This window comes from Bos indicus, chromosome 19 (genome assembly GCF_029378745.1).
Source record: "Bos indicus isolate NIAB-ARS_2022 breed Sahiwal x Tharparkar chromosome 19, NIAB-ARS_B.indTharparkar_mat_pri_1.0, whole genome shotgun sequence".
Taxonomy (NCBI): Eukaryota; Metazoa; Chordata; class Mammalia; order Artiodactyla; family Bovidae; genus Bos; species Bos indicus.
Window position 1 is genome coordinate 41,909,526 of NC_091778.1, and position 70,166 is coordinate 41,979,691.

Consider the following 70,166-nt stretch of genomic DNA (forward strand, 5'->3'; position numbering starts at 1 on the left):
ATAATCACAGTCTTAACCATAATCCTATTCTCGAAGCCTCAACACAGTCAGAACTCAAGCGAAAGCACAATCAGAACCCAAACCAAAAACTTCAAACTGGGCCCTAGCCTTTCACATTCAGCTGTACCTTTCAGCTCTGTGGATCCCGTCTCCCCTTCAGGGTGTCTACAGAACTTCCTCAAGGCTCTGTCTTCCCAAACTCTTTGGGCCTTTCCTTCTTGGCCACCTTCACTCCACTCCAGAGAGCTCAGAGGACTCATGCCCAAGGGAGCCTCCACCCTCAGAGACCAGTTGGGAACCACTGTCTGATCTGGGGGCTGGGCTGGGGTTGGGGGTGGCTGCCTGGGAACCTAACCTCTCATACCCTTGTCTTGGCAGTGCCACCCGGCCCTGGATGGGCAGCGCGGCAAGTGCTGGTGTGTGGACCGGAAGACGGGAGTGAAGCTTCCGGGGGGCCTGGAGCCGAAGGGGGAGCTGGACTGCCACCAGTTGGCTGACAGCTTCCGAGAGTGAGCCTGTCAGCAGGCAGGGGGCTCAGTGCCCCCTGCTGCCCCCTTCCCTGGAGGCTGCAGAGCTGACCTGGAGCCTAGGTCTGAGTCCTGGCTTTGCCTCTGGCCCAGAAGTTTCCCTCGGGGTGTGTCTGTGTGTATGTGTGTGTGCGTGTGTGTTAATGAGCCTGGGTATGTGCTTGGGGTGAGCCAAACCCTAGGGGTGTCCTCTATGGGCTTAGATAGCCCAGGAGAGCCCTGGTATGTTTCCAAATTGATCCTGGATTCATTCATCCATTCAGCCCTTCAGCCCTTCAGCCATCTATAAACACTTCTTGACCACATAGTACATGCCAGCTCTAGTTTGCAGCCCTGGGGACTCATCTTGACTCCCTCTGATGTAGATATGTGGGGCCACCTCCTGCAAGGTGAGCCCAAGTCTGTGGGAGAAGAGAAGTCCCAGTTCCATAATCGGGGAGGAAAACAGACATGTACCTTGACCATTGTCCTCAGTCTAGACAGAAGGTCTAGTCCCTACCATAGGGAAGCTGAGGGGTAGCAGGAGACCCACTGAGACCCAATCCCAACACTGAAACCTGCCAGGCTCCCCTTTACTCCTCCCCAGGTCCTTCCAGCGGGAGGACCTGCAAGGGCAAGCCCACCTTGGCTTGATTGCCTGGCAACTGAGACCCTGCTCTGGGGAAGGGAAGAGGTCAGAGGAAGCCCTGCAGAGGGCTGGGGAGGTGGGGCCCATCTCTGAGCAATCAGAGTAGGAGGAAAGAATGTATGTGCCTGATGGAGAAAGGGATCGGCATGCTGGGAGGTGAGGGACTTATCTGGGGTGCTCCTTCCTCCTCCGTTTGTGGTCACAGACAGGAAGTCACAGGATGGCGCCATCCTTCAGTGGCTCACTGTCTGTGGCTCTGCCTTCCTCCCCATGTCTCCTTCCCTGGATTTTCCTCCCCTATATTTCCCTACCCCTGGGCATTTTTTGGCTCAACTGGATGGACAGAGACTTAGGTACCTACCAGTTGGCCATGATGTCTTGTCTTTTTTTTTTTTAACAAAACAGAACAAAACCAAAAAAACCCTAGACAATGGTGTTTGGTTGATTTATTTACAACTAAGAGACAGGGAATTACTAGGGATGGGAGAGCTGTCTTAGATGGTGAAAGGACTGCAAAGGGTCAGCCAGTTCACCCTCCTCTTCCCTGCAGCCTCTTCCTGGGAGGCCGCTGTGTCCCCAGAGTCTGTGCTGTCTGTGTACAGACTCCTGGTGGGTCAGTAATGGCTTCGGAAGGGAGGAAGCGAGCAGGGACAGCCTTGCTGGGCCAAAGCTATTTCTGAGATCAGTTGGTGAGTGAAGCGGGGGCATTTTCTAGGGCATCAGGCAGATCGGGTTTGTGTCTGGATTTGATTTATCAATTTAGTCGGGGGAGGGACTGCCCTGAAGCTGGGGAAAGGGGACAAGCTCTCCAATTCATTCCACAGCTCTGACTGCCTGGATTCTTGACTGGGGGCTGCACTGAGGTTTGATTCTGAGGGTTTGGGAGTGCGGTTGGTTATCTTTAATCTCACTGTCCTGGGCTCACCGGGCTGTGGGCGCTCAGTGCCAGCCCTAGAATGTGTGTCCACGAGGTACCACTGGATTCCTGGTCGTGTCCCAGAAGAGGTCATCACCCCTCACTTCTGTGGAGTGTGTGTGTGTACATGTGTTTGATCTCTTGAGGTGCTCCCAGGCTTCTCAGTTTCCCTGGCCCCGATGCACTGGCACCTGTGCTGTCTGAATCTTGGGGCTGGGGCTGCAATCCTCATCTCTCTGGCTCTGCCTCGGTGGCGGCATCCCACAGCCGTCTAGTTTTCCCGAGGCACCACAAGCTGCTGCCTGCCGCAGGAGATGAAGAACAAAGCAACGCTCCTTCAGCCAGGGGGCTGCTCTTCATAGAGCCCCCTACTTCTGGGGCCGAGGCCAAGGCATACAGGGGGAGGAGGCAAGAGTGGGCTGACAGTGAAGTTTTATATCCCTAAGCCAAATGGAGGGAGAGTATCTCTTTCCCTAAGGCATCTCTTTAAATTCCCCCTTGTCTGCAATCCGTCTTCCCGGTGCTCTACCCTTGCGTCCTGGGAGTGGGAGGTAAGAGGTCCTTGTCCTTTCATGGGCCTCCCAAGAAAGTGCTGGGTCTGCTTGGGAGGTGGCTGCCCATGTAGCCTGGGATGTACCTTTGTGATATAAGTGTATTTATAATGTGTGTGTGTGTGCATATGGCAAAGTGATACCCGAAGTGTGAGTGAGAGTGTAGGCTTTTACAGGATACGTGTATCCAGGCATCGTGTGTATAGACGTGGTGCACACTTGTGTGGTGTGTCTATGCGGGCTCTATGAGTCTCAGTATGGACGTGTGTGATGCCAAGAGACAGAGTGAAATTCACAGCGTATGCGTGTACTTCCCTCCCCAACTCGTTAGTTGTCATCAATGCAGGGCTTGTGGTGGTGGGGTTGGGGCGGGGGCCGCTGTCTAGCTCCAGAGAACAGAGGATGTGTACTTTGGGAGCAGGAATCCCACAGCTCGCAGCAGATTCCCCACCCCCACCCCCGGTTCCTGTCCCCACCATCTGGGAGCCAGGTGCTAGTTGTCAAAAAAGAAGGAAATAAAAGCAACTGCGTGTCAATGTGAACACCCTCTACCACTACCAGGCCAGAGGAAGTGAACTGCCCTGGGCAGTGTCACAGTGGGGAGAACCGGGCTCCAGAGAGGAACTGCTGGTCTGTTTGCACCCAGGCCCTCCCACTGTGACCTGTAAATCCCCTTGAATGCTCAGTCAGTCTAGTTGCCACAGGAGCATCAGCATCCTGGCAGAGGTGGGAAGGGAGGGAGTGCTGAGGACCTCAGTGGGGCCACTATACCTAGAATACCTTCAAAGTCCTTGAGTTCTCTGTCCTGCCTCCCTAAGAAATGTCATTCCCGGCACTGTGGTCTGGAGCAGAGGGGTGGAGGACCTGTGAGCCCATTGATGCCGATTGGTATCAGGCATTTGGTTTCCATTTCCTACCTCCTTGGGCTTCCCTGGTGGCTCAGACAGTAAAGAATCCGCCCACGATGCCAGAGACCTGGGTTTGATCCCAGGGTGGGGAAGATCTCCTGGAGAAGGGCATGGCAACCCACTCCAGTATTCTTGCCTGGAGAATTCCATGTACCGAGGAGCCTGGCAGGCTCCTGGCAGTCCACGAGGTCTCTAAGAGACATGACCGAGTGACTTTCACTTCACTCCTGGCTCCTTGGTGGAAATCAAGACCCGACGTCTGGCTGTAGGTTGGGGGCTGGGTTTTCCGTTGCCAGGAAGGCAAGGTGGGAGTAGAGAACAAAAACAAAATGGAGAAGTGGATTGACTCCAGTATTGGATTCAGGTGGGGGAATCTCTGGAAAGCTGGCCAAGACCCCTGGCCCCTTCTCTTATCAGAGTTCTGAGGTTCCAGACATGGCCATTCCTTCAACTCCTTCCAGGAAAACGCTGCTTGTCCCAACCCCTTTGCCCTCTGGGCCAGATTCCACCTTCAAGTTACTCCAGGAATGTTATGAGGCATGCAGGACTTGGGGCTCCAGCTCAGGGGCCCCCCTTCCTGGGAGGCGGGGCGGGGGGTGGTTATGGCTGTGTGGCAAATGACCCTGAAACATTCCTGGCCAGAGAAACTCCCTCTGCATTCCAGACCCCTATGGCAGTATGACCTCTGACCTCCGAAGAGAAAGTCAAGATGATGTGGTTGAATGGAGGTGGGAGGCAGGCTGGTAGCTGGGATACTGCGTTGTTCCAAGGAAGGGCGGAGGAAAGGGGGTGCTCTGTGAGTTGGGGGAGAGGGTCAGTGGGAAGAAAGCATGTTCAAGGGGGTGAGGAAACAATGAGTGGAGGAGGGGCAATGGAGGCACACGGGTACACACACACGTGCACACACACACACACACACACACACACACACACATTCATGCACGGGGAAGCAGCCATCATACCAGCCACCGTGGTGTCTAATTAGATGCTCACTGTGGAGTAACCTGTCCCCCTTTTGTCTGAGGTCTCAGAGGCTGGGGAGGCTTGAGGTCAGGGAGTAGAAGTGGGGGTGTTGTAGATAATTAGAAACATACTCTAATAGAGTGAGCAGGCGCCACCAGGACCACCTCTTCCCCCACCATCCCCCTCCCTTCTCCAGGCCCCCAGCCCCCTTCTCCATGACCTGGACTGTTCCAGCTAGGCGAGGGGAGGGGCCGGTGGAGCCGGGGAGTGGAAACCCAGTGGGATTGGCTTCCTGGACCCTTACACAGTCTCCAAAGTGCAAACAACATATTTTTGCCATGCAGTGGTATTTAATTACACATAAAAACAGAGCCATTAAACTGAAATTAAACCCTTGTTGGAATCACTTAATTCAGGGCATGACAAATTGCTTTCAGTGGAGGCAGCAGTGAAGTCCCCTCAGGGAGAGATGGAGATTAGCAGCTTCCATGGCTGGCTGGGTCCCCTCATTGTCTTGGCCCCCTTGCTGGCTCTAAATTCTGAAATTGGGGTCAGAACCATCTAAAGACCACCCAAGCCAAGGGGGAAGCCTCTCGGTTTGTTCAGGATGACAGGAATGGAGGCTGGGGAATCAGTATCACTGTCCAACCCAGTTTCAGATAACTCGGTCCATTTTGTTGATGGGGAAGTTGAGGCCCAGGTGCCAGGGTCATCCAGAGCCAGTATGAGAACTCTGGCACCAAGCCATGACCAGGGAGGCTGCTTTATTCTTTCATGCTGGGCCTGGAGACAAAGGTTGGAGCTGGGTGGTTAAGGGTCCAGAAACCAGAGCAGGCCCTGGGTGGGGAGAACAGATTTCTCCAGAACTGAGCTCCTACCTCGTCCAAGCCTGGAGACAGCAGGGAAGGGAAAATGGGATTCTGGGACTTGGGCTGCTGAGACAGCCTTGGCTCTGTGGAGGGTAGCCTGATACTCAGACTCTGGCTCAGACAGACTTGGTCACTGATCCACCTGGTGAGGTTGGGCAGGTAAGACATTGCTGTGAGCCTCAGTTTTCCCATCTGTCAAATGGGGATGGTGATTCCTATCTATAGAGTTCTGTGAGGACCAGTGGGCAGAATGCCTGAATAGGGCTTAGAGCCAAGTCCAGTTAGTGGTTCTATTGGCCTTCCTTCTCAGGACCTCTGGTCTCCATTTGTAATAAGATCCAGCTGGGACCTGGTGGTTTCCAGGGCTCCCTTGCTTGGTGTTTGCAGCCCTTTCTCCTCCCTCCAAACCCCTTCTTGCAGTTTTCCTTCTCTCCTCTGTGGTCTAGTCACCTAATTATGGTAGGTTTGGGGTGTATGGTTAGACTACTGGGTAAGAAAAGGCAGGCTCGGGAACTTTCCTGGTGATCCAGTGGTTAAGAATCTGCCTTCCAATGCGGGGGACGCAGCTTTGATCCCTGGTCGGGGAACTAAGATCCCATAGGCTGCGTGCAGCTACTACTGAACCTGAGCCCCACAACTAAGTCAGATTAAAGGAGTATTTTAAAAAAGACAAAAGGCAGGCCCAGCCCCCCTAAACCCTGCCTCACCTAGTCTTCCAGTGGCTGTATGTGAGGGTCCCCTGGGAGGTAAGGTGGGGCTGCACTTTGTGGGGGGTGCCGGGGTGCACAGTTATGAGGCTGTGGTCTCCCTCCCCTGTGTGCCCTCGACGATCCAGGAACCAACTTTCCTGATTGGAACCAGATGGGTCTGCTGTGGCCGGAGGCCTGTGCCAGCAGTCCACTCACTCAGCGTCCTTCCCCAGGAGGGAGAGGGGGCATGGGCGAAGGGGACAGGGAGGTGAGGAGGGCCCTTCTCTCTGAGGCTGGGAGACAGTCCTTTCCTTCTCTCTCCTCTCCAAGCCAGTGGCCTGGGAACTTTTCTGTTACCCACAGGGGATGGTGTGGGGTGGTGGCCTGCTGAGGACGAGTCTCTCACTGAGGCGTAGGGTCAGTCCTAGAACTTATGAAGCCCCTCCTCCATCCCCACCCCCAAAGCTTGGCTCAGCTGCAGGTGGCCAAATAGGGGCCAACTATGTCTGTTCCCTGACTCCTGGAGTGGCCCCAAGTGGCCCTCACCTTTGGCCTCCTTGGCCTTGATAGACGGTGAGGTTCCTGCTCTGGGGGTTGGGAGGGGGAAGGGCTGGGGCTCAGGGTTCCCATCATTGCAGGCCTGGCAGCTACCCTACCGGCTGCAGATGGCTCCCCTGCCAGCCTGGCGGCCAGCGCAAATGCTTTACAGCTGTACCTCTATGGACTTGCCTGAGAGCCTGGAGTCAGAGGCAGGGAGCTGGGGACACCGAGCTGTGGTGGGTGGGGGACAGGCCAAGACAGCAGTCCAGCAAACCCATGGTGCTAAGATAGTGAGGACAAGGAAACTTGAGATCCAGGAAAGGCTTCCCCGACGTGCAGGGCTTGGAGTGGAAGCTTCCCGAGGAAAGATCGAGTTTCGGGTCCTGGAAGGTCCAGGGCTCAGGGTCCCTGTCTTCCTTCTGGGTCCTGGTCTCTGAGCAGAGCCAGAAGCTTCTAAGTTGAAGCAGCAGGGAGGGGAGCCTGTCCTCGTCCCCACCCAGGGGAAATTGGACCAGACTGCTCAGGAAACAAATTCAATTTTCCAGCATCATGGAAGGTTAGTCGGACAATAGAGGTTTTTTCCCCCTAAAAACATAAGAAAAAAAAAAAAGTCCAATTGCTTTTGGCTGAACTGTTTCCCAACTTCATTTCTCAGCCTCAGTTCAAGGCTTCTCATTCAAAGTGACATGTGACTGTTCAGTGACCCTGGCCTGATCGCCGGCCTTGTGAGGGGTCAGGCCAGGCCAGCCTGGAGCTCCTGCTCCCGGGGTCTGTGACCACCCCCACTTATAAAAGCCCTGGGCGGGCCCAGTCCTAAGGGAGGGACTGTGGTAAAAGCAAAAAGCTTCTCCCGAAGAGATTTTGAATTTAGGGCTGAGTGCTAAATCCCAGGCAACAGGCCCAGACGGGTTTATATTAAAATGTAAACGGACCTGAAAAGCTTTGGAAAGTTTTCTTTTCGAGGGGTGGGGTGGGGTGGGGGAAGTTGCCTTTAAAATGCAAACAGACCTTGTAAACCCCTGCTTGGGAAATTTAATGGGGCTGGAATGAGGGGAGCTGGCCTTGCAGGCTAGGGAAGGGCCAGCCTCCAGTCGTGTTCGCTGCTGATGGTGGCCTTGTAGGGGACCCTGGGCACTGGCAGAGGAAGAGAGGTCAGCACAACCTAAAGTAGAGGGAAGGCCTGCTAGGAGCTGGGAGAGAACAGGGCTTCCCAAGAGGTAGATTCGGAAGTTCTAGGATGGGAGGTAGGGGATGGGGAAGACCACACAGGAAGCCTCAGGGAGAGCTGGGCAGTACCTCCTGGCTGAAGAAGGGTGGGCTTGCGGGGTGGAGGGGGGCGGGGGAGAATGGTACATGTGGAGGTGTGGGTAGGGGGGTGAGGTGTGTGGCTGGGGGTAGAGAGGTGTGAGTATGTGTGTGGGTGGGGGGAGAGGGGTATGGGTTGGGAAGGGGTGTGGGTAGTGAGTGAGGGGTACATATGGGCATGTGGGTGAAGGGAGAGGGGTGTGTGTGGGGATGTGGGTGAGAGGAGAGGGGATGGCTCCAGCCTGATGGCTGAGAATGGCCCTTCCCAAGAAGACCAGAGCTGGGAGCGGCCTTCCAGCTCTTCTCCAGTTCACCCATTACATAGATGGGAAACCAAGGCCTAGGCGGGTCTATGGCTTGCTCGCCTAAGGCCCGAATGAACTGGTAGCTGACAGGTTAGAACTCAGGGCAATGTTCTTTTCACACCATCTTCCAGTGAGGGCAGGCAAGACTTCAGGCTCCAGAAAGGGGAAGGGCTATCAATACAGAGGAAGGAAGGAGATCCTGGTAGAAGATTCTGGGAGGAAGATTACAGGGAAGTATGCCACCTTTCAGGCCGGAAGAGGGACAGGTGACTTTTGCAACATCCTGAGCAGCGTGGGACAGGGACTAGGGTGGAATGAGGAGAAGGGGGTTTGGCAGAGACCTGGTGTAGGTGGAGGCAAGGGATTGGACTTGATGACCTCTGGTTCAATAAACTCCAGATGTCATCATTCTCATCATCACTATGGGTTTGGGTCAAAACTGCTTGGGCTTAAATCACATTCTGCCATTTATTATATTGGTGGTTTAGTCACTCAGTCGCGTCTGACTCTTGCGACCCTATGGGGTGTGGCCTGCCAGGCTCCTCTGTCCCTGGGGATTCTCCAGGCAAGAATCCTGGAGTGGGCTGCCATTTCCTTCTCCAGTGGATCCTCCCGACTTAGGAATTGAACCTGGGTCTCCTGCATTGCAGGCAGATTCTTTACCAACTGAGCTATAAGGGAAGCCCTCGTAGGAGCGAATTTATTACACTGGACCCTGGGATGGACTTTATCTCCTAATCCACAGTTCTGTATCCATCAAGAGGGTCCAAAATGGTACTCATAAGTGTTACTGTCAAGACTAAATGAGGTGATGGATGGCAAAGCTTCTAACAAATATTGTAGGCCTGATGTATGCCAGGCACTATTTTAGGTACTGGGGATCATGGTGAACAAGTGAGTTTCTTTCTTCTTGGACCTCCTGTTCCAGCAGCCTGGTCCTTAGAACATTTTAGGTACTCAACGAGAGGCTGATAGGAGTGTTAGCCTCCTCATAAAGGACATTGGTACTTCACAGGCTACAAAGTATATTCATGTCCAGTGTGTCTCTAATTTTGTGAGTGGGGTATTTTGTCGTTCAGTCTCTAAGTCGTGTCTGACTCTTTGCAACCCCATGGACTGTGGCACGCCAGGCTCCCCTGTCCTTCACTATCTCTTGGAGTTTGCTCAAATTCATGTCCATTGAGTCGGTGATGCCATCTCATCATCTCATCCTCAGTCACCCTCTTCTCTTCCTGCCCTCAATCTGTCCCAGCATCCAGGTCTTTTCCAATGAGTCAGCTCTTCGCATCAGGTGGCCAAAGTATTGGAACTTCAACTTCAGCCTCAGTCCTTCCAACGAATATTCAGGATTGATTTCCTTTCGGACTGACAGGTTTAATCTCCTTGCAGTCCAAAGGACTTTTAAGAGTCTTCTCCAGCACTACCGTTCGAAAGTAACAATTTTTTGGTGCTTAGCCTTCTTTGTGGTCCAATACCTTACACCTCTCTGGAAAAACCATAGCTTTGACTATACAGATGGGCCTTTGTGGGCAAGTGATGTCTCTGCTTTTTAATACACTAAGTTTGTCATGGCTTTCCTTCCAAGGTGCAAGCGTCTTTTAATTTCATGGCTGCAGTCACTGTCCACAGTGATTTTGGAGTCCAAGAAGATAAAATCTATCATTTTTTCCACTTTCCCCCCTTCTACTTGCCATGAAGTGATAGGACTGGATGTCATGATCTTAGGTTTTTGAATGTTGAGTTTTAAACCAGCTTTTCCTTTCTCCTCTTTCACCCCCATCAAGAAACTCTCTAGTTCCTTTTCACTTTCTGCCGTTAGAGTGGTATCATCTGCATATCTCAGGTTGTTGATATTTCTCCTGGCAATCTTGAGGGGCATATTACAATTGAGGAAACCAAGGATCGATGCCAAGAGAAGTGACTTGCCCTAAATCATGCAGCTAATTAGTGGCAGAAGGGACCTGCCACCCAGATCTGCCTGACCACCAAGCTTCTATTTCTTGATGCAGAAGAGAGAAGTGGTGTGTGTGCATTTGTGCGCAGATAGGAGTGGGGTGAACTAGGGAAAGGATACGTCCGATCTCGGTATTCATGGATCATCCAATCTGAATGCTGTGGAGGAGGGGACCTCTCTCCTGGGCCATATGCAGGCCTCCCCCCACCTCCTAGTCAACCTGGGGTCCCCTATTTCTGCATGGCTCCTGTAGGCACTCAGCACAGTATCTGGTGATCCAGTAAATGAATGAGTGCGTGTCATTCTCCCTTTCCTGCCCCCTCCTCTTTCTCTATTTCTGCTTCCCTCCTCCTGGCGGTCTCCCTGCATCCTCGGCCTGCTCCAAGCCAAGCTCAACTTGCTCCCTGGCAAGACTCGACTGGGGAGAGGTGAAGGCTGAGACGCCTTCCAGGAAACGGAGTTATGAAAATGAGCCCCTGGCTGGCTCCAGGGTCACAGACTCAGGAAGAGGGTCTGCTTTGCTGGGGCTCAGAGCCCCAGTCTGGCCAGGACTAGAGGATTATGCAGACGGGGAACATGGCTGGGGAAGGGACCTGTATGGACGAGTGCTATGGATTAAATTATGTCCCCACAGTTGAAGCCCTGACACCAATGTGACTGTATTTGGAGACAGGACTCTTAGGAGGTAATTGAGGAAATTAACTGAGGCCAAAGGGTGGGCTCCTAATCTGACAGGATTGGTAGTCTTATAAGAAGAGGAAAATGCACTAAGGCTAAATGTGCACACAGCAGGAAGGTGGCTGTCTGCAAGCCAAGAAGAGAGCCCTCACCAGAACCCGACCATGCTGGAACCCTGATCTCACACCTCCAGGCTCCAGAACTGTGCGAGAATAAATGTCTTATGCTCAAACTACCCAGTCTATGGTATTTTCTTATGATAGTCTGAGCAGACTAACACCGCAGGGAAGCCCTCCCCTCCCACCTCAGTCCTCTTTCCCACGTAGTCCTTTCAAGCTCAGAGAGAATCCAGGCCCCAGGCCCAGATCAAGTAGGCGCCTGTCCCAGCCTGTCTCAGGCATGACAGCCCCATTCCCTTTCCTGGCCTGAACTCCAAGTCTTCACAGCTTCCTCTTCCCAACGCATTCCTGCCCAACCCTCAGATCCTTTTTCCTTTTCCTACAAATCTGGTCAGTTACTCCCTGGCTGAAAAGCCTCTGCTGTCTTCCCGTTACCTACAGGAGGAGTCCAAGCAGGTTGCTGTGTGCAGCTGTGCATCATGCAACTTGCACAGCTGTAAGTGGTCCTGAGTTCAAACTCATCCATTCATTCAAGAAGTATTCATTCCTCGGTATTTTCATCTTAGCACCCAAGGCTCTTAATGATCTGGGTCCTGCCTTTTTCCTTTGCTTCCTCTCTCACCTACTACCTTGGGTACCGTATATTTTAGCCACATTAAACATGGTACTTTCATACCTATGTGCTTTATTAAACATGGTACTTTTTATACCTATGTGCGTCACGCAAAATTCATCCATCTGCTTGTCTGAGAGTGTGCAGTAAGTGGAATGGGCACAGGTTTGGAATCTTGTTTCTCTGCCATTTACTACCTGGGTGTATGTGGGCAAGTTAACCTTCTGAGCCTCAGTTTTCTAATCTGTAAAATGGGATTAAACATATATCACGTGCTTCACATTGCACTTAGCACATAGAACACCCCCCCACCCCAGCAAAAGTTGGGTTCCCTTCTTCTTTGCTGTTAAGCTACTTATCCTTGAAGACCTAACTCAATTGTTACCACCTTGGTAACATTGCCCTCATTCTCCCCAGAGGGAAAGTTTATCTTTCCTATTTGTACCCTTCCTGCCAGCCTTGTGTGCCACTTATAAGCTCCATTATAACAGTATTATATTTATCTGCTTTCCTGGATCACATGAGCAAAGCATGCAGCCAGGAGACATTGCTGCATGAGTTCAAGGTACTGACTTCTAGGCTGGGGGCCTTTAGCAACCCCCACCCCCACCCCAAGCCCTGCTCTGGTTCTAAGCTCTCAGCCTATTGGATGGCATGAGAGTTAAGGACAGGAGTAGAAGGTGGCAGATAGTGGGGTGGGAGTAGGGTGGTTGAGGATGAAGATAAAAGAGCAGAGGTGAGCTGCTTGAGCCTCCTGGGGGAGATGAGTATGGGGGAGGTGGCTGGTCAGATGAGATAGGGCTGAGGGTGTTTCAGCCCTCTGGGGAGCTTGCTCGGTAGTCAGAGTGGAGGCACGGGTCAGGGGACTTGGGAATCTGGGTTTTGAGAAACGGTCAGTGGCACAGGGGGTGAGGCTGCCATCCTCCTTTCCCATCAACTCCAGCAGCAGCTGGGCTTTGCTGTGGGTCCAGCCATGTGAGACAGAGGGGAGTGGGGATTGAATGGGACAAAAGTAAGAGGGAGGGCTTTTCTGTAAAGGGGGAGAGGACAGGTTTGGGTGTGGGTGGGTGGAGAAGGCATTGAAATGGAGCAGGACCCTGGGGCCTTCCCAGAACAGGCCTTCTTCCCTAATCTCTGCTTTAGCTCTTCTCTGAAGTACCTAGATAACAGTATTTGATGTACCCTTCCTAAGTTTACAGATGTGGGAGCCCCCCACCAGACGGAAGATGTTAACTACTTGATGACTATGAGCACACAGTGCCAGACCTCCTGGAGCCTAAAGACTGATAAAGTTGACCTTTGTGACATCACCCTGTTCCCTCACCATCAGCCAATCAGAGACTTTTGCATGAACTGATTACATACCCTGACCTTCTTGGCTCATCCAGCTTTTAAAAATGCTTTGCCGAGACCCTTCAGGGCACTCTGGGCTTTTTAGAGCATGAGGCACCCATCTCCTTGCACGGCCCTGCAGTAAATCCCTTCTTTGCTCCAAACTTTAATGTTTTGATTTGTTTGGCCTCACTGGGCATCTGGCACAGAAACCTCTGCTGACAGTATGAAGAGGAGAAAGGTGAGGATGGAGAGAGACACTGGGAGGGGGCAGTGAGGGGTAGTGTATGTGTGTAGAGAACAAGGAGAAAGTGATGGGGTGGGATGGAACATTGAGAGATATGACACTGGGGGAGGCTTAAGACCCAGGACTGCAAGGCCTGGAACCTGCTGCAGAGGAAACTCCTGGATATCCTCGCCTGGGTATAAAGACCCCTCCCTTCCGGATTCCTGCCTTGGTGGTTGTTCCTCCTCCTTTCTGCACTTGCTGGGCTGGCGGCTCTGCCCATCAGCAAAAGTCAAGTGCTCTATTAAATCCTCCTGGAGGAAAGATAAGCTACATAAATGCAGTAGAGGTCATTACCTTCCGTAGACTCAGTCTGTGGCCAGGGAAGGGGCTGAGAGGAGGCCTTCTGGAACCACAGTTGGGCAGTGGAAGGGGCGGCAGGGGCTCCTCAATGGTGGGTGGTTCAAGTGCATTGGGAGGTCTCTTCACTTCCTCCAGGCAGCTTTTGCCACTGGTCACATAGCCTGAGCAGAACCAGCAGCTCGCCCCTTTCCAAGGCTCTGCAGGAAAGGGGTGCCCCTGCAGCCCCTCTTGTACCACTTGCTATGGCCTGCCCATCTTGAATCCCTAGCTGCAGCAGGCCTGGAGAGGGCTGGGAGTGGAGCGTTACCCCAGGACTGGAGACAGAACCAGGACGAATGATGGGCCATTGTTCAGGTCGCCAGGGTTGGGCTGTCAGCTTGGGGCTCATCTGGATTCACGGACTCTTCCAGACTTGAGCTGTCCCTGTTTCACCTGCCTCTCCCCACCCTTTGGGAGCCCGAGTGAGACCCTGGAAGTTGGCAGGGATGTCACACGTACTCACCTCAGGCCCTGGCATGCACAAGAGAGCCCAGGCCTCCTATCTTCCTGCCACAGTGGCAGGAAAGAGGTTGGGAAGAAGGAAAACGGGTGTGTTGGACACATGGGGGACACAGAAGAGTTTAAGCAAAGGTTTAAACCTTTGAAGTGGGAGCTGGTGGAGGCTGTGCTGCCATGGCCAGGGGCTGCGAGGTGGGTGTGGCACACGTGGCTATCTCTCAGACCAGCTGCCACCGGCCCAGCCAGGTCCCCTTTTTTGTTCAGGTTTCCATCTCTGAGTGGACAGCCCTGAATGTCTCAGGACCAATTTTTGTGCAAAGACAGACACTTTATTTTCCATGAGGGGAGCTACAAGGCATTCACAGATATATGGGGGAGAGGGGCTCTCTGTGATCTTGAGAACTTGGGCACTGTGACCTTGAGAACCTTGTCCAGATTCTGTAGTCTCCAGGGTGGGGCAGTGCCTGACCACAGGCTGGGTGGGCTAGTCTCGGCCAGTCCTGCCAGCCCAGGACCGCTTCAGTCTGGTTTGGTTTCCTGGGTTGAAATAATAACCCTTCAGGCCCAACTTTGGCCAAAGATAATGATTCTCTGGCAGGGCCCCCAGGTGGGCGGGGTCAGGCACTGGTCTTTCATAGAGCAAAAGTGGGCTTCTTCCTTGAGCCTCGTCTTGCATTCTCATAGTGTGGTTTCCTTAGGTCCCCAGGTCTGCCAGACAAACAGTTCCAACTTCTTGGGGGTCTTGGTGGAGGTGGGGCAGGAAAGACCGCCCACTTCCCCAAGCCTCTTGGAGGTAGCTGCCCATTTGCATTCTTGACTCTTTGCTGCCCTCATGTGGCTATGAGGCTAGTTGCCGCCCCAGCAGTGTACAGGGCAGTGTGTGCGTGCGTGCGTGTGTGTGTGTGTGTGTGTGTGTGTGTGTGTGTGTAGGACTAGCAAGGCTGGGGCTGAGGCAGAACCAGAGAGCTGGCCCTTGTGTCTATTCTAGTGAGCAGGGGTGCTCACTGTCCCCACCTCCGGGTCTGGGTGACACAAGTAGCTCTAGGGCAGCTGTGACACACTTGCTTATGAGAAGCTGAAAGAAGAGATGGAACTGATGCTCATTTTCAATGGAGGGGACTAGACATCAAGATCTTAAGGACAGCTGAATCATCTGTTTTGACCATGAAGGCAAGTTCCCACATGCTTACCTGCCGAACAACTATGGCCACGTTGGCCTGTAGAATCCAGGACAGGTGGACCTAGCTCTGTCCTGGGAATAGCAGCTCAAGAAGCTGTCAAGGAAATGGGGAAAGGAACAGATGAGGGAAAGAGAGTCAGTCCATCCCTCCTTTGGTCCTTGTGCATGCGTGCTTGTGTGCTAACTCGCTTCAGTCGTGTCTGATTCTTTGCGACCCTATGGACTGTAGCCCACCAGGCTCCTCTGTCCATGGGATTCTCCAGGCAAGGATACTGGAGTGGATTGCCATGCCTTCCTTCAGGGGGTCTTCCTGAACCAGGAATCGAACCTGCGTCTCCTGCATCTTCTACATTGTAGGTGGATTCTTTCCTGTTGAACCACTGGGGAGGCCCCTTTGGTCCTCAATCCTTGCCAACCACCTGCTTTCAGGCCAGCCTCTGGCCATGGCCCCTGGGGCCCTACCCAGCACCTACTGTTTGCCGTGAAACGAGGGTCACAGGTCTGTAGCTCAAGCTGCTGTGTTGGTAGTGTCCAGACTGACAGAGTCAGGAGTCTTAAGAGGTTATTTTCATGTGGGGGTCTCAGATGTGGGTCTGCTTCAGAATCATAGGGAGCTTGTTAAGATACCCACAGATGTCCGAGACAGCTGATCCTGTCTGTTGCCTCCTTTTGTTTTTTTAAAGTATCCTTCTAAAACATTTATTTATTTGTCTTTGGCTGCACTGGGTCTTCATTGCTGTGCACGGGCTTTCTCTAGTTGTGGCAAGCAGGGGTTACTCTCTAGTTTCAGTGTGTGGGCTTCTCACTGTGACGGCCTCTTGTTGTAGAGGACAGGCTCTAAAGCGTGGGCTCAGTAGGGGTGGAGCACTGGTTTAGTTTCTCCATGGCATGTGAAATCTTCTCCGACCAGGGGTCGAACCCCTGTCCCCTGCATTGGCAGGCAGATTCTTCCCCACTGGACCACCAGGGAAGTCCTGCTCCTTTAAGGCTGAAGAGACTGAACCCCGGGAGGGAAGCAGGTCTGGCTGAAGGTTGCTGCTGAAGGTCATAGTGAGTTCAAGGGTTTCAACCTGGTACCGTTCTCCTCCAGTCCAGTGGATTGGTCCATCAGTGTGGTAAAAGGCTTCTTGCTCAGGGCAGAGGGGGAATCCTGAGCAAGCCCCTTGGGATGACTGGGAAGGCACACAGGAAGCTCCCTCCCCTACATCCTTTCTGGGTCCTGCAGCAGAGCACCCACCAGACGGATGACCTGTGAGGCCGGCTGGAGCGTGTCATACTCCGCAAAGAGGTGGCACACATTCTCCTGGGACTCAGTCTGGCTCTTGGCCACAAACCCAAAGATCCTGATGGGAGAGGAGAGCCGGGGTGAGGAAAGCCCAGGGAGGCACGAGACTGGGAGCTGGGGAACTCAGCCCTTCCCCAGCCCAGCACCTCCTTCCTGCCCTTCACCAACCCAGCACCTTGTCATGATGGGAGCTCTCCTAGCAGGAGGACGTGCCTCCTCCGTCAGACTGGGAGATCCCTGAGTTTAAGATCTGGGTTTCTCTCCTTTGGAATGAGGGCCCCTGAGGACAGGACCTGTGTATTCCCCAGCAGACTGGAGGGTCCCTCCAGACTAAAGCCTGTGCCTCCCCGAGAAGACGGGGCTCCCAGGCTCCTGTCCACCCCATTCAGACTGGTGGCTCCCAGAGGGCCAGGGTCTGTGCTCTCAGCAAACCCATGGGCTCTTAAGGTCAGCATGGGGCCTCCCTCCTTCCCTGACTCCCTCCCTGTGTTGGGTCCGGGCCCTGCCCCAGGGAGACCTCATGGTGACTGACTGAGTGGACAGGAAGGCCTTACCGAGAGGGCTTGCAATATTTCTGCCACCTGTGGGAGAGGAACAAAGATAGTCCTGGGTACCGATTCTCCGCTCCATTTCACAGAACTCTGGCTGAGCCCCGAGGGGTGGGAGGAGCCGATAATGGCCAGCTGTGTTTCCTCTATCCCCACCATGCTCCCTCCCTTCATTCTGTTGCTCCTCACCCCTTGAGGTTCAGAGGCTCTGTCTGGGACCCCAGTCCCAGAGTCAGCGGGCAGCTAGACCCTGGCTGGCCTTTTCAGTCTGGCCCAGACTTGAACTTACTTCCGTTGCTCGGGATCCATGCCACAGAATCGGAGGGTGGCAAGGGGGTAATGGCGCCGGAAAAATACCCTGGGAGGAGGCAGGGAGGGAAGGGGAGCTGATGAGAGCCCGTCCCAGTGTCCTGGCCCACCTCCATCGTCTCCAGCTTCCTGTCCTCCAAGAGCCTCCTAGTTCCATGACCCCTGACAGCCTGCTGTGACTTTTTCACTGCTGGCCCTGGACACGTGTTTGTATTTCTCTCCTTTCATGAAGGTCATCTGCCTTGTGTCCTATGTATTGGGGTTTTCTACCAACCCACCCAATCGCCCACTGTGTCATTTAATGATTGGAGGGTAGAAACTGCTGGAGGAGGACATGGCAACCCACTCCAGTATTCTTGTCTGGAGAACCCCACAGGAAGAAGAGCCTGGTGGGCTACAGTCCATGGGGTCACAAAAAGTCGGACATAACTGAAGCGACTAAGCACGCAATTACTGCTGGTCATCTCTTATTCCTCCAGCCCAGGGCCAGGATCTTGCTGGACTGAATCCCTGAGCCTGGGATGGAGCGATCTCACTGGTCCCCCAGAGTCTGGCCTACAGGAGATGCTCCATCAATGGATACAAATTTAATCAGTGCCCTATGACTGTTGTTAATTCCAAATCCATCAGTCACGATGAAGTGGGGCTTCAGAAAGTAGTCATTGCACTGAGGCCCAGAGAAGGCAGAGAACTTGTCTGGAGTCACTCAGCACATCACTGACCTCATTGGGTGCAGGAGCCTGAACTCCAGCTCTACCACTGCTCCACAGCCACCTCAGCCATCCCCTCCAGCTCACCCTGCCCAGCTCCGCAGCCCCAGGACAAGGGAAGTCCCTTACTTCCTCTGGACGTCAGTCAGGGTGATGCCCTGCTCGGTGACTTTGAAGTGGACCACGGTGGGCGTGGGGAGAACATCCCTCTCCAAGGTGGCCGAGATGGCCTTCTCCACAGCCAGGGCTCCGCTCAGGGTCTCCACGCTCACAGAGCTCAGGTACAGGGCATGGCAACCTGGGGTGGGGGGCGGGTGCAGATACTGCTTTGGGGCCCTGCCAGAATCCACTGGGTAAGTGGAGGTCACCCTGCTCTCCCTCTGCCCAGAACTGGGGAATAGGAATGTCATCCTGTTTGGGGAATCTAGCAGGCTTCCTCTTTGAGCCATCAGGCGGGTGGGTAGGGACTGTGTGGGTGACTGAAATTTGGGGCTAACCCCAGAGGACTTTGGGGTCATCTGTTGTTTGCATTGCTCTGGCCTCTGGCCCTCCAGCAGGAGGCAAGGACGGGATGCTGCCCTGTGTGTATAGGGGTGTCCAGGCAAACCTTCCTTCTGTCCCATGGCTGGTGCTGCCCCCACCCCTACCCCCGACCCCCAACCGCAGGGCCCTGGCTCCTTGCTGAGAGAAGAGGGAGGAGACGGGAATGGGGAGGGGCCTTTGTGCTTGGGGCACGGAATAGGAGCTGTCAGTCACCCAGGTGCTGACCCGTGCCTGGCCCTTGGATGTGATGAAAAGTGACCCTTCCCATATAGACCGCCCCCAGGACTCAGACCTGACACTCCACGGAGGATGCCCTCCCTCTCCAGGGCCAGGCCCTTCAGACCCAGAGAGAACCTAGTTTGTCCAAGTGTGCTCCCTGTATGTAGGATGGGCTCTAAGCCTCACCACGCCCGCCCCTCCTCTCCTGCCCCTCTTCCTCCTGGCCTGCTGCCCTCAGCCTCTCATCTCCTGGTTTACAGGCAGAGGGAAGAATGTGGCACCTTGTTAAAGATGGAGAAATAAAGCAGCAATGGGAAACACGTGTGGACCTGCATGTGCCTGCACAGGGCTGGGAGGGGCCCTGGGGCGGGGCACAGCCAAGCCTTCCCCCCACCCTGCCCCCCAACTCACCGGCAGATTTCTTCAGACAGGAGGCCTGGCCATCTGCAGAGGGGTCGGAGGCCCCGTCTCCACCTCCCAATTCTGAGCCAAAGCAAAGGAACAGGCCCCCAGGGGTGGGGTGCAGTCAGTGGACCCCCGTCCTAGGAACAGGCCTCATTCAGCCCTTCAAACGGGTCCCACCTCCGCCCCCACCTTCAGGAAGTGACTTGGCTGAGAAACCAGGTGTGATTCCTGTAATTAGGCAATCGGAGCTGCCCTGGGCTCCCCCAAAGCCTAGCTGGCAAGCTTTTTGATCCCTCCTTCCCCCTCCCGCCTCCGGCCCCTGGACTGCAGCAGTGACCTGGCCTCAGAGGCCCCTGGCCTCAGAGGCCCCTGACCTCCTGCTTCTTTCGGACCCTGCCCCAAAGCCAGGCTTTTTTTTTTTTTTTTTTTGCAGAAAGCAGGGAGGCTCTCGCCATCACCACACCCGTGGCTCCCTTGGCCTTGACTCCTCTCCCTGAACCCCCCCCAGCTCTCCTGCACACCCTGAGATGTGGGGGCACCTGGTGTTGTGCTGGGCTGTAAGCTCTGGAGAGGGCTCCCTGACTTGGGCTGGAGGTTTGACTCTGTGCCCTTGAGGAAGTTACTTAATGCCTCGAATCTTCCTTTTCTTTCTTTCTCCCCAAATTTCACCCATTGATCATTTGTTCTCATAATCCTCTTCCTTGGGGTTCATGAAACAGCTGTCTGTACCTTTGTGCTCTGTTAGCTCCCTGAACACTTTGGAACAAGACAGTAAGGGAGACTTGGGTTCAGATTCGACCCTTCCTTTTCTTATCTGTGAAATGGGGACAGCAACAGCAGTGACTACTTCACAGGGTTGGAGTGAGATGTGAATGGAGGAGGGGACGCCCAGTAAATGTTGGAAAGTGAAGTCACTCAGTCGTGTCCGACTTTTTGCGACCCCATGGACTGTAGCCTACCAGTAAATGTTGGACCTGGAAGTAAAAACCAAACCTGGCCTAATTGGCAGATTTATGCTTCTTTTCTCCTCTCCAAAACAGAGCTGCTATTTCTCAAACATCAACTCAGTACCAGGCGTTGTGCCAAAAGCCTTGCCTGAGCTTTTTCATTTCACCCCCTACTCAGCCTAGAAGTAGGTGTGATGCTAACTGTGCCCATTTCATAGATGAGGAAACAGAGGCTCAGTGAGGTTGACCTTCTCAGATGCTCATAGCTAGGAGGTGGAGATGTAGACAGACTCCAGAGCACGCACTTTTCACTGGGACACTAACATGATCCCTAAGTAAGGTGAGAGGTGACCCCTGAGAATGAACAGGTGTGGAGCCCCAGCCCACCTTTCTGCGGGATGACGAGTTTGCAGGGCAGGGCCAGGGCCATGATGGAGTGCTGGCACACGAAGGCAGAGAGGCTCCCTGTGAGGAAACAGAAGCCGTGCATCAGGAGCCTTCCCCAGGCCACCTACCCTGCCTGGAAGGGGCCTGAGGGCTGGAGAGGCTCAGCTCACCGAAGTAGGGTTCCTCGTCTGCTCCCTTGAGATGCACCCCTTTGGCGGAAGACTCGATGAGGAAGTGGCGAATGAGGTCACTGCTGTCCTCGCCTAGTCAGAGAAAGCATGTGGATGGAAGTGCAACCTGTTTCCTGACCCGCCTCTTCCAGTCCATCCAGAGGTTAACTTGTCCATCCCCCTGCCTCTGGGTGGGACTGCAGGTAGGTATCCTATCCTCGAGGTCTCCCATGAAGGAGGTGCCGACTACGTTTTTGCTCAAAGCCTTGTGTCCAGTAGGACACAACTGAGTGACTTAGTATGCACACGTGCAATTCTTTTTTCAGGAGACCTTGCTTTTGGTTTCAATAACTCTTGGGCTGGGTTTCCCGCTCCCCCTTCTTACTCCCTCCCAGGTGCTATCATTCTCCATCATATGGTCCCTGCTGGCGCCAGGCTGGCCTTGGGAGGGGGCACCACGCCCCTGGCCTCTTCTCCACCAGCCCACAGCTTCCTGCTTTCTTGGGACTCCTTGGCAGGTCTTCCTTGATAACTAACGCTGCCCAGAGGTCACTTTCTTATTTGAACAGAGAGGTGTGGTGTAGAGAATGTGGACTTGGGGTTTTTATCCTCTTTCTCTATTACTTGCTGGTTCAGGGGTCATTAACTCCCTCTGGGAGTTGTCAGTTCCCTTATCCATTCCTTGTGTAAGAGCTACAATCCTGGGCCTTCGATGAAGGGCTGTGGCCCAGGAACCCTGTAATGCAATGGTCTGTTCCTGTCTCTGTCCTCAGTGAGGTTTCACTGGTGCCTTGCACAGTGTCTGGGGTAGGGTGCTCCATCCACGTGTGCTGAGTGCAAGACCACAGGGGCTAAGCTAGCACACACGCCATTGTTGTGTAGTCCCTCAGTTGTTTCCAACTCTTTGCGACACCATGGGCTGTAGCCCACTAGGCTCCTCTGTCCGTGGAATTTTTCAGGCAAGAATACTGGGAGTGGGTTGCCATTTCCTTTTCCAGGGGATCTTCCCAGGGATTGAACACAGGTCTCCACGTCTCCTGCATTGCAGGTGGATTCTTTACCACTGAGCCACTGGGGAAGCTCATAAAGCCCAGTATTTACTTAATAAAAATAAATTGAATTCATGGAGGAAAAAAAGTCAAACTTTATAAACTTGATATAAAATGTTACTAGTTACTTCTTATTTGAGAAAACCAGACCAAACCAAAAGGGTCTCATTTTCACACGTTATTACTACATTACATTCCTTTGTGAGAAAGCCGGTCTGGACAGAGGTGGATACCAGAAGAGCGCAGGCTGGAGGGGGTCTGGGACCTTCCTCTTCTTCCCACCGGAGGGTAGAGCAAGGAGTCTGGGGACTTGGGGAGCCTCAGTGCCGGGACACCAAGGTCCATCCTCCCAGGAGTCATTATGGGAATGGCCCAAGGTTACCCCCAAGTGAGCGGCAGAGCTGGGACTGGAACCCACCACACCCAGGTGCCTCTAAGAGGCCTTGATGGAATACACAGACAGCCTACCTGGTCGGCTCTGGGCAGGTGTGGGGGCCTCCTGCACCTTCAGGGCAAGGCCGAAGGAGCCCCGGTATGAAGAACTGTCCCGCACGATGAAAGCCCCCGGCTCCTCCTTCCTCAGCAGCTCGATGGCTGGAACAATCCTTGAGTCAGAGAGAGTCACCACCCCACCGGGATACCCTCCCTGCCTCAGCCCAATTGGGTCCTCATAGAGCAGATGGTACAGAATTGCCTTTGGTTCCCAGGAAGTCCTTTCTGTTGTCTAACCTCCACCATTCCTGCTACAGTCTTTATTTGCTTGGGTCATGGGGTTTGCAGCACACCCCCTTCCCTGGACTTGCAATTTGCCATTCTGTTCCCTCCTCTACATGAACCCAGGGCCCCATCTGCCCGATGTGGGGTGCCGGGATCCAGACCTGATTCCTGGGTCACTCAGTCTCTGAATCAGGGCTTCATTTTACCTTGCTCTCGGGAGATGCTTGGCTTAAACCAGTATTTAGATGTGTCCATCACAAACTTCATGGTGGGCTGCATGTCCCTGGCAGGACCTGGAGACAGACAGGGAAGGAGAACCCTGTAGGCCGGATAGAGGGGAACTGAGAGACCCTCCCCTTTCTCTGCCCAGCGGTCCCATTCAACCCATCCTCCCCTATCCCTACTCCGTTGTATCTCCAGCTCCCTAAAGGGGCAAAGTCCATCAGAAGAATCCCAGGGCTTTGTGCCATCTAGGAATCTACCCTTGTATCCTTGGTAACAGATCACAAACAAATAGATTAAAAATTCAATGAGAAACAGTTTCTCAAATTGAATATTACGCAGTAGAGACAGAAACAGGATAAATAAAAGACTCTGAGATGCATCATTTGCTTGACTTTACATTTTTCTTCCCCTTTAATAATCCTATGAGTTTCTTGGTGGTGGTGGGGATATTCAGTTTGCAAAAGAAAATGAAGAAAAGGAGAAAGGAAAGGAAGACAGCAGATCTGGGCAGAAGAGCATCCAGGAGTCCGGAGATGGAGTCGGATTCTGATCTGAGATGGCTCTTTCCCTCCTGAAACCCAGAGGTAACTGAGTGAACCAGAAATCCTGTGAGGGTCTGTAATGCTCCAACAACTCGGAAATGAAGCTGAATCTTGTCTTGAGAATAGTTGGTGGAATTTGCTAAGATCCCAGGGATAATGTGTGATTATCTGGGAATCACCAACCCTGGATGGGGATATCACCAGGCCAAATAAATGTGCTCTTTGAGATGTGAAAATTCCACCCACCCCATTTCCCTGGGTCCCTAATGGTTGGATGACATCACCGACTCAATGGACATGAGTTAGAGCAAACTCTGGGAGGCGGTGAAGGACAAGGAAGCCTGGCTGCAATTCATGGGGTCACAAAGAGGTGGACTCGACATAGTGACTGAACAACAACAAAGGCAGAGAGCAGTGGTTTTTGGTTTCAGCATCTTGAAAAGGTGTGTTACTGCCAGTTGAGAATAACTCATCATAAAAAATGTACTGATATCTGCAAACGATTTGTCCTAGGAAAATGTTCAAAGGCATGCTTGTCACCTCATTTTCTCTTGTTCTCATTGACATGGCTTCGTGGGTGGGAGCGAGCAGCGGGCTAGAGTGAGCATTTCACACCCCCCAGGAGTACCTTGATGTCTGTGGCCATGTGAGGGCTGAGAGCCCGGGAAGGAGATGACTGAGCCACAGGCAAGCAGGCCTCCTGTCCTTGGGGCTCAGTGGGGGGCTCTGCTCCTGGGAGAGAGAGACCCCAGGGTGCTAAGGATTAGCCTGTGTTTACTGCTCTGGGCTCTGGTTGGCTTTGTTCTTTTTGGATGCCTGTAGTTCATGACTACAGGGAGGAGGGTGGTTGCTGTTTTGTGGTTTTTAGCTGTCTGAGTTGGAATGCATTGTCTCCGTTACCCTGTCCTGCCCCGTCTGTGTTCGTCATCCGCCAACGTCAGAGTTAGGACTGACTCTCCCTCTCCTGGGTTAGTCACCCAGCCTGCTGCTTCCATATCCTGAGGGTCTCCTGGCTCTGTCTGCTCTCCTCCACCCTCTGCCTCACCCTGGACCACTTTGTGATGAAAACCCAAACAGAACCAAATAAAAACTGCTCTCCCTGCCAGGCCAGGCCCTGCAATTCATCTGCCGCGCAGCTGCCAGAGTGATGGATTGAGCATGTGCCTCTGAGTCCATCACTCTCCGGTTTGAGAGTCTCAGAGGGTATATCAGTCCTGGGTGTTCTTTGGAAGGACTGATGCTAAAGCTGAAACTCCAATACTTTGGCCACCTCATGCGAAGAGTTGACTCATTGTAAAAGACTGATGCTGGGAGGGATTGGGGGCAGGAGGAGAAGGGGATGACAGAGGATGAGATGGCTGGATGGCATTACTGACTCGATGGACAAGAGTTTGAGTGAACCCCAGGAGTTGGTGATGGACAGGGAGGCCTGGTGTGCTGCAATTCATGGGGTTGCAAAGGGTCGGACACGACTGAGTGACTGAACTGAACTGAGGGTCTCCTGGTCCCTAAAGGGTAAAGTTTACTCTTCAGCTTGGTGTTCATGGTCTTTCCCAATCTGGCCCCAGATTACTCCCAATGACCTCACCCTGCACAGCCCAACATCCAAGTCATTTCCTAAACATGCCATGTGCTTCTACATCTTCATACCTCTGACCTGGCTGTTCCCTCTGCTGGGGCAGCCCTTCCTCTGCTGCTCTGGCCATGAACTTTTGATCCACTTTTTGGCCTCCCCACTTCTCCAGGTAAAAAGGCTCACTCCTTCCTCTGTAGCCTCACAAGACTCAGAACATCTCTTTACTTGTGTGTTTATCCTACTCTGCAGTAACCCTTTGGGTTTTCCCCCTCTCTTTCTAGACTGTGTTCCTACTAAGTGGCACAGTGCTTGGCACACAGTAGGTACTTAATCAGTGTATTGACCCACTCTTGAAGAAATGCATTGGTGCTTTGCCTGTTCTCCATTAGCCAAACCTTACAAAGCGTGAGGTATTGACTGGTTTACAACTTACCCTCCGGGGATGCGGTGGGAGGGGCTTCTGGCAGGGTCTGGCTGTGGCTCCTGGTGGCTGGACAGGGCATGCTGGAAGAAGTAGCCCCAGGGCGAACAAAGTCCTGGGGTCCTGGGGTCCTCTGGGATGGGGGAGATCCTGGCTCTGGGAAACCGTTGATCAGCACAATGGGTATGTCTGTCATGGAGTTAGTGATGGATGGTGGGCAACTGCTGGCATGTTCCTTGGCCAGTGGTGGGGAGCGGGTTGCTCTGGGCTGGCCCATGCTTGGGGTGGCGTTGCTGGGGACCTGGAGGTCACTGGCTCTCGTATACAGGGACACTGGACCAAGGTTGTTGAGGCTGGAGGAAGAGCTGCTGGGGCTTTCCAAGGATCTAGAAGATGACTGATGGCTGGAGATGCTGGAGTGGAGGAGGGACTGGCTGCTGTGAGGGGAGAGAGCAGCAGGAAGGCAGAGTGTTAGGAGGTGGGAGTGGACTGTCTGGGGCCAGAGCTGGGCTCTGGAATTTAGTGATGTAGGTGCCCGTGGCTTTGGTCAGAGAACTGTATACTTCGCCCATCCGCCCCCAACCCCGTCCCCAGAGCCCATCTGAGCCCTAAGGGATGCTGATGGATATAGGAGTGTACCTGCAATGTAGGGTCTGTGGTCAATTAAAGTAGCCAATGGGCTGCCCCCTGCAAGGGACTCTGTTCCCTCTGCCTTCCAAGCCATCCAACTGAGTTGTCATACCAGCCATCCTCCCTACCCCCCATCCCCAAGCATTCCCAAGAGTCCGGCACACAGGCTGGACCTGGGCTGGACTATGCCCATGACTGATGCAGAGGGAATTCTCCAGCTGGAGGAAGAGAAAGAGGCCAGTTCCGCAGCCAGCCGGGCTTCTCCCTGAGCTCAGAGGCCCATGCCAACGCATGGCTGTGGAATCCCAGTCTCCTTGCCAGGGACTGCCTGGGCACAGTGGCTTTGGAGCTGGTATGGGGGACAGAGGTCCTGTGGTTTGGTTTTCCAGGGCAAGATGGGTGAGTGTGTGACTCTACTCAGAAGCCTGCAGAGAACTGGGCTGGGGCGATTGTGAATAATGCCCCGCCAGATTTGCTTCCTTCCTGCTAGGTTTTGCCAGGAACAAAGATGAAGGAAGCTTTTCCCAGACCCTCGATTCTGTTTATATTCTGTGTTTTAGGTTTTTTTTTTTTTTTTTTTTTTTTAAATCTTCCTACAGATGGGCTGTAGGAGGGCTGGACAGGATACAGGTGAGCCTCATTAATGCAGTAGTTCTTTTCCCAGGAGGTAAATAGAAGTCAAGATTTTCCTATATTGAATGATATTCTAAATGCTTGAGGAAAGCTTGAGAGCCAAATGGCATAAAAGAGAACATTCATTTTTATTTTTGGTACAATCCCAGATTTTGCTCAGAAAGAGCGGGATGTCTGATTTAGGGTGTGTGTGTGTGTGTGTGTGTGTGTGTGTGTGAGATGAAGGCAACATCAGAAGCTGTAGTGGGAGTTACCTACCTTCCAAATACATAGCTGATATCAGACGCTGGGCTGCCTGACAGCATGGAGACTCTGCTGCTCAGCTGTGGGCCCTGGCCCCCCAGCCCCTTCTCCAAGCTTGGGGAAGCCACCAGTGGGGAGCCCAAGCCGTGGGGGCCTGAGGCCTTGCTCCCCATGCCAGGAATGGAGATGCTGGGAGATGTTGGGGGGTGAGAGGAGGGAACTGCCGAGGGGGGAGCGGGGTGCTGGTGCCCCCTGCCCTGGCTCCCAGAGAAGATGAGGCTCTCGCTGCTGCTTCGAGTCTCTCGGGGGAGGTCTCTGGAAAGGAGGAGGCCGCCAGTGCGTGGGGAGCCGAAGGGTGGGGTGACAGATGGGCTGCAGCAGCTCCGCGGGCCATCGTGGCACCTTGACCTGGTGGAGGTCACCTCGATGTACTTTATATCTTTGGGGAGAGAAGCAGAGCATTGGTGAAACCAGGGAGCTTAGACTCGCAGAACAAGGATGCTGGAAGAGTCCTCAAGACCATCTGGTCTCTTCTTTCTTAGAGAGTGCTGTGCTGTGCTTAGTCATTCAGTCGTGTCTGACTCTTTGCGACCCCATGAACTGTAGCCTACCAGAGGAGCCTAGTGGGCTACAGTCCATGGGAACTTCTCCAGGCAAGAATACTGGAGTGGGTTGCTGTGTCCAGGTGTCCCGCATTGCAGGCAGATTCTTTACAGTCTGAGGTACCAGGTAAGCCCATATATATGTGGGCTTCCTAGATGGTGCTTGTGGTGAAGAACCTTCCCGCCAATGCAGGAGACATTAAGAGACGTGGGTTCAATCCCTGGGTTGGGAAGATCCCCTGGAGGAGGGCACAGCAACCCACTCCAGTATTCTTGCCTGGGGGATCCAATGGACAGAGAAGGCTGGCAGGCTACAGTCCTTGGGGTCACAAAGAGTGGGACATGACTGAAGCGACTTAGCACGCATATATTAAAAAAATTTGGCTGTGCCCCAAGGCATGTAGGATCTTAGTGCCCCAACCAGGGATCAAGCCCATGTAACCTGCAGTGGAAGTGTGGAGTCTTAACCACTGGACCACCACCCTTTCTTATACAGATGAGGAAACTGAGGCCCAGGGAGATGTTTGTTGGAATCAGGATCAGCCTCCAGCTTCACCTTCAGGGACCAGTTTCAATGTCACCCTCTCTGTAACAACTGCCCGTGGGTGGAGAGACAGTGACACGGACACGGGCTTTGGAGTCAGACAGACCTGGGTTTCAAATCTGGCTCTGCCCCTTGCTCTCTGAGAGCTTGGCGAAGTGACTTGACCACCTAGAGCCTCAGTTTCCAGGCCTGTAGAATTGGGTGGCTATACCCAGCCTCTTGGTGTTACAGTAAGGATGAACTGAGATGAAGGTAGGTGGCACAGCACAGCGTCTGGCACATAGTAAGCCTTTTAAAGCTGAGAGATCCTCTCCTTTGTGTGTGTTCCACTCCCCAGCTGGAATGACTGCACTGGTCACATCTTGAGATGCCTCTATTACTCAGGCTGGTGAAAGCGGTTTCTATGTCTGTGCCTGCAACGGAGGCAGGGATTCTCAAGCTTGGTTGCATGCTAGAATTACCAGATGAGCTTCGAAAAGTCCTAAAACTCAGGCTCCATCTGGTGCCAATTAGATCAGAACCTCCAGGGGTGCGCCCAGGCCCTCAGGGTGTTCGCTTAGCTCCCTAGGTGTTTTCACCGTGTACTGGACTGCACCACTGTGGTCCCCGGCCCAGCAGCACCCCTTCACCAGGGAGCTAGGAGATTGTGCAGAATCTCCGGCTCCACCCTAGGCCTACCGAATCAGAATCTGCATTTTAGCAAAATCCCAGGGGAGCTGTGTGCACCTTGGAGTTTGACAAGTCAGCGTTAGGGTTCACTTGCGTGCCAGAACTCCCTGGGGGCAGGGCTTGCCTGCCTTACTGAGCTGTAGACTCTTAGCACCCGAGGCTGCTGACTCACTCTGATGCTCTTTCATTCCCTAGTGGGGGCACCTAGGACTCTTGTTCCTCCCTGGAGTGGGGTGCCCTCTGGTTCTGCCCATGGGGGGATGGGTACCTCTCCTCCTGACTTTGGGGAGGGGAGCTGTTCTTGGTGCTGTTCTGGGAAAGGAAATGAACAAAGGGGGTCATTGAGCTGCTCCCTTCTAGAGGGTCGTGAGTCCTGCCTCTGGCTTCCCAGGATGAAGACTAGGGCAGAGTCATGGGAAACTGTACACTTAACTCCCATCTGCCAGCCTCCCACCCCCCTGGGCTCTGGTGCATGCACTATCCCCCCTCACCACCCCCGAAGTCCCTGCCTGCCCTAGCCCGCTCTGGGGTAGGACCTTCTGGCTCAGGACCTTCTAGCCCCGCTCATGGTTACTGCCTCTGTCTGAGCCTGCTTGGGCTGGGTAGGGGTGGAGGATTGCATCAGATGGAGAGGGGAGGCTGGCAGGTCGACCTGGGCATGCTGTCCCAGGGGGTGGAGGAACAGGCCTGGCTTTGTCGACAAACAAACCTAGGTGTGAGTCTAGGCTTTGCCACTTTCCCGCCAAGAATCATCAGGTAATTTTCCTAACTGCTCTGAGCCTCAGTTTCCTCATCTGTAAAGTGAGGATCTATGGTCCATGGTGGGCTTCAAAGAGCGTCTCCTGCCCGCCTGCTTTTGGGGGACAGTATTGGCCAGTTGGCTAATACTCTGGCTAAGGTGAGGGTCCCACTGATGAGGGCAAGAGAATATTTGGTACAGTGTATTGTGGGCTCTGAAAGGGAAGTTTTGGACTGGGGTAGATTCTTCGGCAAGGTTGGCAAGCACGACTTTTTTTTTTTGTTGTTAAATAGGTCTTTATAGTATTTATGGGCTTCCCTGGTGGCTCAGATGGTAAAGAATCTGCCTGCAATGAAGAAAACCCGGGTTCGATCCCTGGGTTAGGAAGATCCCCTGGAGAAGGGAACGGGTACCCACTCCAATACTCTTGCCTGGAGAATTCCATGGACAGAGGAGCCTGGTGGGCTACAGTCCATGGGGTCACAAAGAGTTGGAGACAGCTGAGTGACTAACACTTTCACTTTCACAGTGTTTATGCTCATAATCCTTTCAAACCTCAAGACTGCCCTTGTGCCCAGTGCCAGCAGGCCCGCTTTTACAGTGCATGAAACTGAGGCTCGGAGAAATGTAAGGGTAGAGCTAAGATTTACGGCCCCTTTTAAAACAAAGGCTGGTATTTACTGAGCATTGTGGGCTAGCACTGCCACAGGCATATTCCCTGTGTTAGCTCATTTAACTCGCACGACAACTTGACTGAGGTAGGAAACATTCTTAATTCCACGTCAGATGAGAAGTCAAGGCTCACAAAGGTTGAGGAGGGACTCCCCTGGTGGCCCAGTAGCTAAGATTCCACGCTCACAATGCAGGGCCCTAGATCCCACAGGCCACAGTTAAAGATCCCATATGCCGCAGTGGAGATCGAAGGTCCAGCGTGCTGCAACTAAGAGCAGCCAAACAAATACATGAATGATGTTACAGAAAGGGTTGAGGAAACTGATCCCTGCTCCTGCACTCTGTCTGCAGGGAGCTCTTCCACGGAGACAGGCTCCTCAGGACCCTTTGCCAAGGCCTTACCCGTAAGTAGGAGCTCAGCGGCTTTGGGGAGGGTCTCCCGGCCTGGTGAAGAGAGACCAAAGGCCTAGCTGAGGGACTGAGAAAGAGCAAGCAGACTCGGGCAGGAAGGGAGGGAGGAGTCCTGGAGCTGTGAGTCACTCCCGCTGCTGTAGCCTGGCCTCGAGGTGGATGTGGCTGGGGTGGCGGGGCCCCCACCCCATCACCTGCGTGCACTTGCTGTTTACAGGCCCGTGGGGCAAGTCTGAGCAGTGCTGGGTGGATGCAGGCGCCAGCACCAGGCCGGGTGGGTGGAGGGGGGCCTGTGTGGGTGGGGGGCGGACAGACGTTTATTAGACACCCTTCACTCAGGATTGGCAAACTGCCTTGCCTGGCAGAAATTCTGGAAAATAAAATGGAGGTCTGTTCCAAGGATGGGGAGGGGTGGCAGAGGAGGGGATACGGTGTTTGCTTCTAGAAGCTGTGTTCCCTGGGGGTGGTGGATACATGCCTGCTCCCCGCTACCATGTCGCCCCTGGCCCGCCTCTGGTTAATCTGAAGGAAGGTCAGCAAGACGCAGAGGCAGAGAAACTGGAGGGGGTGGTGGTGGTGTAAACTCAGTGAAGCCCTGGAGGGCAGAAAACTTGCTCCGAGGAAGAAAGAAAAGTTAGAATATGGACTTTGGAGCCCAGAGGCCTGGGCTTTGAGCTGACCTACCACTCACTAGCTGTGTGACTGTGGCCATCATTTCCTCCCGCTGAGCCTCAGTGTTCTCATCTGTAAATAAGGTTTCCACTATTTTCTTCCCAGGGTAGATGCTGGGATCATGCTTACAAAAATCCCTCTATACATTTTTAAGGGAGGGATCTATATAGAATAGCCAATGGTTAACTTTTGATTCTGCCAAGTTGGGACAAAAAGAAGCTGTGAATGTCTGCTAGCATCACAATTACAGAACATCTTCCACTCAACACGCCAAAAGTAGGACGAGTGAGAGTGCAAACAGAGGGGCCCTGCACACTGGACACATTTGGCTGGGTGAAAAGTCACTGAGGGGCTGTGGGCCGGGGAGAGCTTTGTCACCAGGAGCAGTGGTCTGAGGGGAGGGTTTGGGGAGAGAGATGCAGTCACCACAGTGACAGGCAGGCTCTCACTATTCTTGTTATGGCAGAGAACTTCCAACAGGGAGCTGACCCTCTGGATACCCTAGGAGGTAGTGAGCTCCCAGGCATCACTGGTGTTCAGGCAGAGGAAAGAGGAGAGGATTTTTAGAAATTCCATCAAGGGGAGCTAGGTGGCTTCATCAGGACCCTGGGACCACTGCTGCCCTCTGGCGCCCCCTGCTGCCAAGAGTCTGGTGATCACATCCTCACAAGAGCAGGTTGTGCCTAGGGCATCTGAAAGGCCTGACTACTGCCCATCCGTCCCTTGGAGGAAGGGCCTTGTTGTCAACACCCCAACCCCATACATGTGCACGCTACCCAGAAACTGCTCTCACCCTAGTTGGCCTTGACTGCATAGAAGCCCTGCCTTGGGGCATGAGCATTAAAGTCCCGGGCTTGCTCCTGCCAGTGATAATTAGGCCCAAGCTATCTTTTCTGCAGAGACATGCCCATGACTGGCCTTAAGAAGCAAAAGACGGTTGAGGGATGGAGGTGGTTCATTTAACAGGCCTGGCAGGCAATGCTCCGGGGGCAGGAGCAGAAGGCCGGCTAGAGCCCAGGAACCCAGGTGCCAGAGGACCTGGGTGCTGGGCTCACCTCCACCCCAGGGTCTGACACTGTCCTGGAGCTGGTCCTAAATGCAACTCCAACGTTGACTATAAACAGCCACCACCGATCATGACCTATAGTGTCCCAGGATTTGTGATAAACACCCATCAGATGTTATTCCTTTTAATCCTTGCAATACCCTTTGAGGTGAAAACTCATCTCTGTTTTACAGAAGAAGAATCTGAGACACAAAGAAGTGTAAGCAGCTTGTGTAAGGTTTGCACGACTCCAGTGATTAGGCTACACTGGCTTCTCACTCAAGTCCATCAACCAAATCTTTTCATTTGTAAAATGAGGATAAAATATTCGTCCCATGGAGGTGGATTGGAGGGATCAAATTATTATCATCAAAGGTTCAATTATTAACTGCTCAACACACAAGTGCCTGGATAGGATGATAAATGCTCAATAAGCAGAAATTCTCCTGGATCCCATCTCTAATCTTCTCTGTATCCCCTAGCACACACTGATTGTTTAAACCCCTGGAGGCCTCAGTCTTCCAGCCTGTCTAATGGGGCTGCTGCTCCATGATCCTCATCCTCAATGTATACTTGAAACTCTTTGGGAAACTAAAGCCAGATGCAGAAATTTCTGGACAATTGTGGAGGTGGTGGTATCTTGGAGTTGGCTTGAACTAGCTCAAAAAAGCTGATTGTTAAATTTTCAAGATTTTTTTCAGCTTGTTGCTAAATGATGTACACATTGTAAGTTAATATAGTTTGATGCTTTAGGCATTACTAAAGAGTAAACTATATAAATTTACAATATAGTGACATATTAAAAACAAAAGTAATAAATACTCAAAAATTCATCATGTTCTAATTATTTTACTATGTCTATACTTGAAGTTATTTACATCTATCGTTACTGGTGAGGTGAAAATACTATTCCTATAAAAATTTCAGGGGACCAAGTTAGAACCTAAAGAGAGACACCACAGAAGACTAAGATTCAGGGACCACACATTTATCGAGCTCTTATTTATATGCATGGCATTGTATAGTATTCTTACCTGTATTAGCTTATTTTAATTCTTTGAGAAATTACATAAAACAGGTATCCATCACTTTCCAAACTCAAGAACCAAATAGAATTGGACAGTGAGGACTACTTATATTTATCCCTTGTATAGAGAGGAGGAAACAGAGAGGTTAAGAAACTTGTTTAGAGACGCACAGCAGTCCCCAACAGGACATTGTTCTGTGTTCCTCCGATTTGATAGAAAACTCCTTCCTCATAAGGACTGGTCCCCAAGTCCTCTTCCCAGCACTGTGCCCCAGTTCCTTACCCAAGGCTTCAGGCTCTTCTTTCTTCTTTCCCAAGGTAGTGCTCTGGGTGGGCTGGGCCTCAGGGCCACCAGGCCCAGGAGGGAGCAGCTGGAAGGTGGGATCCAACTCCAGAATCATCTGGTTGAGGCTCTCCAGTGAGAAGTCAATGTAGGAGTCAAGGTCTTCCTGAGCCCCTGAGACCTGCTCCCCTGGGGCCTTCAGGAGGCAGCTGGCATTGGCTCCAGCCTGTGGGGCTGGCTGGAGCCTGCCAGGGGGCCCCTTGCAGGGCATGGGGGCCATCAGCGCCTGCGCTCCCCAGCCTTCCGTGGTGTAGTAGGGACATGGCGGCGGCAGGCTGGGGCTGGGGGCTGGGTGCAGGACCCTCCTGGGTTCCTCACAGGGAGCCAAGCCGACTGCGGGGCCTCCTGCCAGCAGGGGGCTGGACATCACCTGTGACATGTTGAGGGCAGTGACTTGGCAGTTTACCTCTGGCTTCCAGCCAGACTCACATCCCACAGTTGTCACTTGCCAACCGGGAGCTCCTGGGACCTGAAAGAAGCCGGGGGTGGGAACTGAGTAATTTCTGTGGATGAAACCTCTGCCTCCCCTCCCCATAAAGAAAGGCATATATATTCACTCATTTAAAAGCATGGCTGCTGGAGCCAGACTGCCTGGGATTTGTATCCTGGCTTCCCCAGTTACTAGCTGTGCAACGTTGGGGAAGTTAATTAACTTCTCTGTGCCTTGGTTTCCTCATCTATAGAATGAGTTAATATTTATAATATACTTAGAACTTGCCTAGTACATAATAAGCAATATGCAAGTGATGGATAAATAAAATAATCTCAATAGATGTTTGATGGCTACCTATTATGTTCCAGCCTTACTTTTAAAATAAATAATAGCTAAAATTCCGGATTCCCAGGAGGCGCTAGTGGTAAAGAACCCACTTGCCAATGCTGGAGATGTAAGAGACTCAGGTTAGATCCCTGTGTCGGTAAGATCACCCAGAGGAGGGCGTGGCAACCCACTCCAGTATTCTTGCCTGGGAAATCCCTTGGACAGAGGAGTCTGGCAGGCTACAGTTCATAGGGTCGCAAAGAGTCAGACACAGCTGAAGTGACTTAGCATAGCACGGCACAGCTAATATTCATTGAGTAATTATATGTACCTAGGCTCTGGTGTATAAAACCTTTTAAAATCCTCATAACAACCTTATGAAGTAGATGCTATTATTATCCCATTTTACAATGGGAGAACTGAGACACAAAGAGGTAAGCAACTTGCCCAAGGTCGTCAGGCCAACGGGTATCAGGGTAGGATTGGACCCCAGCTGTGTGGTGTCAGGGCCCCTGCATTTAGCTGCTACTCAGCCTGGGCCAGTTGGTGAAACAGACAGGCAAGCAGGTGAGCAATCACAACAGTGTCATCGGGGAGGAGGGGAGTCAGAAGGGACTCAGTGGGCACAGGGAAGGGGAGGGGGGAGGCCAGGGAGTGGGGGAGGCCAGGGAGGACTTCCTGGAGGAAGGGACATGTAAACGGAGACAAGGACGAAAAACAGGAGCTGGCTGGGCACACCAGGTAGGGGTGAGGAGGCAGGTGTATTCAGAGGCTGGATGGACCGAGGAGATCACAAGACGTTACTGAGCATCTGGGAAACAGAGAGAACCTAGGGTGAATGGAGGGGAGGTTGGGGTTGGGGAGGCAGGCTGGGCAGACCCTGCAGAGCCTTGCAGGCTGGGTTTGGTAGTGCTGACTCAACCCTGAGGGCAATGGAGAGCCACAGAATAGTTTAGAGTTTAGGAGTGACATCATCAGATGATATTCACTCCCTGGGGGCTCATCTGGGAAAGAGACGTCCCAGGCTTCCTGACTGTGGGAAGTTCTTCCCGTTGTTTAGCCTTAATGCTACATGATAGCAGTTTCTTCCAGGAGGTAAGAGGTTCCAAAACAGAGGCTGCCAAGAAAACTGTAAGGAGCTGGGACATGCTGATTGTGCTACAACTGCCTGCCCTGAGCCTCACCTTCCCCCTGCCCCTAGCACTCCCCAACTCCACTTTTCTCCTTTTCCAAGATATGTCTATTACATTCTGCTTTAGAGTTAGACCTCAGTCTCGGAAAAGTCATTGAGACCAGTCTGGGGCAAACGAAATGAATGCAGACTTCGGAGTCTGGAGATTTGAATTCAAACCCCAGTTCAAAGAGTTCCTTAAGGACTCGCTCTGACCCTCAGTTTCCTCATCTGTGAGATGGAAATAAGAATTCCTGCTATATATCCTCCCAGAAGGTGGTGTGGAACCAGTGAGATCCTGCTTGTAAAAGCTATCGGACAATTCTAAATACTACTTAGAAATCAGGGCTTATATAGAATATAACGCCTTCATAATAATAAATAATAAGAGCTCCCATTTACTGAGAATTTACCATGTGTCAGGCACTGACTTTCCCCATGGTAACTCTTCTAATCCTCTCATAACCCTAGGAAGTACTGCACCCCTATTACCAGTCCATTTTACAGATGAAGATACTGAGATTCAGAGAGGTTAAGAAATCTGTGTCGGCCACACATCCAGAAAAGTGATAGAGCTGGGTTTTAAACCCAGGCCTGGACTTTCGACCTTTAACTGTTTATATCACATGGAGTTCAAATGCAGAGAAACACCTGAGGTCCAGAGAGGGACTGTGAGTTGCCCAAGGCTCCTGCTAGACCTGCTGCCAGACTTCTCTTTGGCCAGATCCTGGAGGGGGCAGGCACATGTTAGGCTCGGGAAGCGTGTCTATAAATGGCAGTGAAAGGGAACGAGGAATGGGCCTTCAAACTCCTTTCTAGGGGCAGCTAAGGACATCAAGCTTTGGCTCCAAGCGCCCTGGGTTTGTCGGGGCAGGATCTCTGCACACCCTGAAGGTTTTCTGGCTGTGCCTCAAAGAGGACCTAGGGTTATGGTCTCTGGGGAATGCACTGGGTACCTGGTTCCTCCCCCAGGACTAGGATCCAGGATATCTGCCTACTGATTTGGAATCTGCTTTTATACCACCCTGGGCAAGTGTCCTTTCCTCTCTGGGCTTCAGTTGTCCCACCTGTATAATGGGAATGCAATCGTAACAGACACTTAAAATGTACTCATCTTGTTTTCTCAATGGTTCTCTGAAGAAAGTACTCTTACGGTGGGGCTGGAGAGGTTAAGGGACTTGCCTGAAGTCATACAACTCACAGCACCCAGAGTGGAACTGGGATCTGAACTCAGGTGATCTTGGCTCCCGGTCCCATAGTCCTTGCCACTGTTTCATAGATTTAAGATCCATTTCACCTTTCTCTGCCCCTTCTGGGATTCTAGAACCCAGTGGGACAGGCCTGAGATTGAGCAAAGTTTAGGCAGCCCCTTGGGATTTTCTTTAAGTCTTCTCACTTTTGACACTCCCCAAAGCACCACCAGACCTCCCAGGGCAGGGTCTGGCCTCACCCCTTTATTCCTGGACACTCTTTCTTCTGTCCCCACCAGCACACGTCTCTAGCTCTTTCCTTCCTGATCAAAAGGGGAGGGGAAGACCCCTGGGCTCAGCACTCTGTGTGTGTATGTTGGGGGGCTGTAGTGGGTATGGAGGGCTCCAGCCAACTCAGTCTTATTTATAGGTCCTGCCCACCCATGGGACTCAAGTCTCCTTCTTTGTTCCCAAGGGCTCTGGAGGCAGGGAGATCCTGATTCCTGGGCAAATCCCCTTGTCAGTTTCATTGCCAGCTTCTTCTCCTGACTCACTCTTTCCCTCCTACAAGCCCAGGGCAGTGGAGGGAGAGGATGGCAGAGGGGAGGACAAGTGTCCCGCAGAGTGCCTCACCTCACTAGCCCAATCCCCTCCCCACCCCCCTGCTGGAAGAATGGCTTCTGATCGTCCCCTGGTCCCCACTTAGACCTGGAAAAGCAGACCTGGGATAGGAGACAGGGACCCGCAGGGGCAGTGAAGGTCTTTCCCTACCCGTGCCCTGCCCACCCTCTCCCTCCCATTCTAGGATTTCTGCTGGCCTCTGAATGATCCAGCATGGGTTGGGGGGTGGGGCGGGGCTAATGGCCAGGCCCTGAGGGCTCTGGGCTGGTGGGCAGGAGGATCGGTTCTGGGTCTGTTCCCTTCCCAAGTCTCAGGACCCTGGGCAAACCCCTTCCCCTCCCCAGACCCTGGTTCTCTCATCTGTACACTGAGGGCTACAGATTTAGTTCCCTCAAAGTGCAGAACTTGAGTCTGTGGTCCTGGGACCATCTTGTCTGTCTCCACCTTCACTCTGAGCCCCAGGAGAGGAGAAAAACTGGGGACAAGGGCTGGCTGAAGGGGCTGAGCCTCCTCCTCTTTTCTCCTTGAAGAATAAAGGCGCCTACCTGTTGTCCAGGGTGAGCAAGACGCTTCAGCCTTCACTCTTGGCTCCTGGGACAGACGAAGTGAGGCGGTTGGTCAGAGCCCAGGTGAGGAGTAAAGGGAGGCGCCCTTCACCTCCAGCCCCGCCTTAAGAGCAGCCAGCCAAGCCCGCCCGCCCTCCTCCCCGCCAGCCCTACACGTGGCCTGACAGCCCACAGGCCCCACCCGCCTGTCTGGACCAGCTCAGGTGGGGCTGGCACAGGCAGGGAAGGGAAGCCTGGCCTTGGTGGGCACTGGAGCCCGGTGTGTGAGTGTGTGTGAGAGGCTCTTAAGCATCCTATTTCCTCCCTGGGCGCTGAGTGCTCAGGGGAACCTCTGCTTGGACAGGGGCTTCTTAGAACCAAGTGTGCTGTAGGTGTTCCCTTCACCTGAGTGCCAGCCAGGGAAGGGACACAGGGTTGGTTGGCAGAGCTAGCAGAGAGTGGGGAGCAGGATGCCAAGGGGCAGGAGACCCTTCCCACAGGCCTCTTCTGTGCTCTCTGAGCTGGGTCATACTGCTACAGGTACCGGGTAGGGGCCTGCTGGGACTCACGCTGGACACAGATCTTGTCTTTTTTTCTTAGTCTGGGAATAGGCTTCTAACTCAAGGAGAAGAGGCTCTGAGTGTCTGGAGGGCTTTGAGAAGGGGCTCAGCGCCACGATGGTCTTCATTCATTCACTCACAGACTATCTCTGTGCACATTCTGGTGGAAGTTCCATGTGGGAGTGATGGCAGAAAGTCCAAAAGTCCAGACATCCCCTCTCCCTGGCTCCACCTCCCTTCCTGTTCTGTGTCAGGGATCCCAGAATGTGGTGGGCATCCAGACTTTGTTGGGGAGGGGCACTGTGGTAAAGCCGAGTCCCCTCTGGGCAGGTTGGTTGAAAGCTAGGGAGCTGGCATACTCTCAGCCCAGGGACTCAGGGTGATCCCAGCAGGGGCTTATCTTAGGGGTGGGTTGGGGGGAGGGCTGCCCAGAGCTCCCGTGATGCTCAGTAGAAGGGCTTCTGGCCTTAAAGTCTTTGATGTTCTGTGGCTTCATGGAGGCATCGTGGCCTGTGTCGAGGGAGGCCAGGAAGCACAGCTGAGCATGGCAGTGAAAGGTGATGACCGAAAGACTCTGAAAGGTGTCTCTGGATGTTCGCGCAGCCAGCAGCCCATGGCTTGGTGAGCAGTTGTGTCTTTGAATGAAGAAAGTGATGCCCCTCCATTGGGGTGTGTGCAGTGCAAGCCAACATGCACTGCCCACAGCAGCCTTATTCACGGGCAGTCAGCTGCTGAGATTCTCGGGGGAAGGTACAGGTTGTGGGGTGGGGGATGGAGCATCAGGCCGGGATTGGAGTGGTCCTGACATTGGCCCTGGCTGTGTTCCTGGGAGCTGGAACCAAGGGCAGTTTTAGCAGTGGTTCTTCAGGCCTGGGAGCCCTAGGCTTGTGCCCCTGTGCCTGAGCGTTACAATCTTTCTTGGCAGATTTGACCTTCTTGGTTCACATTTGGCTGTTCCCTTTACCTTAAGCCAGTCTCAGGAACACTGATTCCAGCCTCAGCATCCTCACAGACCTTGTGCACCATACCTTCCTGCCTCTGCCTAATCCCCCACCTCACTCTGCTACCACCATGCTCCTCTGAAATCATCAGCCTTTCTGCATCGATGGATATGACCATGTGATTTTTTCCCCCTCTCTAACTTGTTGATGTGATGGAGTATAGTAACTGATTTTTGAATACTGAACAAACCTTGTATACCTGGGATACATCCTACTTGGTTGTGCTGTATAATTCTTTATACATTGTAGGACTCAATGTGCTAGTATTTTATTGAGGATGTTTGCATCGATGCTTGTGAAAGATATTGATTTGTGGTTTTCTTGTAAAGTCTCGGTCTGGTTTTGGTATTCGGGTGATGTTGGCCTCCCAATTAGCTCATATACTCTTTGCTTCTAGCTTCTGAAGGAGACTGTAGAGAATTGGTATAATTTCTTCCTTAAATGTTTGGTAGAATTCACCAGTAAACCCACCTGGGCCTGATGCTTTCAGTTTTGGAAGATTATTAGTAGACACAGGCCTATTTACAACATTTCTTTCCAACCTCAACATACAGCATTTTCCTGGCTGCTGGGGGGAACTTGGTCTATATCTGCACTTCCGAGACAAGGGATTCCAAGTATTTTGATGGATCCTGAACTCTGCTCACTAAAGAAGATGGAAAACCAATCAAACAAAAAATGTAGTTTCCTACAGGGTGTTTTTTTTTTTTCTTGTCAAGAATCCATTCAAAATACACATTCATTCAAAATCCATTTATTGACTGCTTTGATGTTAGGCACTGGGATACCAAGATGAATGGGACAAGATTCCTGTCCCCACGGAGCATACAGTCTATGCATGCTCTGTAGAAGCATGGAAGTTCTGTTCAGTTGCTCAGTCATGTCTGATTCTTTGCGACCCCATGGACTGCTGCACACCAGGCCTCCCTGTCCATCACCAACTCCCGGAGCTTGCTCAAACTCATGTCCACAAATCAGTGATTCCATCCAACCATCTCATCCTCTGTCTTCCCCTTCTCCTCCTGCCCTCAATTTTTCCCAGCATCAGGGTCTTTTCCAATGAGTTAGTTCTTCGCATCAGGTGGCCAAAGTACTGGAGTTTCAGCTTCAGCATCAGTCCTTTCAGTGAACATTCAGCACTGATTTCCTTTAGGATGGACTGGTTGGATCTCCTTGCAGTCCAAGGAAAGGGAGACTCATAGGCAAATAAGGCCCCAAACTCCAGGCTGCTGCTTGCCTAGAGCCCTACGAAGGAGGGAAATGCACCATCCTCTATGGTAACCATTAGTCACGTGTGGAGGAAGAACGTGCCCGGTCTATACTGAGACATGTCATCAGTGTGAAGAGCTTCCCAGGTGGTACTAGTGGTAAAGAATTCACCTGCCAATGCAGGAGATGCAAGAGATGTGGTTTTCCTGGGTTGGGAAGATCCCCTGGAGTAGGTAATGGCAACCCACTCCAGTATTCTTGCCTAGAAAAAATTCCATGGACAGAGGAGCCCTGGTGGGCTACAATCCATGGGGTCTCAAAGAGTCAGACATGATTGAACACACATACGTAGATGGGAAATACAATTTAGATTTCAAAGACTTAGTTTGAAGAACGTAAATATCTCATTGGTGCTTTTTCTCTTGATAACATGATAATATTTTGTAGATGTTGGGGTAAATAAAATAAACCAGCAAAGTTAATTTGACCTGTTTCTTTTCACTTTTTGAGATGTACTTTATTAGCTTCCAGGGCTTCCTTGGCTCAGCTGGTAAAGAATCCGCTTGCAATGTGGGAGACCTGAGTTCGATCCCTAGGTTGAGAAGATCCCCTGGGAAAGGGAAAGGCTACCCACTCCAGTATTCTGGCCTAGAGAATTCTATGGATTGTATAGTCCACGGGGTCGCAAAGAGTCGGACATGACTGAGCAACTTTCACTTCACTTCACTTATTAGTTTCCAAAGACTGTTGTAACAAATTTCCACAAACCGAGTGGCTTAAAACATCAAAATGGAGTCATTCAAGGTCTGGAGACTAGAGGCTGGATTTTGGGTCGTTGGGAAGAACTGGTTCCTTGCCTCTTGCAACTTCTAGTGGCTGCCCTGGAATTCCTGGGCTATGGTCATGTTCTTCAATCTCTGCCTTGTCTTGTCTTTGCTTTCTTCTCTGGCTGTGTTATCTTTTGGGGGGGCTGCACTGGGTCTTCATTGCTGCACATGGGCTTTCTCTGGTTGCAGAGCAAGGAAGGGCTCTTCTCTAGTTGTGGTGCAGGGTTTCTCAGTGTGGTGGCTTCTTTTGTCTGTGCTGGCACCAGCCCTAGGGTGTGTGGGCTTCAGTAGTTGTGACTCGTGGGCCCTAGAGCGCACGCGCAGTAAATGTGGCTCATGGGCTTAGTTGCTCTGAGACATGTGGGATCTTCCTTGACTAGGCAGGTGGATTCTTAACCACTGGACCACGAGGGAAGTCTGTATCTGTGTTATCTTTTGCCTCTGTTTTATAAAGACCCTTACGATAGCATTTAGGGACCCCCCTAGATAATCCAGGGTAATCTGTCTGTGAAATCCTTAATTACATTGGCAAAGATCCTTTTTCCAAATAAGGTAACACTGGAAAGTTCCAGGAGTTAAGACTTGATATTTTGAGGGTGGCCATTATTCAATCTCTATGTGTGCCTGCTAGAAAGTTTAGAGTTACATATGTGACTTGATTATATTTCTGACAGTTGCAGGCTATAGTAACTCCTGACTCCTGGTGCCAGAGAAAACATCTCAGACTCAAAAGGACATTCAAAGTGGAGGGGGATGGTGAGTAACCTGGGCGAGGTAGGAGAGGTGAGAAAGCCTGGGATACTCCTAGACTTTTGGGGTGTTCTCTGTAGCTAGAACTCAGGGTGAGGGTGTGAAGAACGCTGGGAGAAAAATCTGGAGAGACGATGTGTATACAGCATCACTTTTGCCCACTTTTCTCCTAGTGAGCCTTGCTTAGCTGGAGAGGCTGGACACTGACCACTGTGTTCCTCAGACTCTGTTGCTGCTAGAGTTTTATTTAGGAAACAGGTCTGTCAATCAAACAGACTTGGAAACATGACTCGTCACTCAGCATGGTTATGGAGGCACTGATTTAGGGGGCAGTTGCCTTCTAGCATCCAGTGTCCAGCTTTGTGGGTGCAGAGAATTTGTTGTTCAAATGGCCTCCTGACCCCTCAATCAGTTAGGTGATGGTTCTTGAAACCAACAGACCTTCTTGGGTGGTTCCGGATTCCTTACCTTTTTGATGGTGTCAGAGGAGGTGCTTGCTTCTTAGGGTGGGTCCCAAGTTTGTCTTTGGAGTCATTCCTGCAGGTGCAGCCTGTTCCTTTAGCCCTTCTGATGAGTTTATCAGCATGGCATTACCTGCATGACATTCCTTTCTGCTTAATTTAGCTAGTGTGGTTTCTGTTTCTTGCTGCTGAGTGATGCAGGTGGGTTGGTCCAGGGGGTCAAGGGCATGGCAGTCGCCCTAAGCAATCTGACTTTTCTGTTGCAGATGATGGAGATACAGGAAATGCTTTAAAGCAGAACAGGAACAGGGAGGAAAAGCCGTGAACATCTTTGTGCCCGAGAAAGATCTCCTTGCTTCAGGGAGGTGCTGAACCCCTTGAGAGGGTAGCTGAGGAGCAGGCCTTACTTTTCTCTGGGACTGTCTTTTCTCTGGGGTCAAGACAGGTGCCAAAGATTTAAGAGGGCTGTTCTTTGCTACAATGGGGACAGAAAAGTGACCTAGCCTCCGGAACTTTCCAAGCTTTATTTGCAGCAGGCAAGACTGAAATAGCAGGAAGGGCTTCTCAACAGAGACAATAGTGAGATTTTGGTAACTAAATTAGCTAAACCAGGCTCTGTGTGAAGGGCCAGAAAGAGCAGAGCAAGAAAAAGGCCGTACCTGGCACTCTGGATGCTCGAATTTACACTCAGTCTCTGTGGCCAATTAGCTGTGATGTCAGAGCTAGATGGGCCCCTTGGGCGCTGCCATCACCCTGAACTCAAACTTTATTATTCGTATGTCATCAGTAAAAAATGTTGAGCAGGCCTCCCTTATATCTGTTTATAAATTATTTTCATAGAACTAAATAAATTATAAACATAAAGTATATGCATAAAATACATTAGCATATACATTATAAAATATATATTATGAAATATGTACACTATACATATATGAATAAGCTAGACATTATGCATATTATTATATGCACATTATAAAGCCACATAACTAGAAATGAAAGAGGTAATAAATACAAACAGCTTTAAAATAATTTTTATGGCATTTCATTTCATAATGGCCTAAAATCCCTTTTTGCTCTCCATAATGAGAGCGACGCCATTGAATATCCTTCTTTATTTTTGAAAATCCTAGTTTCACACTCTGCAGGACAGTGACTTGAATGTCTGGTACTAAATTCAGTTTATTTCAATATTCAGTTTTAAAGGCTGTCACAGCTGAAAAGAAGGCTTCATGAAGATACCTAGATCCAGATGGACGAGGTGCATTGTGGGCTGTGCTCATTAAACCGTGACATTCATTTTTCAGTTTTCAATGCCATCCACCAATTATGCAAAGGTTTTGTTCAAAATTGACTTTCAAATTTCCATCCTCTCTCTCATGTCAATCAGTTCTTCGTGCAAAGAAATTGGAATATGTTGCATTTTAATACTTTCACAAATGGATTTTAAACCCACTCAAACTCATTTTAAAGCAAGTTAAAAATTCCTTTTTTGTTTTCTTTGATGGGTGGATGTGAAAGATCTTGGGAACACATGAGGTTTTCGGCAATAAAATCAAGGAACAATGGGAACACTTTCCAACTTTATTTCTAAATGTTCTCTCATACTATAGTCCTTCCAAAAAAAAATTACTTCCTTAACAACTGTTTAAACTTCACCTTTGTCCTCATGAAAAGAGATTTCACTTTTGGAAATCATCACTGGAGCACTCAACGCACAACCCTTGTCCCTCCTTCCTGAAATGTCAAATGAAATCATGTCCTGGGATCAGCGGGAAGTGCTCCTGGTTTCTTGCTGTTTCTTCGCAGAAATCTTTTTAGGCCACTTGTCCTTTTTTTAAAAAAAATTCTGTTTTGAAATTTTTATTTGGCTACACCAGGTCTCAGTTGCCGCACGTGGGATCTTCAGTCTTTGTTGCCTGCTGCATGCAGTATTCTAGTTGCAGCTTCGGGGATCTAGTTCCCTAACCAAGGACTGAACCTGTGCCCCCTGCAGTGGAAGTGAGAAGCCCTTCCACTGGACCGCCAGAGAAGTCCCAGTTTAGTTTGAATCAGACGTTACAATCTGTGCATTCCACTGAACTGAGCTTATGTGAATGGCAACATGTCACAATAGGTCAGAAGTTGAGCAATCGAGTGAGGGTGCCGTCCTCAAGTTCTCTGCCTGATGGACATGTCTCCTACCAGACATTGACTAATGTGGGGGACATGATCAGCCAAAATAGACTGAGTGGGGGTGCCTGGGCCAATTTTTATGTTAAATATTAGCTGAGCTGAATTCTTTTATTTCTTTTTAGATAGAAATACATGTGGAAGCATGTATGTTGAATTCTAAGATTTTCTTCCCACATACCCGTGGATCAGTCTGTTACCCTGTGGGGTAGGTGGTCAGATCAGCTGAGGCTTGGGCTGGGAGGGGGTAATAAGAGAGTCAGAGTGGCTAGTAAGACACTTAGGTCCTTGCTTTCCTGGGCCTCCTTCCAATGCCCACAGAGGCAGAGTGGTTTCTGCAGCCCCAGCCCCATTGCGCCGGGTCCTGCGGTCTCAGGAATACCTGTCTTCCTGGGGCCTGGGGCTGGGACCTTGGCATCTGCTCTACATTGCTCTCTGGGAAGCACACTGGGTGGGCCCCAGAGTAGGTGTGAACAAGCTTCTGATCATAACACCCTTTTCCTTTCCTACCCTTTCCTCTCTTGCGACAGAGTCTGCATCAGTCTGACCAGAGCTAAGTCATGCGTCTTCTCTAGACCAAATATTTTGTCCTTGACTTTGGGACACAATTTGGTGATTCTTACACCTTAGGGTTAAAGCAGGCGTGCATGCTTAGTCCCTCAGTTGTGTCCAACTCTTGGCAACCCCATGGACTATAGCCTGCCAGGCTCCTCTGTCCATGGGATTCTCCAGGCAAGAATACGGGAGTGGGTTGCCATGCTCTCCTCCATGGGATCTTCCCGAACCAGGGTTTGAACCCGCATCTCCTGTGTCTCCTACACTGCAGGTGGATTGTTTACCACTAGTGCCATCAGTATCCAAACCCAGACAGTCCGGGGGCTCGCCAACCTCAGGCCTGCCCATCTTCCTGGGGAGGGGGGCAGAGCAGGGTTACTCCTGGGGACATCAGTGCCTGTGTCCCACTCCTGGCCAGGGTAGCAATGACCAAGCTTCTGGACCATCTGTCCAGGGCCTGGCCTGGAGAAGGGGGCCCTGGCCAGCTCGGGGAGGAGGGGGCTGCAGCTGGTGATCCTACATAGCCCTAGGCCCAAGGTGAGCTCATCAGATGAGCAAGGCCTCCTGCTGAGCCTAGCGGGGGGGGGGGGGGGGGGGGGGCGGGGGGGGGCGGGGGGGGGCGGTGACTAAGAGGACGCTCTGTGCTCTCCTAACCCGCCGGTTCCTACTGCGTGCCCCCTCTGTCTTTACTTCTTGAGCTTAGCTCTGCTGTCACTGACAGCACCAGGCAGCCTTTGACATACAGCAGCTTTGGAGCCATGTGCGGCCAAACGGCGTGGCATTCAGGGCAACACCCCTGTGTCCTTCAAATTCAATTCCTTTCCTTCCTGGGTACATAGTGACACTACAGTTCCCAATCTCCCCTGCAGGCAGTCAGAGCCACGGGCTGAGCTCTGGTCAGTGGAATGTAGCTGAAGAAATGTAAACCACGCCGAGTCCTGGTCTGAGCTCACTTTCTTCCCTGTCCCGTGGCCAGGTGTGGAGGACCCAGGGGAGGATGGCAAGGCCCTCCCTACAGTGGGCTGGAAGAGGCTTGAGTCCCTGCAGAACTACAAGGAGCAGAACCTACGCCCATTGCACACATGGGCCCGGGGCAGTGAAAATGCAGAGTCATAACCACTTAAAGAATTCCCAAATTTATTAAGATTTTTTTTTAACTTAAAAAAAGAAAAAAATCTTTTGACTGTGTCATCTGGCATGTGGGAACTTCGTTCCCTGATTAGGAATCAAACCTGTACCCCTTGCATTGGCAGCATGGAATCTTAACCACTAGACCACCAGGGAGGTCCCTTGAATTCTTTAAGATTTTTTTACCGTGGGAGTTACAAGTTTAGTCTCTGGAGGTGGACCCCCAGTTTCTCCCATGGATGGGCCATGAGATTCTGGGAAAATTCACGGATGTCCCTGTGCCCGTTTCCTCACCTGTGAGTGTGTGCACACTGCAGGGTATGTGGGAGGTATGGGCAGTGATAGACACACCAGGTTTGTGGGCCCTGCTGTGTTGTGAGGGTTGGCATTTGATTCATTTCTCTGGGTCCCTGCTGGGCCTGGCACAGTGGCAATGTCTGATGGGCCCTGCCCAGGTGGCTCCTGGTCTTATGGGTGACCAGAGGACTAGAGCTCTCAGCTGAGAGCCCTAGGCAGACTGAGATGTGCCACAGAAGAGAGGTACTAGCAAAGTGCTCTCTGCAAACATACTTAGTCGCTCAGTTGCGTCCGACTCTTTGTGTTCCTTTGACTGTAGCCCACCAGAGTCCTCTGTCTATGGGAGGGGGTTGCCACTTCCTCTTCAGGAGATCTTCCTGACTCCAGGATTGAACCTGTATCTCCTGCATTGCATGTGGATTATGCGCTGAGCAATCAGGGAAGCCCTAAAGGGCTCTCTGGGGGGACATTAATTCTGCCTGAGGCTCTAGTTGAAGATTTCATGGGGGAGGTAGCATTTCATCAGGCCCTTGAAGGAGAAAGGATCATATTCAGACCACAGATGTGGGCCATGCTTGCTCTAGGTTAAGCAAAGTTCTGGTGAGTTAAATCCTGAGGTAGAAAGAGCTGGACATGTGTGGCTGGAATCGGCACCTCTAACATTTTCAAGGCCTGGGGGAAGATTTCAAACGGAGGCAGTGGTAGGCAGAATTCTGAACATGCCGCTATCCCAAGACCCCATCCCCTGGTTCGGTTCTGTTCAGTTCAGTCACTCAGTCATGTCCAACTCTTTGTGACCCCATGGACTGCCACATGCCAGGCCTCTCTATTCATCACCAACTCCTGGAGTTTGCCCAAACTCATGTCTATCGAGTCGGTGATGACATCCAACCATCTCATCCTCTGTCTTCCCCTTCTCCTCCTGCCTTCACTCTTTCCCAGCATCAGGGTCTTTTCCAATGAGTCAGTTCTTCCCGTCAGGTGGCCAAAGTATTGTAGTTTCAGCTTTAGCATCAGTCTTTCCAATGAATATTCAGGACTGATTTCCTTTAGGATTGACTTGTTTGATCTCCTTGCAGTCCAAGGGACTCTCCAGAGTCTTCTCCAACACCACAGTTCAAAAGAATCAATTCTTTGGCGCTCAGCTTTCTTTATAGACCAGTTCTCACATTCATCCATGACTACTGGAAAAACCATAGCTTTGACTAGACAGACCTTTGCTGGCCAAGTAATGTCTCTGCTTTTTAATATCCCATGGTTACTCAGTCAAATACCAATCTAGGTCTCCTATGAAGGAATTGTGCAGATATAAATTCCCAAGTCAATTAAAATACAGAGAATTAATTAGATGGGTCTGACCAAATTAGATGAGTCGTTTATAAAGAGAGTCTTTTTCCTTTCTGGTAGCAGATAGGAAGTTAGGGAGATTCAAAGCACATGAAGGATTTCACTCAAGAGCATCTCTTGGCTGACAGCCAGCAGGGAAATGGGAACCTCAGTCCTACAACCATGGGACTGGATTCTGCCGACAATCGGAACAAGTCTGGGAGTGGATTCTTCCCCAGAATCTCCCGATAAGAGCTCATGATGATTTTGGCTTTGTGGAGGCAGAGAACCCAGTCGAATCCACACAGACTTCTGGCCGCTGAGCTGTGAGTTAATAAATGGGTGTTTTTGCCACTCAGTCTGCGGTCAATTGTTAAACAGCAACAGAAGACAAATACAGACGATGAATTACCACAATCTAAATATTCCAAAGCCAAAAGTCAAGCTTACAGACTGTTAATCAAATACTGTCTACCCATCTGTCTTGACATATATACCTTCATAATGACCTTAAAGGCCAGGGTCAAACTTGTAATTCTCTGATGACTTGGAATTCTGTGCCAGCAGGTAGCTGTCCTTAGAGGGCTGGCCCCTGGGTTCCAGCCCCTGGTCTGTGGTCTGAGCCCTCTTCTCTTGTCATTCCTGGCTCCATCCAGCACCAGGAGGGGTGGGGAGCCTTGGCTGGATGAGCTAAATTCCATTAACTCCCTTGCAAACAGCTGTCCCTTGCCTGTCCCTGGAGCCCAGGGTGTGGTTTGCCTTTGGGAAAGGGAACCTGGAGAAATCTCAGAGCAGTTTAGGAAGAAAATGTGATTGCCCTCGGTGTGCCAAGTGTGGTCTAGAAGGGAGGCCGTGGTTCTGGTGGGAACATCACTGGGACCTTCTGACTCCTCCTTCCCCCGGGGTGGCCAGAGCAGGCCTGCTCTATAGCTGGGGACCCAGGGCAAGGGCCTTTCTTGTCTCCTTTTAGTGTGTTAAAATACATATAAAGTACACCATGAATGACATTTGATATATTCACAATGTTGTGCAGTCACACCCTCTATTTCCAGAACACTCTCATTACCCCAAAAGGAAACTTCCAGACCGATTAAGCAGCTACTCCCTATTCCTCCCTCCCCCAGGATCTGGCAACCACTAAACTGTCCTCTGTCTCTATGGATTTACCTATTTTGGATATTTGTTATAAATGGAATCATACACTACATGGTCTTTTGTGACTGGTTTCTTTCAATTAGCATAATGATTTCAAGGTTCATCCATGCGGTTGCAGGAGTCAGCACTTCACGCCTTTCTATGGCCGAATAACATCCCATTGCGTGGATAGACCACATGTACAAGGGTCTTGCTGCCAGGATCCAAGATGGTAATGGGCTGGTGGTTGGGGCAAGTCAGCTGGTCGTTCTGCCTCTTTGTTTATTTCTCCTTTGTGACTCTTGGGGACTGTCACTCTAGAATATGCTGTTGGGGCCTGGGGACCCAGGGAGACAGCCAGTCTCACCACCTCCCCTTGTCTTTGCAACCTGATCCCAAAATTCCGCCCCATGGTGGTGCCGGCAGCAGACACAGCTGGTGTGGCCCTATCTGGGGAGGATGCTCCTGTTTCGGGGTTTCCAGTTGTCTCTGGTCAGGGGTCCCCAGCTGAACCCAGCAGAAGCCAGAGCCCTTCTCTGGTGACAGTTCTGAAGTCACACAGGGTGGGGCGGCTGCTGGTGGGGGCAGGGGCACATGGCCTTCGGAGCTGGGGTTGCTCAACCCTGGGGCCTGGAAGGCAGTGGGAGTCCAGACTGGCACCAGGCGAATTCGGCCCCGTGCCCAAGGAGACGCTTAGATCTTCACTTGCGGGGCCTATTTTCCAGAGAAATTTAATTCCACATTGTTTGTTCTCTGCTCCACAGACGCCTCAGCTGAGGAAACCACGAGAATCTCATTTGGAAAAGAATTTGGCCCCTGGAGACCCCTCCCCATTTGCTGATGGGAGGGGGCCAAGACTTTGGTTGCCACCGCCAGCAAACCCCAAACCACAGGAATGTGCTGGGGTCACCTGGGGACAGAGGGAAGTTGGCTAGATAATGGGTGGGCAATGAGCCAGTGAGCCTGTGTCATGCAGGGGTCTGCTGTTCTGTGACAGGCATACTGGGCTTGGAGGCCCAGGACCTCAGTGTGGATCCAGGCCCTGCCACTCTGGTCTGGGCTCTTGGGTGGTCATGTCTGTGGCTGACCATGCTCACCTGGCCACTCAGGGCCTCTGCCAGCTGTGGGCAAGGAGCTGAGCTTGGCGGTGAGGGAAGCCACAGATGGGACTGGGGGCGAGGCAGGGAGGGAAGGAGGTGAGCGGGTCTTGGGCTCTGCAGGCTGAACTGGGAGACACCCGACACCCACAGGCACCTTCTAGAACCAGAGGAAGGGAACCACATCTATTATGGCATCAGCTAGGGGTCTAGCGGTGTGGCAGACACTTTATATCCTTCACGACATTTCTCCTCTCAGCAACCTCGGGGAGTGTCTGCCTTTCCTCTCTTTTACAGATAAGGAAACTGGGGAAGGCAAAGAGACTCGCCTAGGGCCACAGGGACTAAGGGCAGAGGCTGGGCAGAGGGCAGCCCTCCCTGAACTCTGTGTGCTTTCCACATCATGTCACTGGTCCCTTTCTTGGCCCTCAGACTTGTTTCTTGAGGGGATGATAGTCCAAATTATAGTATATATATATTTTTTGAATTTTTTTTTTTGGCTGGACAGCGTGTGAGGTCTTAGTTCTCTGACCAAGAATTGAACTTGTACCCTCGGCAGTTAAAGTGCAACATCCTGACCACTGGACCACCAGGGAATTTCCTAAATCACAGTGTTTTTGAGTTGGGATGGACCTGCCTCAGGCCTCCCACAGTGGCTCAGCGGTAAAGAACCCACCTGCAGTGCAGGAGCCGCAGGAGACATGGATTTGATCCCTGGGTCAGGAAGATCCTCTGGAGAAGGGCATGGCAACTCCCTCCAGTATTCCTGCCTGGAGAATACCGGGGACAGAGGAGCCTGGTGGGCTACAGTCCATGGGGTTGCAAAGAGTCAGCCACGACTGAAGGGGCTTGGTACATGGCATGTGCGGACCTGTTTCAAGCTGCCACTTTACAGATGGGCAAATTGAGGCCCAGGGAGGGGAGGTAACTTGTCCTGAGTCACCCACCAGAAGGCAGAGCTATCCTCCAATGCTCAGTGGCCATTTGGCCCACGTGGGTAGAGCTCAGAGGCCCTGAAGCCAAGACTGTTTGTAGTGTCTGGTGGGACAGAAACTCCTTGCTCTGCCTAGGTTCAAAGCCTGTCTGTTGGTCTGATCCTGCCTCTGGTACTGAGAGAGTGTGGCTGGCTCAGTGCACCCTGTCCCCACTGCTGTGCCAAGTCTGGGTCCTGCTGACAAGGTTCAGCCCTGTGTAGGGAGATGAAGGGCCACTTTATGCTGTTTCATCTTAACAGGTCTGTGTCATCTGGATTGACACAAGGGCGGGAGAGAGTCCAGTTTCTGTTCAGCAATGTCACCTGAGCTTGGTCATTTAATTGGCTGACCAATATTTGGGAGAAGGCAATGGCACCCCACTCCAGTACTCTTGCCTGGAAAATCCCGTGGACGGAGGAGCCTGGTAGGCTGCAGTCCATGGGGTTGCTAAGAGTCAGACACAACTGAGCGACTTCACTTTCACTTTTCACTTTCATGCATTGGAGGAGGAAATGGCAACCCACTCCAGTGTTCCAGCCTGGAGAATCCCAGGGACGGCGGGGCCTGGTGGGCTGCTGTCTATGGGGTCGCACAGAGTCAGACACGACTGAAGCGACTTAGCAGCAGCAGCAGACCAATAGTTACGGGGGATTTTCTGAGAGCAGTCTGCGTGCTAAGAGTTGGAGAAAACAAAGATGAAATTTTATTTCCCTGCCCTCAAGGAGCTCACGGGGGAAGCAGGTCTGCGGTTAACAATGATTATTTCACTGTTTCATGATGTTCTTGCTCTGAAGGAGGATGTGTAAGTTGCAGTGGGATTGTGGGGGAAACCAGGGTGGGCTTTCTGGAGGAGGCAGAGTTGAGCTGAGACTGAAAGGATTATTAGCCCAGATGGACAAAGCAAAGGATGTTGAGTTTAGAGAGTTGGTTTAGTGAGTGCAAAGGAATGGATATGTGTCAAGGGAATTAGGAATAATTTAGAATAGTTGGAGCATATGAGTTGGGGTAGCAGTCATGGTGGTGTGGGACTTGAGACTGACTAGGAGGGATGTGAAAGCCTTTATACCTCACAGAGGTGTTTGACTTCATCCTCAGGGCAGTGGGGGAGGCAGCAAGGATTTCCATCTGGGACAGACCCAGCCAGATCTGTGTTTTGGAAAGTTGGCCTGGGCTGCATTAAGGATGACCCAATGGGTTGTGAAAGGTAGCCAGGGCGCCAATGTGGGGATCTGGGTGAAAGGGGTGAGGCATCCTCAGGCTGGGAGGGATGGAGAGGACCAAGAAGTGATAGGATTGAGGGGCTGGTTGTGGGCAGTTGGTGGTGGGGGAGTTGGTTTCTGGCTTGGGTGACTGGGATTCCATTCATCTTAGTAGGGAAACTGGAGGTGCAGGTTTCCAGGTGGGGATGGAGAGTCACATGAATTAAGTTTAGGATCGGATGATTTGAGGGGCTTGTAGGACATCCAAAGGGAGACATCTGGGTAATGGTTGGTTGATATAAAGGTTTGGAGGCCAGAGGAAAAGTTAAAACTGGGGAGATTTTGAGGTCATCACTCTAAGTCAAATGCAGATGAGTTAAGGGACCACAGAATGCTCTGGAAGTGGTACAGGTTGATTTTGGCAGAAACAGTCAGTGCCCTGTCCATATCCCCTTGGCACTGCAACCCTGTAGCTCTTCCAGATGGCTTTCTCTGCAGCAGAAGCGGGCCTGGCCTGTATGAGAGACAGGCCAGGAGTGTCCCCAGGAGCATCCTCAGCAGTGACAGATGAGACCTGGATGATTAAAACCATAGCTCTTCTCCCTTAGGAAGGTATGGTCCTTGTGGTCTCCCGAAGGGCACTGGTGGGAGGGGCTTGTTAACCCCCCTCTATTGGCTCCTCCCCTTCTCTGTGTCACTTTTCCATTTTCCTATCAGTCCTTCCTGGGGTCAGCCCTCAAGAAAGTGATTGGCATGCCCTTTTTTTTTTTTTTTTTTTTAAATTGCAGTATAGTTGATTTACAATGTTGTGTTAGTTAAGGTGTACAGCAAAGTGACTCAGTTATACATACACATAATTCATTCTTCTTCAGATTCTTTTCCAATATAGGTTATGATAGAATACTGAGTAGAATTCCCTGCGCTATACAGTAGGTCCCTGTTGGTTATTTTATATATAATAGTGTGTGTATGTTAATCCCAAACTGCTAATTTTTCCCTCCCCCTCATGTTTCCCCTTTGGTAACCAGAAGTCTGTTTTCGAAATCTGTGTTGGTTTCTGTTTTATAAATAAGTCCATTTGTATCATTTTTTAAAACTTAGATTCCAGATATGAGTGATATCATATGAAATTTGTCTTTCTCTGACTTACTTCACTAGGTATGATACCCATGTATCATTTTTTAAAACTTAGATTCCAGATATGAGTGATATCATATGAAATTTGTCTTTCTCTGACTTACTTCACTAGGTATGATACCCTCTAGATCCGTCCATTTGTCCATTTGCAGCATTTGTTGATGCAAATGGCATTATTTTGTTATTTTTTTAATGGCTGAGCAATATTTCATTATATATATGTACTATATATGTATATACGTGTATATAAAGTACATATAGATACAGGTACATATAAAGTACGTGTATATATATGTACTACATCTTCTTTGGGTCTCTCTGGTGGCTCAGACTGTAAAGAATCTGCCTGCAATGGGGGGAGTCCTGGGTTTGATCCCTGGGTTGGGAAGATTCCCCAGAGGAGGGCATGGCAACCCACTCCAGTATTCTTGCCTGGAGAATCCCCATGGACAGAGGAGCCTGGCAGGCTACAGTCCATGAGGCTGCTAAGAGTCGGACATGACTGAGTGACTAAGCACAGCACAGCACATCTGCTTTATACATTTCTCTGTCGATGAACATTTAGGTTGCTTCCATGTCTTGACTATTGTAAATAGCGTTGCAATGAACACTAGGGTGCATGACATGCACATTCTTTTATTTTGGCTGTGCCCAGAGGCATGCGGGATCTCAGTTCCCCGACCAGGGATCAAAGCCACTCCCCATGCCGTGGAAGCTTGGCATCTCAACCGTTGAACTACCCTGACATGCACATTCTTGTCATAGAATCTGCCATGGGGGAACCCAGCCCAAGATGTCAATTTGAATTTGGGATGAGAGTCTGCCTTGACCACTTCCTGCCTGTCTTGACTCCCAGCTGGCCTGGAAGTGGCTTGCAGGTGCCTTTGTGTCTGCAGCACCAGGACAGCCAGGTCAAGGCATGACCTGGCAAGCTGCTGTTGAATACAGAAATGAATAAACCCATCAGCGACTTCGCATTGCCTTTCAGAGGCCAAACTCTTCAACAAACCCCACAAGGCACCTTCCTACTTCTCCACCCTTATGTCACACCACCCTCCCCTCTGCTCCCTTCTTTCTTTCCCTTAGATTTCCCACGCTCCTTCCTCCCAGATGGCCCAGGTGGTTCTCTCTGCCTGTCTCACCTCTGCCCTACACTGGGCTTCTCAAGATAAGCCTGTTTATCAGTTTCTCTCTCTCCCCCTCCTCTACCCCTTCCTTCTCCTTCTCCTCTCTGTAGCATCTTCTTCCCCGGGAAATCTTCCCTGACCACCCCTCTCCAGCCTAAACCAGATCGGGTGGTACCATTCTATTTTCCATTGCACTCTGTCCTGCCTGCTCCCTATCACAGACTAGTTATGGGCTTATGGGATTATTTTAATAATGCTTATTTTAGACTGGCATTTCACAAACCTTTTTGATCATGACCCATGGTGAGAAAAACATTTTATGCTGGTACCGAACTCACATAAATACGTATATGATTGAAACAGTGCTTTTCCTTACTATGTGGGGTACAGTGATATTTTCCATCCCATCCTATCCTATTCCATTCCATTCCATTCTGTATTTTTTTTTAATGCTGACTGTGACTCACTAAATGGACTGCAAGTTTGCCACTTAAAACCTGGTCTGGACACTAAACAGGATGCTTGTAAATTCAGGAGGATAGGGGTCCAATCCACTGTGATTCATCACTGTAGCCCCAGGGCCTGGCACAGAAAAAGGTGCTCCATCAATATTTGTTGAATGACCTACGATAATGAACGAATACATATGAATAAGTGAATGAATTGCCTACCCCACCCAGACAGGAAAGTGTGGCTTTGATCTGATTCTTCCGTTACTGAAAAAACCAGCCCACTTCCTGTGGCTTTGATCTGCAACCTTCTTTCTAAACTGCCCTGCCTCAAGCCAACAGCTCCCCGAAGCTCATTTCCTGCTTTTTGAGCACCTTATCTCCCTCTCTAAATATTCCTCAGCTTTCTCTTTCGGTGAATATGCATGCCTCCCCGCCTCCAGTTCCTCTTCTCCACACCTGTGGCATGGGGTGGGGCTGGCTGACCTCTTGGGACAGTTCAGTTCAGTTCAGTCGCTCAGTCGTGTCCAACTCTGTGCGACCCCATGAATTGCAGCACGCCAGGCCTCCCTGTCCATCACCAACTCCCGGAGTTCATTCAAACTCACGTCCATCGAGTCGGTGATGCCATCCAGCCATCTCATCCTCTGTCGTCCCCTTCTCCTCCGGCCCCCAATCCCTCCCAGCATCAGAGTCTTTTCCAATGAGTCAACTCTTTCCATGAGGTGGCCAAAGTACTGGAGTTTCAGCTTTAGCATCATTCCTTCCAGAGAACACCCAGGACTGATCTCCTTTAGGATGGACTGGCTGGATCTCCTTGCAGTCCAAGGGACTCTCAAGAGTCTTCTCCAACACCACAGTTCAAAAGCATCAATTCTTTGGCGCTCAGCTTTCTTCACAGTCCAACTCTCACATCCATACATGACCACTGGAAAAACCATAGCCTTGACTAGACCGACCTTTGTTGGCAAAGTAATGTCTCTGCTTGGGCGAAGTACTTCCCAAATCTCAGCCTCCAGGGGTGCAGAGCATTTCTAGGTCAGGTGTGTCCTTCAGTTGGGGCTGGAGAGTGGTGTACATCCTGCTGATGGACTTTGGGGCAGGAGGGGAATAGATGTTGATCAAAGAACCTTGCATATGTATAATGACAAATGGTGAAAGATACTATGAAGGAAAAGCTGTGGTTTCCTTGAGAATATGTAATGCAGAAACTGCCTCTGGGAGATCAGGGAGGGCTTCTCCAAGAAGGAGACAATTAATCTGAAATCCAAAGACAATAGAAAATAGGCAGGGAAAGAAGGTGAAGCAGAGAGAAAGAGCTGGCAAATGGAAGGAACTATAGTGCAAAGGTTCTGAGGTGGGAGCAATGGTACGTAAAAAATGGGGCTTAAAATGATGAGGCTGGAGAGGTAGCCAGGGGCCAGCCCTTTCGGACTGGGTTAGATATTTCAGATTTATTCCAAGAGCAGTGGGAAGCAAGTGTTTAAAGACACATGATGACACAGTTTTGAAAGATCCTTTGGCTATGGTATGGCTGAAGGATGGGAGCAGTGGTCAAGAAAGAAAGCTGAAAGACTAGTTCTGAGGTTGTGGCAGGTCCAAGAGGGTACAAGATTCAGTGTGGTGGTGGTGGAAGTGTGGGCACGTGATCAACCTTAAATACTGTACCAGGTAGGTCATTTGTCCAGTCAACACTTTTAAACACCCACCATGAGTCTGCTCTGTATAAAGCGCCCTGGGGAGCTAGAACCAGCCTAGGCTCTGTCTTCAGGCAGTTCACGATCTGTCTGGGAGGACAGGCTGGCAGCAGACCAGCCAGCGTGAAGTGCCAGGTGCTCTGGGAGAGTCAGCTGGCACGTGTTTAAGGCACATGCCCAGAGGGAGAGCGGGCACCTGCAGCGGGTGCTTTCCTGCAAATGCTGTTTGAGCTCGTTTGAGCTCGTTTGAGCTCCGGGCAGAAAAAAGTCAGGGCTCTGGGCAAGGAATTCATTAATTCCTCCTCCCTGACCCCACCAGCATTTGCAGGACTCTTGGCCCTGGGAATCTCCGCTGTGCCCCATGGGTGCCTGTCTTCAAAGGTGCTTTTTTTGGAAGTAGTGGCACCTGAGGGTGTGCGAAGGCACTGGGGTCTCCCAGGTGTCTGGCAGCTGAGCCCATGAGGCCAGGTGAGGGCTTCTCACTCCCCTCTTCCTGCCTCTGAGTCACTTTCCTTAGAAGGGCAGTCCTTGGTAACCTTCTTACTCAGGAGTCTCCACCCTTGGCCTCACCCTGCCCTGGGGGATGGAGTCATGGAGGAGCCCTGAGGTGTCTTAAAGAGCAAGCCTGACCCCCCCACCCATACCCCAAGTAGGGCCTGGGTCTCCCCCTTGGAGTGGGGGCTCCCTGAAAGCAGAGCTGTTTCTTTGTCTTAAACTGGGGTAAGGCCTTGAGGAGCTTCCTTCCCAGAGGCCTCTTGACAGTTAACTCCCCACTGCCCCACAAAGGCTCTGAGGGACCCTCCCAATGTATGGGGTGGTGAGTGGTGGGGTGGGTTTGTGGGGCTGCAACTTCTTGCTCCCCATCTATCCTCCTAGTGCCAAGGACTGTCTGTGGTTCTAGCAGGGTTTGGACCCTGGGCTGTGGGGATTGTTCATAGGCTTCAAGGTGTTTCTCCACTCATTCTGTTCATAAAGCCCCAGGGACCACTTCCTGCTGTGGCTGGTGTTGGGGTCTGGATTCATGGAGATGCTGGGGACATATGGAGCTCAGGTCTCTGATCTCGGCCTGGATTTCCCTGTCTCCTTTGCCTCAGGCTCCCTCCTCTGTCTCTTGCCTGGCCTCGGGGGTCGTTTCACATATCAGTCAACAGACCTGCACCAGAAAGGGAAGAAGTTTGGAGGGAAAAGAGACTGCTGATTGGCTCTTGGAGCAGCCCCACCACTGATCCTCAGGATGGAGGGCCCAGGATCATGAGTCCACCCCCCTGCCTTCCTTCCAGGGAAAGATTTTCCAAAGTGAGCTGTGAGCTGAGCAGCCTCCAATCCTTGCTGGGATCTCACGACCTTTGGGGGTCCACCCAAAACCCTCAGAACACAGGGTGGGGTTCTTGGGGGAATAGGACACCAGCTTCCCCCAGACTCTTGGTGTTTGGATGAAGTATCATGGTGATGTGGGAGATAAACAGGCCCCGGGCTGAGCGGCTGCAACTGGTCTGCTGACACAAGTACCAGCAGGAGCCCTGGGCCCTGATTAGGTGAAAGTTCAGCCTGACATTTGCAGAAGAGGTCCTCAGTCTACGAGAGGGATCAAAGGAGGGAGGAGTCGCCAGCCCATAATATATCATACCAACCTCCCAGAAACCTTCATGCTGGAATTCACTTTGGTCAAGAGATGCATGCATATACCAAGAAGGACACTGAGTCAGAACAAATATGGGCACAGTTGAGATGACTGGCCAGAGACAGAAAACTGCCCCTATATAAGCAACTTAAGCCCCCATTGTGAGCAACTCACTCCGAGTTTGTCCATACGCTCATCCACATGTACTTTGCTATTGAGAAATGCTGTCCCCTCATTTCACGATCTCGGTCTCTTTGCTGAATTCTTTTTTCAAAGAAAATAAGGACTGAAGTCTTGCTTCCAGGCGTGCCACAGTGGAGCTAGAGGACTTAAAAAAAGGCAGTGGACTTTAACAGCTGTGCAGAGGTGACAAGAGAAGACGTAGGCAGTTAATCGCCAATAGGCATGTCCAGTGGCAGCTCTGTGACAACCTAGAGGGGTGAATGGGGTGGGAGATGGGAGGGAGCTTCAAGAGGGAGGGACATATGTATATATGTGTGGCTGATCCATATACTTGTGGCTGATTCATGTTGATGTATGACAGAAACCAACACAATATTGTAAAGCAGTTGTCCTGCAATTAAAAAAAAAAAAAAAGAACCAGGAGATGGATCCTTCTTAGGCTCCAGTGTGCAGGAGAAGCAACATCCTTTTGGAATCCAGGGAAGCTCAAGGGGCTGTAGGAAGGTCAGAGAGCACAGGGGAGGCCTGTTTCTTTGAGGACCTCAGAAATATCCCCCACAAAATCCCTTCTAGAAGGACTGAGGGGAAAACTCTTGGTAGTAGCATCTGAATCGGGCAGGGTCAAACCAAGGTAGGTAAATGAGAGAGGAGGCTGGAGAAAGTTCAGATACTAAGTGGAGAGAGGTGTCCAGGAGAGGTGGCCTCAAGGAGAAGCCATGATTCCTATACTACTGAGGTCAAGAGCAGCTGAACCTGAGCAGAGACGTGAATAAACTCCCTTGGCCCATGCCCACCCCTCACCTAGGAACTTTCCGAATGGAGAGGGAAATTCTGATTTAAACACACAAGAGGAAAGTCTTGCAAACAAACCCTGTCCACAAGTATTCCTCAGAAAGCAGGTAGAGGTTTCCCTGGTGGTCTAGTGGTTACAAATCTGCCTGTCAATGCAGGGAGCACTCATTCGATTCCTGGTCCAGGAAGATCCCACATGCTGTGGAGCAACTAAGCCCCTTTTCCACAACTACTGAAGCCCACGTGCCTAAAGCCCATGCTCCCCAACAAGAGGAGCCACCACATCGAAGAACAGCCTCCACACACTGAAACTAGAGAAAGCTCGAGTGTTATGATGAAGACTCAGCACAGCCAGAAATAAAATATAAATAAATAAATGTATTTATAAATAAATCAATGCAGTAATTATGTACAGATGTGAGAGCTGGACAGTAAAGAAGGCAGAGCACTGAAGAAATGATGCTTTTGAACTGTGGTGCTGGCAAAGACTCTTGAGAGTCCTTTGGACAACAAGGAGATCAAACTAGTCACTCTCAAAGGAAATCAACCCTGAATACTCATTGGAAGGACTGATGCTGAAGCTGAAGCTCCAATACTTTGGCCACCTGGTGCAAAGAGCCGACTCACTTGAAAAGACCCTGATGCTGGGAAAGATTGAGGGCAGAAGGGAGTGACAGAGGTTGAGATGGCTGGATGGCATCACTTATTCAATGAACACGAGCTTGGCAAACTCTGGGAGATAGTGAAGGACAGGGAAACCTGGCATGCTACAGTCCATGGGGTCACAAAGAGTTGGACACAACTTGGTGTCTAAACAACAACAACAAATAAATCTTTAAAAAAAAGAAAAAAAAAAGAAAGAAGGTGGGATGTCAGACCCTTTCTTCAAATGGAAACTTGCCATCAGTGTAGACGAATAAGATGAAGTCAAAGGTAATCCAGCTGAAGGCAGTGGGCATGGAGGAAAGGGGTGAGCTCTCCAACTGTTCAGGCCCATCCATCCTCCTGCCCCACCCCCTAGGGGTTCTATACTGAGTGATATATCCCACCTCCTCCCGGGCAGTGGAGGAAGTCTGCCCTGGGTGTTGGCTTGTGGTGAAGCAGGAAGAGGTCCCTGATGTCCCCTTGCCCAGCGTTCATGCCCTCAGGAGAGTGGGGTCATCACCCGCATTCCTTCATTCACGGAGCTTGGGAAACAGTTGGCAGGACAAGCTCCCTGGGTCCACCCCAAGGAGTCCGTGTCTAGAGTCATTTGGTGGCCCCAGAAGGAGAAGAGGAAGATGCCAAAGGCTTTCTGAGGCCCCGTTTCTGGGTGGGTTGGGGGTTGTGGGGGGCTGGTGGCTCAGCTGGTAAAGAATCCATCTGCAATGCAGGAGACCTGGGTTCAATCCCTGGGTTGGGAAGATCCCCTGAAGAAGGGAAAGGCTACCGATTCCAGTATTCTGGCCTGAAGAATTCCGTGGACTATATGACCCATGCAGTCTCAAAGATTCGAACACAACTGAGCAACTTTCACTTGTGGGACATGGGAGTGGGGTATACATGCGTCTGCCCCTCCCCAGCAGCTGGGCTGCAGGGCGTTGTGGGAGTCAGGTCTGGGTGTCAGCCTGGTGGTGAAACTTCTTTGGGTCTCAGTTTTCTTGCCTGTGCCACACCAGCCTGATGTTGTCAAAAATGGAAACTTCACCTTCTGTAACAAGACGCCTGTGGGTGAATTATGCTCTCTGCCTGGCCCCCAAGAGCCCCTCGGCCCACTCTATGCCTCTCTATCTTCCTCATAATGTCCTCCCAGTTCTCCCTGAACCTCCGGGGTGACCAGCTCCTTGTGATATGTCCTCCCACGCTGGGAGCTGTGGGCTGTGGACCACGGCTGAGGGGAACTCCCTGTGGTCACCTCACTGGCTCCTCAGACGCACAGACACAAACACATACGTATCCTGAGGTACTGAAGAAAAGTTTGCCTCACCCTAGAGATTCCTTCCACGAAGCCATGAGTCACCCGGCTCCTCTGGGCACCCCGCGGATTGATACTTGTCTTTTCAGCGACCACGTCTCCCTTGGCCCAGACGCTGGAAGGCGTGGTTTCAAGTCCCTATTGCCCCATGGATCCAGGGCCTGCTGTTGGGTGTGTGTTACTTGTAAACTCAGTTTTTTCATCTGTAGAGTAAGGACCATTCTGTCAATCAATATCCAGATGGCAGGACGGAAATTATTAGTGTATAAGTGTTTTTTCCCAGGGCTTCCCTGTTGGCTCAGCGGTAAAGAATCTACTTGCAATACAGGAGCTGCGGGAGACACAGGTTCGATCCCTGGGTTGGGAAGATCCCCTGGAGAAGGGCATGGCGACCCATTCCAGTATTCTTGCCTGGAAAATCCCATGGACAGAGGAGCCTATGGTCTATGTGATCACAAAGAGTCAGACACGACTGAAACGACTTAGCACCCAAGCACACATTCTTTCCTGGGCATTCCCTTCCCCGTGCCCACTGGAGGGAAATTCTGGCTTGATCTTCTTGATTTCTGTGCCTCTCTCAGCCTCCAATGAGGCGTCTGATTTGTCAGAATAATCCTTAGACAAATGTGGTGTAGAGTTGGGAAGACAGAGAGAGAAAGAAATGGCAGGAGCAAGACTAAGAGCGGAGGGAGGTTTGGGAGCAGCTGCAATGTGTGAGGAGAAAGAGGGTGGGAGCAAGGGGACTGAAGAAGCATCGCTGTGATCTGTGAAGCCCTTTTGTTCAGGTTCAGGAATTCAAGTAAACAAACCTAGTTATTTCAAAATTGTCATTTTTCAGTTGCCACCCCTGATGATAACACAGTTTTGAGACCGCACCACTTGGATGATGACCATGTATACGATGTTGTTATTGCTGTTTAGTTGCTAAGTCGTGTCTGACTCTTTGAGATCGCATGGACTGCAGCACTCCAGGCTTTCTTGTTCTTTGCTGTCTCCTCGAGATAGTAGTTTGAGTTGATAGCAGCTTGCTCAAACTTGTGTCCATTGATTGAGTCAATGATACCACCCAGCCATCTCATCCTCTGTCACCCCCTTCTCTTCCTGCCTTCAATCTTTCCCAGCATCAGGGTCTTTTCCAATGAATTGGCTCTTTGCATCAGGTGGCCGAAGTATTAGAGCTTCAGCTTCAGCATCAGTCCTTCCAGTGAATATTCAGGATTGATTTTCTGGTTTCATCTCCTTGTTGTCCAAAGGACTTTCAAGAGTCTTCTCCAGCACCACAGTTTGAAAACACTGATACATATATCGAATGCTTGGCACATAGTAGGTGCCCTGACTGGGGCTGTATCTACTTAACTCTGGATGATGCTTGTGTACACCTGCACAGTCCCCCACTCTGGCCTGGATGTTTCCTGAGTGTGGCGGTGACCACGTTACCTGGAGAGCGACTTGAAAGCTGAGACTATGCTGTGTCTCCCTATCCTGTCTCCCATTAGCCCGGGGGCTCCTGGAGGACAGGGACTTTATATTCATTGTTTGTGACACCAGTGACACCCAATATGGGCAGTCTATGTGAGGTCCCAGAACAGGGTCCTTCATACAGACTGTGTTATATCTCTGTTTCGCTTGATTCCTGGCCTGACCCTACCTGGGTCAGAGATGAAGACAGAGAGAGGAAGAGGGGAGAGGTCAGGGCCCCAAATGTTTTCTTCTGTCATCTACTGCCCAAGAAGGCAGAGGAGAATAACAGAGAAAGCATCCTGCCTCACCCAGCCCCAGAGCTAAATGTGTCATTCTGGAGGATGAAAAATCCTATCCCCACCCAGTGGGTTCCCGTAAATCCAGGTGAGCTCTGTCTGGTCCTCCTGACTCTGTCTCATGGGGTGGGGAAAGGGCTGAGCCAAACCAAAGTTCTGTCTCCCAGCGTTGAACATGTTTACTTGAGTTTGGCAAAGTGGCAGGACTTGGGGTGGAGGTCCTGATGACAGAAGCTCAGAAACTTCTACAGGAAAGGAACAAGATATTTGCATTGCGTACAAGTTAGAATCTGTCCATCTGGGTCATGGCTTGGTTTTTGTATCTCAGCCTGGCGGTTGTTACAGGCTGTCCCTAATTCAGGTTAGTTAGTTGCCATTCAATTAGATTCCAGCATTTACTGAGTGCCTACTGTGTGCCAGCTGCCACAGTTGGTGCTGAGGGGGCGGGAATCTTAGGAACAAGAGCAGGATGCTGCCTTTGGGGACTCTTTCCCCAGCAGAGGGACAGATGTGCACACAGCTCTTTTGGTTGCAGAGAGATTAGAGGTGTGAACAAGTGCTACGGTTGGGAGGGGCACAGAAGACAGAACAGTGAGCCTTCTGGAGGGTGGGAAAGGCTTTGTGAACGTGGGAATGTCTGATCTGGACATTGAAGACCAAGCAGGTGCTCAAAGACATAGAGAAGGAGGGAGGTGAAAGTAACGTAGAATGACGTGAAGCATGGTGAGAAGTTCAGTATGAAGTGGGGAAAAGAAAAGTCTTTAGCATTTAGTGAGCACCTACTAATCACCAGGTTCTGTGCTGGGTACTCTGCATGTATACCGTCTCATTTAATCCTCCCAGTAATCTAAGGAGGTAAGTACCATTGAGCAAAGTAATGTTTAGAGAGGACCAATGGTTGAGTCAGGATCAGTATCAAGTTTATCTGAATCCCAATTCCATGCTGCTTTTACTAGGCCAGTGGTTTCTTGAGTATTTTCTATGAAATGTTTAGGATTCTGGGAGGTGCTTTAGGGACACGTCTGATTTTCGTTTCACATTTAAAATATATTTTAATCGACACATGCTCAAATGTGTTATGTAATAAAAAAAAAGTTTTCCTTGCATCTCTGTGCATATTTTTGAATTTCTTGTAAATGTGTCATTGCTTAGAAAGACTTTGTATTCTTCTCAGTAAAATTGTAAAAATTTAAAATTGTAAAAGAGAACTCAGTCCCATGCCCATCATTTATGAGCCCAGATTACTAGGCAGGTGGGACTTTCAGTTTGTGATGGCCAAGCAAATGCATATGGGCTTATCTCCTCCTCTTCCTCCAGAAATGTCTCAGAAATAAATAATACACATATAAATCTTCCCAAAGAAGAGAGTTGGGAGAAAGCTGTCTGTGGACAAGAGAAGTCTCCTCATATTTATGTAGGAGTGGTTTGATGGAAGAGTCGTGACTGAGGAGGCAGGATGGAAGATGCTATAGGCTGAACGCACATGGCAGGCTCTGCAGCCCAGATGGGAGCTGACCCTTCCATGGAAGACTGAAGAAGTTTGAGATGTGAATATGTGGGGTGCAGGGGAGGGTGAGAAGAGGATATGCAGCTGAAATTGGGGGTGTAATTGAAGGTCTATCAATGAGACACTAAACTTCTCTGACCCTTGTATGCAGAGTGCATAGCTCTGTCCTGCCCCTCCCCTATACTCCTTCTGCCTAGTAAAATAGAGAGTCTTCTTTAAAGAAATAAAACTGTCTGAGGAAGACTAGGATACCTGGTATTAAGATGGTATCCTAGAGTAAAGCACATTGCAGGCTGACATTTAGAAGTCCCCAGACATAAAGACCAACTCACTTTGAAACAAAGCCTGCCATTCAGCTCCTCTTATCTATGTACACAAAGCTTCCTGGAAACTTTTCTACTGCTTCATTCTTAACTATGAATGGGCAACCGTAAGCCAGAAGCTATTTGAGGAAACCTGAAATATGAAGTAGAAAGAACTAAGATAAACAAACTGAAAAAAGAGATCTCCAAGGAAACAGAAACAATTTATAGGTAGAAGAGAACTTAACAAGAGAATCGAAGAAGACATTATATCTATGAAACATGAGCAGTGCTATGAAAAAGGAACAATTAGAGAACAAAAAAAGTTCCTGGTATAAAAAATGTAACTTAAGTTCAGTGGAAAGACGGAAAGTTAATGTCAAGATAATCTGTCAGAAAACAAAGCAGGAAGGAAAGAAATATAATTATTTTTAGAGAAAAGAGGCAAACAATATGAGAAGTCCAGGTTTGATTAATAAGTATTTTAGGTAGAAGGGAGAAAGTAGGAGATAATATTCCAATAAATAATTGAATAGAATTTCCCAGATCAAAAAGACTCAAAGCTTCCAGACTAAGAGAGCATAATGAACATGCAAGATTTTGACGTTTCAAAATACGTAGGAACATGGGAAGATGTTTACTAAACGTTTTCAGAGAGAGAGAGAAAAAAAGACACCTACAAAGGCATGAAAATCAAAAAGGCATCTGATTTTTTATGAGTAGTGCTGGATGCTAAAACACAGTGGAACAGAATAATATCTTCAAAACTCGGAGGGAAAATGACTTTCAGTTTAGAATTCAATATCCAGCTAAACTGTCCACCAGGTACCAGGGCAGATCAAAGACATTTGTAGACACAGAAAGACTAAAAGAGCTTACTTCCCATGTACTTTTTCTTAGGAAGTCATTTGAGGATGTGCCTCAATAAAACAAGGGAGAAACCTAGATGGGGGAAAGATGAGGTTTTTGTCAGCTTGCAAGTTAGCTTGGTATGCAGTTTTAGTTAATTAGTTAATGAATGTATTTATAGTGTGTGTTTTCTCTTTGTTAAGTTTAGGTATCAGGGTTATGCTAACTACGTAAAATGAACTAAATTTTCTATCATTTTACGCTCTGAAAATATCTGCACAGGGACTAATCTCTTTCTTGAATGTTTGCCAAAAGCTAAAAGTGAAACACACACAAACACACACACACCCATTTAGATCTTATTAAAAAAGCAATTCTTTAACAATATTTTCTATGTTTTCTTTCATCATTATTTCATGACCTTTGTTCTGCCATCCAATATTCATTTTTACCCTTCCTTTATTTGAAAGAATGCAATTTTGTCAAGTTAGAAATTAAATGCAAATAAATTAATTAAAAAAAAAAGAAATTAAATGCAAAGCTCCCCCCACCTTCCAGAGAAGTGGGGCAAGTGATACGGTTCCCACCAATAAAATGAAAACATACGTGCTGTGAAAGGAGTTTCCAGAAAAGCCATTATTTTCCTGATTAAAGGGACAGATTTAGCTGTCTCTTTGCCCTTATCCCTTCTTCCCACCTAGAATGTGGATAGTATGCCTAGAGATGGATGGAGAAGAAATCCTGCGAGCATGAGGGCAAAAACTACTTGGTAAAGATGGTGCAGTGGAAACACAGAAGGAGCCCTGGTCCTGGATGGCATCCAGAGCTTCACACAGACCCAGGACTGCCTGTCTCCAATATCCTGGTGATTAAGAAAAATTCATCCTTTATTAGTTTAAATTACCAATTGTTTAATTTCCTGTTTTGTTTGTTTATTCAGCAAATTCAAATCATACAAGCTTTAACCTCAGAGGTGCTTCCTGGAACACAGAAGTTTTTAGATTTTATGAAAAGGTATTGAGTAAATTGAAGGCTGTCGTGAAGGGGGACAACTTTCTCTTCTCCCCATTCTCCTTCAGCCCATAAAACAGGAACTGACATCCTCTTGGAAGTACTGGGAAGATACTTTTAAATTTTCTTGGCAGCCCCTTCCTGTTCCTCACTGGGAGAGGAGGACTGACCTCTTGATTTGGTGGTGTTGGAAAAAGGTATCAAGTGTGCCTTGCTCAGCCCGTTCCTGGCTCTCTCTCTGGGACTGATCGAACTACAAGCAGCGTGTGCTCTCTGCTCTTGCCTTCTCCAGGCAATGAGTACCAGGGCAGTCCCAACCCTGCTTGAGAAGACTTCAACAGTCCAGCTGCTCTGCTGTGAGTGGGTGGGTAAGGTCACATCAGGAGAGAAGGAAAGGAAGCCCATTTGGGCCTTGGGTCTCAGCCACATCCTCCAACCCATCTGGACCAGCAATAAAGCTGACATTTTAATCCCTACTTGTCTCCTGTGACTATTTCTCAATTGGATCAGAACTTGGAGAAGTGAGGGGTGTGATTTACTAGCACCCACAAACCTCAACATCTGTTGACTTTTTAGCCCTAGTGGGAACAGGCACAGTTTGATGAAAACAATGGTTCACAATTTTGGTTATTATTAGACAGTACTTCTGTATGCTTAATTGGTTACATGTCTTTTCATCTCACTATCAAATGTATGTGCATGCATGCTAAGTTCTTTAGTCATGTCTGACTCTTTGCCACCCTATGGACTGTAGCCTGCCAAGCCCCTCTATCCATGGGATCTCCAGGCAAGAATACTGGAGTGGGTTGCCATGCCCTCCTCCAGCATAAAAATGTATATCATGCTATTACTGTTTTTTTAAGGTAAGAATCTGGATTGGGAGTGATAAGGCTGTTCTGGGCTTGGCTGTCCCTGGGCTTCCTTGGTAGCTCAGATGGTAAAGAATCCGCCTGCAGTGCAGGAGTCCTGGGTTCGATCCCTGGGTTGGGAAGATCCCTTGGAGGAGGGCATGGCAACCCCCTCCTGTATTCTTGCCTGGAGACTCCCCATGGACAGAGGAGCCTGGTGGGCTACAGTCCATGGGGTTGCAAAGAGTTGGACACAACTGAGTGAATAAGCAGAGCACAACTAGGTCTGTGGCTTGACTTTCTGGGCTTCAGTTTTATCAGTTATAAAATGAGTGGGTTAGACTGGATGATGGATAGAAGCCAGTTCAAGGTTTGGTATACTTTCATGCATTCAACACACTTTTACTGAGTAGCTAGTATATGTTGACTGATGATCTGAAGGCTGGTTATACAATGGTGGACAAGACAAATATGGCCCCACCATCTCCAAGTTCAGAATCCAATAGGCGAGATAGATGTTAAGTAAACACACGTAAGTGTAAAATTACAGGTTCAATAAAATTTTAATAAATGAGTGATTGGATTGTGTACAACTTTCCTACTAGCTCACACTTACCCACACTCGGAAAGCCTGGCTGGTTGGCCCAACAGCCATCGGCTCATGGTGGTACCAGCTGCGACAGGAGCCACAGTGCTCAGGAAGACATAACAAAGAAGCTTCCAAAAAGGGTTGGTCTTTAGGATTAAAAGAAGTGAAACATCTTTTAAAAGCTACAAATTAATAAGATGCTTGTTACAAAACTTCAAGCAATACAGAAGAAATAAAAAATATTTCCCTTTGTCCTTCCAAGGTCACCTGGAAACAGAAACAAATGGACCTCTTTCTAATGAGCTACATACTTAATTGTAGGCTCTAGGAGGGCATGGATGGGACCTGCCTTAGTCACTGCTATATCCCTGGTGGGAGTTTATTTGTTGACTGAATAAATGAAAAGTAAAAACTATTCATAATGGCTTATACATACATTTTGTTTTTAAGATCAAAAAGGGGATCATGCTGTGTGTGTGTGTTTTTCTTACATCTTGCTTTTTTTTAAAAATCAAAGATCCATAATGGACATTCTTCCCTAATTCATTCTTAATTCATCCATTTCCCTAGATGTGTTGGAGCACTGATCCCTGATATCTGTGGATGTGGCCTTATTTGGAAATAGGATCTTTGCAATTAACGAGTTCAGATGAAGTCATACTTCATTAGGGTGGGTCCTCATCCAATACGACTGGTGTTCTTACAAGAAGATAAGAGTAGAGACACAGGGAAGATGCCATGTGATGAAAGAGGCAGAGACTGTTGTGAGGCAGCCACAAGCCAAGGAACATCAAGGATTGATGGCCACCACAAGAAACATGAGAGATGCGGGTTAAATCCCTGGGGGGTCGGGAAGATCCCCTGGAGGAGGGCATGGCAACCCACTCCAGTATTCTTGCCTGGAGCCTTCCATGGACAGAGAGCCCGATAGCTTGCTGTCCATAGATTCGCAAAGAATCAGACACGACTGAAGCGACTTAACATGCACTGGAAACAGGAAGAGGCAAGGGAGGATTCTACTCAGATTCTCTGAGGAAGCCTGGCCTTGCTGACACCTTGCCTTTGGACTTATAGCCTCCAGAATTGTGAGACAATGAATTTGTTATTTTAAGCCACCCAGTTTGTGGTATTTGTTACAGCAGCGCTAGGAGACTAATACAGTCACCTGGAAGGATATTTAGGTTGAGTCCAGAGTTGAACATGGGAGGGGCCTGGCCTGTTTGGAGCCCTAGGATTTGTTCTTTTCTCCAGAAATCCCTTGGAACAATCATGGACTCTAGTCTCAGCGCCTCAGACTCTATTCACAACTTGGCAGAGTTGCCAGGTAGAATAGATATGTCCCCCACAAATTATCGGTTGTTCACCTGATATTCAAATTTAATAGGCATCTACATGTTTATTTGCTAACTCTGGCAACCCTAAATCTTGTGCTCCCAGTTGTAATCCTAAACAGTGGGGCTGTGGGCAACCCACATGGCACCCTCAGGAGCTCCAAGATCCTGGATTTCTGCAGGAGCTCTGGAAGAAGTCTCCTGGTCCTGGACTGTGATTCTCCCCTAGCATCCTGATGTTCTCAGTGGAACCTAAATGTCTTGAAGTGTCTGCCTCCCCCGGAACCAGGCTGAGCCCCTCGCCTGCCCACATTAGAAGCAACTTGCTCATTCACTCCATGCCCCCGTCAGCTCCAACAAGACAGCTGTGTGCCTGATCTTCTGGGAATGCTCTAACCCGTTCCAGGTATGCCGAGTGAGACTGGAGGAGGAAAACTCTGTGAGAGCTCATGACAGGGGTGGGCAAGTTCCCCCAAAGTGCACTGTTTAAAAAATCGCGTGGGGCTTGTTGTATTGGGTTGGCCCAAAAGTTCATCCGGGTGTTTTTCAAACATATTACAAAAAACCCAAACGAACTTTTTGGCCAAT

General features: G+C 50.5%; 2 protein-coding genes and 1 long non-coding RNA gene across 3 annotated transcripts in view; 2 read left to right on the forward strand and 1 right to left on the reverse strand.

Annotated features, from left to right (window-relative positions):
- IGFBP4 (insulin like growth factor binding protein 4) overlaps positions 1–1,586 on the forward strand; it is an 11,616-nt gene extending 10,030 nt beyond the window's left edge. Inside the window, exon 4 of the mRNA XM_019981627.2 lies at positions 379–1,586. Coding sequence (XP_019837186.1) covers positions 379–513 — 135 coding nt within the window. The 3' untranslated portion in view covers positions 514–1,586. The remainder of the gene's footprint in view (positions 1–378) is intronic.
- A 12,705-nt stretch (positions 1,587–14,291) lies between these two features.
- TNS4 (tensin 4) lies at positions 14,292–37,849 on the reverse strand. The gene is made up of 13 exons (XM_019982615.2): positions 37,735–37,849; positions 33,388–33,916; positions 26,739–27,162; positions 25,230–25,654; positions 22,660–22,746; positions 22,205–22,330; positions 20,688–20,780; positions 20,518–20,595; positions 19,190–19,261; positions 18,146–18,314; positions 17,287–17,355; positions 17,004–17,030; positions 14,292–16,507 (listed from the first exon to the last, which is right to left on the reverse strand). The coding sequence occupies exons 2-13, from the start codon at positions 33,824–33,826 to the stop codon at positions 16,366–16,368; spliced, it is 2,151 nt and encodes a 716-aa protein (XP_019838174.2). The 5' UTR covers positions 33,827–33,916; positions 37,735–37,849; the 3' UTR covers positions 14,292–16,365.
- LOC139177579 (uncharacterized) lies at positions 18,183–23,456 on the forward strand. The gene is made up of 2 exons (XR_011562078.1): positions 18,183–18,297; positions 19,039–23,456. It is a non-coding gene; the product is annotated as an uncharacterized lncRNA (long non-coding RNA).
- Positions 37,850–70,166: the final 32,317 nt, after the last annotated feature.

Coding starts and splice junctions, on each gene's coding strand:
- TNS4 (XM_019982615.2), bottom strand. CDS start 33,826: ATGTCACAGGTGATGTCCAGCCCCCTGCTGGCAGGAGGCCCCGCAGTC. Junction 22,747..25,229: donor TCCCACCGCATCCCCGGAGG/GTAAGTTGTAAA, acceptor GTCTGTCTCCAG/GTCCTGCCAGGGACATGCAG. Junction 18,315..19,189: donor CTGTCTGAAGAAATCTGCCG/GTGAGTTGGGGG, acceptor CCCCCACCCCAG/GTTGCCATGCCCTGTACCTG.